This window comes from Cibotium barometz, chromosome 4 (assembly GCF_041138505.1).
Source record: "Cibotium barometz isolate CiBa-2024 chromosome 4, ASM4113850v1, whole genome shotgun sequence".
NCBI classification, from domain to species: domain Eukaryota; kingdom Viridiplantae; phylum Streptophyta; class Polypodiopsida; order Cyatheales; family Cibotiaceae; genus Cibotium; species Cibotium barometz.
In genome coordinates, this window is record NC_141049.1 from 49,654,018 (window position 1) to 49,726,106 (window position 72,089).

The following is a 72,089-nucleotide window of genomic DNA, read 5'->3' on the forward strand; positions in this document are numbered from 1 at the left end:
GACATCAAATTGTAATTATCCCCTGTATCTACGAGAGCTAGTTTTTGGGTGAAGCTCGTCAGGGTGGTCATTCCTAGCTACAATCGAGCAGGCTTCACCTCCCATTCTTCCTCTTTGAGGTCTACCACTTGGGCCATGTTGACCATGATTTTCTTTTGCCAAAGCTTGGCTTACCTTGCTAGCCTCTTATTGGGTGGCTTGTTTCATGTCTTCATGGCCCTTTTTTTGTTGTTACTTGTCACTCATGAATAGCCCTTACGATGGCTTCGGTGAGTGGGCCATAGTAGCATTTTAATGTACTACCGTTTGAAATAGCCCACGATTTTGACACTGTCAAGTGTCTCTTTGCGCATAACTCTTTGTAGGGTTATCTCCGTGACTAGGAAGGATCCTAAGCCTATAAGCTTGAGTTTCTTTTTATGTGTTTTTGTACTAAATAGGAGGACCATATCACCCTCATTCATTTGTTTGTCTTTTAGCTGGTTGTTGAACCATTGTTTACGAATTAGCTTTTCAACAATCATGTTATATACAGATAGAAAGCATGTTTTGTCAAGATTTTCAAGCTCGAAAAGGCGATAGCCTAAGACATTCCTTATGAGCTTCTCTTGTACAACAATGCGTAAGCTGGGGGACCAAGAACTCCATTGGCATAACTGCTTCAGTACCATCAATCAAATTGAAGGGGGTGGCATTGGTAGTTACCTTGTAGGAAGTTCTATAGGCCCAGAGTGTTGCTGTAAACTTTTTTTCCCAATCATTGTGATTGGCCTCCATAGTTTTAGTTACAATGGCACACAAAACCTTGTTCGTGCTTTCATCTTGGCCATTCACTTGGGGGTAATAGGGGGAAGACTTTCTATGAGTAGTAACAAGGAATTCTTGTGAGAGAAATTGGATTTCCTCACATTAATGAAATGCATTCCATTGTCGCGCACAAGCTCTAGGGGGCAACCAAAGCGTATTAAACTGATTCATAAAGGAATTTTACAGTCGATCGTGCATCAGCTTTACGAGTAGCTCGAGATTCAACCCACTTAGTGTAATAGTCTGTAGCACAATTATATATCTGGATGTGGGATTAATGGGCCCAATGAAATCAATGCCCCAATTTTCAAATGGTTGCAACAACAAGGACAAGACAAGGTTCAAGGGCACACTGTCCTTAAAGAAAGGAATCGCCACACATTAGCATTCATCGCATTGCTTGACGTATTCTGCTGCATCCGCCACCATTAAGGTGGGCCACCATAACCCGACTGTGAGGACTTTGCATGTAGTGATATCTGTTGCAAAGTGCCCACCTGCACAAGCAGAGTGAGGCTATTCTAGAAGGAAGACATATTCATCTTCACGGACATAGCATTTAAGAATCTTGTCTTTCCCTTTCCTGTAGAGTTGGCCTGCAATAAGCTGGAGGGCTGCCTGTTTACTTAGGCGACGAGCACAATCCTTGTTTAGGAGGGAGTGTACTGGTAAGCTGTTGGCTAAAAAGTATTCTACCTCCTCGCCCCACTCAAGAATTAAGCAAAGTTGGAATAGGGCGGCATTTGGTAAATCATCATCCACTCCCATGGGCGGCTCGCCATTAGGGATCCTTAACATGTGGCCTGCCAAGACATGTTTGTGAGCCTTTCCTCACTATAACAATGAATTCAAACTCAAGGAAGATAAGCAACCACCTGGTGATCCTTCCTGTTGTACAGGGCTTGTTTACCAAGTATAGAATAGCTTGATGGTCTACAAAGAAGATGAATTTGGTCACACTAGAAGATAATGGAAAAACTTCTTAATGGTGTAGACCATGGCCAACCCTTCTCTTTTGGTCGTAGTATATTTTCCCTCGGCCTTGTTGAATTGGTGGCTGGAAAAACTGATGGGAAAATCCATCTTGTGTTCACCCGATTTTCCCAACACACATCCAGTAGCAAAAGCGGAGGCATCGATGTGGACATGAAAGGTAATGTCCCAGTTTGGGGGACCTGAGAATAGGAGCACTAGCCAAGGCTTTCTTAAGGGTCATATAAGCCTGTTGGCATTCCTCCATCCACTCAAAAAGGATTAAGAGTCCATAAAGAGGTCGAGCTATATCAACATACATATCATCATACACCTACCCGAAAAACTTCAGTACAAAGTACTATGTACCACACAGTCACATCCAAGCCTGGCGAAGATAGCTCCTCAATCGGAGATCTGTAGCTCTCGGAGCTATCGAGGAGTGTTGTACCTAAACCAAGAAAGGAAAAGAGATGGTGATACTCTTACCCGTACTGCTTCCTTGCTTGCTTGTTCTTGCCTCTTGCTTGCCTCCTTAGCTCTCACACAAACCTGAGCTCTAATACCATGTTAACAATCCTAAAATGGGATTGATCATGGTGATTGACACAAGATTAAGCATAAGATTAAGGTGGGTTATACCATACTAAAAACTCCATGACTAGAGAGAGAGAGATTGCACACTCAACACAAGATCTCTATTGCATTCACAATGAGCCATACAATGATATATGCTTTCTAGCCATATCCCACTTTACACATCATCATCCATGTGGCAACTCATTTTCCACTCTTTTGGTCAACACTCACACACCATACAACATCACATGTGACATACTTATCTTACCAAAATATCTTGTACCTCTAGGGTGCTTTCCCACATACACACAACACCGTGATTACATCTCTCAACACATGTCCCATGATACGCTGGACTCCCTTAAAGTTGGTAGGTGGGGGCAGCTACCACACTTTTCTATCATCTGTGGAGATTTCCTATCTGGAGACAATGGGTCCCAAAATAACTCCATGCCTAACCCAACATTGACATTTGAATGGGTTCAATGATATGCGATACAGCCTACATCTTTCTAACACCCTACATAAATAGTCAAGGTGTGTCTTCCATGAGAAGTTGACACAAAGGTCTTCCATAAAGACCTCAAGGAATTCTCAAAGATATTCCTTGTAGGCCATGCATATTAGATGTTGGAAGGTACCAAGGGAATTGGTCACCCAAAGGGAATTACACGGTATGCATAAGTGCCCCATTCGATGGTGGCGAAGGCTGTTTTGTGTCGATCCTTGGGGTCGATTAACGCCTAGTTTTAGCTTGAGAATCCATCAAGGAAGTTATAGGCTTCCTTTATTGCTACTCATTCTAGCACATGTTCAGTGAAGGAAGGGTAAGCGATAATGATCCCTTATGGTGGCGGCATTGACCTTTTGAGGTCCACACACACCCTTACCTTCTCATTCTTTTTGGGCACTATCATAATGGGTGATACCCATTCCAGATGCTCTATTTTGTACATGAATCTAACGTCAATGAGTCTATTGATCTCTTCTCGGATCATCTTGGAATATTTTGGGTTCATAGGATAAGCCCTTTGTTTGACAGGCCTTTCTTCATCAACCATCAAGATGGTGTGCTTAACTACTTCCGGAGGTACACCTTTCATATATCCATGTAATTCCAGGCAAAGTAATCCAGGAATTCTGTAAGCAGAGCGATGAGCTTACTCTCTTCCTCTGTAGTAGAGAGGTCTTCTCTAATGTATACTAGCCTCGGGTCTTTTCCCGGGTCTACAGTGTTTATTTCTTTTACCTTGGCTAGCATGATTCCCCAATATTAGGCGTCCCAAATATTGGAAAAATAGAGAAATACATAAGTAATCTGATTAAGCAGCACATAACCCATAAAGATAATTAATTAAACATAGATTAAGTAATGTGCCTTGTTGAATTTCACATGGAGAAAGAAATTTTTTGATGGCAATAACACAAGCCGTGCATGCAAGATTAAGAGAGATTAAAATTAAGCATGAACACAATCAATGGGTTAAATCTCCCCCCTCCCACGCACATGCCCAATATGCGTGAGTATTTGGAATCTTTATTATTATGAGTCCCATAGTGCTTGGGTATGTTGTGTACATTAGCATGAGGAAAGTATATCATACATGAGACATCTCATTACATGCTAAGTGGGTAGATACACCTGTACCTCACGCTTACACTTTCCAAGTTTGAAATACATGGCTCACTATAACTACTAAAGTGTATCAACTAATACAAAGACCTTCGGTTTAAATATTTACATCATTTACAAAGCTTTCACAATAACAATCCTAAGAGGTGTTTTCCATGCTAGCTTTCACCAAGATATCTGCCACATCCATTCCTTCAATCATTAAATCATGTTAGCACTTTCATAACATCATGTACCATCCCATACACCACATCCGCATGCCGTGACACACATTGCACCAAGAAATGGCCCCAAGCTCACATCATTTACACTAGTCATTTAACAAGGATCAACCTTTTTAGCACATAAATCCCAGCATGATGCCCCAATATTAGGTGTCCCCAAATATTGATAAAAATAGAGAAATACAAAACATGTCACATTCCTCTTGCTTGAGTTAGCAGTTGACCTCAACTAGGGGATAAATAAGAAGACAAATTTGAAGGATAGGTAAAAAAGGAACTCTCAGGAAACCATTTTAGGATGATTTTTAAGAGATAGAAGATATTTTACATGTCTTATCAATTCTTGTAGTAGTGTTTTGGTGGTCAATAATGGAATGAGGTTCTAATAATTCTTCATTTTTATCTAAAAGTGGTGGATCATCATAGATTGGTGTAGGTGGAAGTGGTCCCTTATGAGGTTTAAGTAAGTGAATATGAAATGAATTGTGAATGTGCCAATGTGGTGGTGGTGGTAAGTCTAATCTATAAGTTGCATCATTGATTTTTTATCAATAAAAATTTTAGACCCATCCACGGAGCGATATTTTGATTCGAAAACATGGAGAATAGATATATCGCACCATGAACAAAATCTCTTATCAATAAAATTCACCCAACCGTCCACGGAGCGATATGTCAATTCGATTTCACATGGAGAATAGCCATATTGCACCGTGAACAAAATCAGCAAAAGAAAAGGGGAAGAGAGAACTTATCAATAAAATTCACCCAACCGTCCCCACGGAGCGATATGTCAATTCGAAAACATGGAGAACTTCTATATCGCACCGTGAACGAAATCAGCAAAAGAAAAGGGGAAGAGAGAGAAAAACTTATAAGCACTTGAAAAAAGGGCTGGGATGGATGGATTCAGTGAGCTGTACGAGCAAAGTGTGGAGAAACGCAATTGGAAAAAATTGTGAAAAAAACTGTGAAGAAAAAAGCGTGGAAAATAAAATATTCCTCCTTTTTATAGAGCAAAACACAATCATGCGTTGACTGTGTCAGCCCTACACGTGGCAATTCGTGAATCGATGATGACGTAAGCCCTTTGACACATGGCATTCGATCCTCAATCATGTGACATCAGCCCTATTATTTGACCTATATAAAGATGGTGCGAGTTTTTTTCTGCTTTTCTCTCCGCTCAAAAATTTCTCGCTTTCCATACCATCCACCATGGTGCGAGTCAGCTTTTTCCACGGCCATACCGTTCATGGTGCGATAGGTGCATTCCTGCGTTGTTGCTTTTCCCTTATCGCATGGTGAACGGATTCCACCCGGATCAGAGAAGCGATGAAGGTTAAGGGTTCTCACTTGTACAATGTTGCAGATGATGTGGATGATTTATTGCTAGAGGAGATTAAGGACGAGCTTAGCACCACAGATCATCTCTTTAACCTGCTAAGGAGGCCTGGGTAGGAGAAATCCCTTTACCATGTAGAGCCTATGTTCAACGTTCCTTTCAGTCTGGAGGAGATTATCAAGGACATGACAAGGACATCCTTGGAGGGAGAGTGGACAGACTATTTTAGGTTGGTCAGCGGAGGGACTGTCTCTCATGGGTCCATTACGTATGTCCACATGTCAAGCTTCACAGTCACCTCATCTCAGAATTCAAGCATGTTGAAGAGGTGAGACACTTACTCAAATGATCAACGCATTAACATTTGTGTTGACATGGGCCCAGTGCATGGCAAGAAATACAGGTTGCTAGAATATCATTTTGGGTTTGTTGCCTATCTCTTTCTTAATGCTAATAAGGAGGATTACACAAAAGAGGAGCTCAAAGGAAGGACTGATAAATCAGAACAGTCCTTTATTTCAAGTGCTCAATCTACAGAAGAAGAGATCCTGGACCTTGTGTCGGAGAAGGAGGAGGAACTTCTCAACACAAATTTTGATGTGGCAGAGTTTAAGGCCTCCACCATCATTGATGAAGGAATGTCATCCATCCATGGGGAGCAATTGACGTCCAATTTTGTCATGCCTGGGCTACCGTCCTTCCTAATTAATGGGAAGTATTACCTCTCCCACATTCAAAAACTCTACAATTTTAGGGAGGATTACTATCTTGCTATAATAGCAGACGATTGTGAAGCTGCATCCAGTGTTCTCGATGTATAAAATGAGCATAAGGATGAATTTCTTACATTGGACACATAAGTTATAGAAAACTTCTTAGAGGCCCCAGAAGTAATGTCCTTGTGCTTTAAAAAAGCCAAGGAGAATGAAGCTTCTCTTCCTTCAGCGGAAGAATTTCAAGCCCTTCAGCAAGATATGGGCATTTCTGAGTTTGGTAAGGAACCTGTTCCCGAACTTGACCAAGAAAATGAAGAGGGATCCATCAACCTTTGGGATGCAGTGAAGTTGGAGGAGGATGAGAACTAGAAGGTAAATTATTGCTTCTGTTACCTGAATTAATTATTTCTTTAGTTTGTCGGGTTTAATTCTTATTGCTTCAGTCTGTTTGAATTCTTATTGCTTTAGTCTGGTTTAATTCTTATTGCTTTAGTCTGTTTGAATTATTTCTTACTTTAGTTTGTTCCCTCCTAGTTCTTTGTTGTCAATGCAGATAGAGCTTGACGACGCCGATGGATTTCTTGGACGAGGTGATGCTGGTCGTGCAAGAGTTGGGCAAGATGCCGCTCTTGCACACTACATCTCTTCTATCAACAAAAATATATTTATTATATATCATAGAAAGTACTCCAGGGATGCAAAGATTTCACTCCTTACACTGAAAGCCCTATCTAGGTATACAGGGTATGCATTTATACCTTATAATATACATAAAGTCATGCTTATAGAGAAGTGTGCTGCCATCCGTATCTTTGGATACGACCCTAGTTTTGGGCCTTCTCGAGCAGGTTATTTTCTATGTTATTCAAGCTATGTCCTAGGTGCAGGAGTGGAGGATGTAAAGTCACTCAAGGGCTTGTTAAAACCCTAAGATCTCTCTAGATAATTGTTATGCATAAACATGCATAAATCAGGCATAAACTCAACCACCCAACCACCCCCTAGCCCAAGGGATGCACACATGAATCATAAATGAAATACATCATGCCTCTACCTTGATGTCCCATACCATCAAGAGGTATAATTCTAATCCAATAGTGATGGTAGATGAGTAGATATGGACCTCTACACAAGAGACCATAGCATAAGCCTCCAAGCCCCCCAAGCCCCCTTGAGTGTGCCCCATGCCCCTATTATATAGGAGGGCCCTCAAGTGACTCTTGACTTTCCATTCCCCATGTGTGACCCTTGGATGCCTGACCCTAACCTTAACCCTTAAGGTTAGTCCTAACCCATGCTCTACTAGAGCTTGTTCCCATGCTCCCATGCTCACAAGCCTAATGTGGGTTAGCCTCCTAGTATATGCACTAGAGCTTGTTCCCTTGGATGCCTGACCTAACCTTAACCCTTAAGGTTAGTCCTAACCCATGCTCCACTAGAGCTTGTTTCCATGCTCACAAGCCTAATGTGGGTTAGCCCCCTAGTATATGCACACATAATGTACATATAACATACTTCCCCTCTCTTAAAACATTGCACTCTTGCAATGAAAAGAAAGAGAACTGCGCTGAACAATCTTAACCGACTCCCAAGTCGAATCCTCAATTTCCCTATCTTTCCACCAAATTTTAACCTCAGGGATTAGTCAACTAGAAAGTTTCCTTTCCTCCCTGAATTTAAGAACCTTATCAGGTTCATGTGGAACATAGGATAATTCTTCGACTTCAACGAGTTCTTGAGGAGTAACTGTGTTATCCTCACCTCCCAGTTTTCCTTTCAATCTATTGATATGAAAGACTAGATGAACTCTAAAATGTGGAGGTAGTTTTAAGTTCAAACGCAACCGTGCCAATCCGATGTATAACTTGAAAATGGACCACAATATCTAGGAGATAAATTCGAGCATTTTTCCATTGACAAAGTCTGAAAAATCTTTAGGAACATTAAAATAAACCAACGCTCCTGGTTCAAAAGACCGAGATGAGCGTCTCCTATCAGCATAAAAGCGTGCCCTATCTTGAGCACTCCTGATAGAATCCCGAGCTTCGGTCAGCATTTCCTGCATATCACTCAAGAAATCCCTCGATACATCAAGCTCAATGTCCTTAAGACCAGCATCAATAGGTGCCCTGAGTTGATAGCCATACATAAGTATGCACGGACTAAAACCAATAGCCGTATATTTAAAACTGTTATAGGCAAATTTCATCATTGGAAGATCTGTTTTCTAATATGATGATTTTCTAGAGACATATGTACGAAGCATATATACTATAATCTGATTCATACGCTCTGTTTGCCCATCAGACTGCGGATGATCAGAGCAATTCACATTCAAAGTAACTTTCTCGTTGTAAACCATTTGGAGTAAAGTAGGAAAACATGGCATTTTAACAGCAGAAACCAGGGATTCATCGGCGCCCCGATATACCCACATCTGGATATGGAATAATTGACCTCTCGAGTTACCCATATCAACAAAGAGAGTCATTAACATCTCGATGAGTCACATATGTCCATCCGAAAACAATCAGGTTGACTATATAAATCACCTAAAGTATGGAACTAGAGAAAGAAATGCCAACAAAGGAAGAATCCAAATTTCTTTATCCGAACACAACAAGATAAACTTGTTTGAACTCTAAAGAAAGAGATTTCAACAAGTGAAAATGCCAATAAGATTACCCTCCATCAAAACATGCAGATTATAGATAAAAGAAGTTTATCTAGAGAATGCCCACACTATAACTTCTAATGAATTTAGAAAATAAGATTGTCTTTGAATGTTGAGGTCAACATGCTAAGTGATGTAAGCAAAGCAACAATCTTGAGCCCAAATTATCCCATAAGATAATATATGTGAGGGATCACTAGCGTCCCATACCACTATGATACCACCCATACATACCTTAACAATTTGAAACTCCCTAGTATGCCGTCTAGGAAATATGAATGAAATCCTGTATAAAAGGAATAAGATGGCCTTATCCAGACTTTCACATACTAAACCTGTCTCTATATACTTAAGACTACATCAAGGAATAACTCCTTCTGAGTACATCATTAGAAAAGAAATTGAATTATTGGCGCCTTTCTAATGATAACTACCCAAAATACAACAAAGTTAGGATAGAAAAATAACTCACCTAGATATATAAGCAACTAGGTATCCGAGTTGGAATATATACAAGAGTACAAGAAATATACTCCAAAATTATGTGCAAAAAACGAAGGCAAATGCTACCTTCAAAGCACATGTAATTATTCAAAAGATGAAAAGATCCTTATAAAACCATGGATAAAAGCATAGAAGCTCCTCGAATCCATAAAGACCATAGTTGATTATAAAAATCAATGCATACCATCTAATGGACATTAATCATCCCAAAAGAAGCATTAAAATTGGTGGCCAACTCATCAATCTGGAGTATATGAACATTGTGTCGTTCAAGCAAAACTCCAAAGTAAGCAAGTGAAACACATGTGTGTAGCACTCAATAAAAAACCCCTAGACACAAGTGATCTAGGTAGAACCTGATGAGTCCAAATAAAACTTGAAAAACATCCAATAAAAATCCACCAAAACAAACCGATCAACTAACCCATGATAGAATTTATCTTAGGCTTAAGAAATTAAGCACAAACCACACTTAAACAAGTGCAAAATAAGTTATCATGGAAAAGTGTCAAAGGTGAAACACACTTTGAACGCAAATTACAGCCATCAAAAGAAAATAAGGAACATGTCCAAAAAGAATGGCTAAACAATGGTAAAAAATCATGAATACATCGTTTAGAATTAATCTAAACATAAATATCCATTTAATACGAGGTATAATCGTATTAATAATATGCGAATAACCTGCATCTATCTAATGTCAGCACGAGAAAACGTACCTCAATATTAAATAACCCTCGAAAATATTAAATTCTCGAGAAAAAGAATTATCATGATTTTTTTTCTAATTTTACCTAATTTTCTAGGGCCTCAAAATATAATAATTTTGAATTCCACCAAACCTATCTTATGGCATTCCAAACTTATATTTTTTCAGAATATTTTTAGCAATTAATTTTGCCAAAATACCATTGATATTTTAAAAATATCAATTTTTAGGATTTCTAAAAATAATTTCTAGATATTTCCTAATTTTTCCTGAGAATCCCATCGTTCACAAAATTTCCAATTCCGCCCGACAATTCTCAAATCCAATGAAAATTTATAATTTTAATGGATTTTTTAATTTTCTAGGTCCAAAATATATTTTTAAAGGAATTTGAATGGTCACGGGCGCCCGAATGGACACATCACATGCCAAACACCAACCCCATATTTTTCCAAAATTTAAAATAACCTTTGTCTAATTTTTCACTAATTTTCAGGAATTTTTTGAAATTTTTAAACTACCCCGAACGCATTTAGAATACGAACGGTCAAAAAATTTCAGAATTCCAACGGTTTTCCCGAAATATGGAAAGCCAAAAGTTTTGAGAAAATGAAAAGACAAAAAAAATCGGAATGTGAAAGGTCAAAGGTTTCCGGAATACGGAAGTCAAAAGTTTTTTTGGAATTCGGAAAGCCAAAAGGTTTCGGGAAAACGGAAAGCCAAAGGTTTTCCGGAAGATGAAAAGCCAAAAAGTTTCAAGAAAAAATTTCCAGAAATTTTTCAGAGAATTTAATCTCAAATCCCATAATTTCTCACTATTTTTTAGGCTTTTTTCAAGCTTTTTTTGAAATATTATCAAAAGCTTTCTTAATATAAAAACTTATTTTTTTTAAAAGCCTAATTAAGCTTTTTGTGGGTTTTGATTTTTTTAGGGGGGGGCAAATTTTTCGCCAGCGGCGGCGGCGGCTGCAGCGGTCCCCCCCGCGTTGCGCCTGATGGAGGTGATGGAGAGTGAATCCTCCCTCTGCCCTCTCTCCTTTCTTTCTCCATCCAAAATACAATCCTCCTCTCCTATCTCTCCTCTATTAACCACAGGGAGATTAACTTTAATCTTTGATTAAAGTTTTTAATTAAACAATACTTAAACATAACCATTAATTATGATTAATGTTTAAAAAATCATTTTTAAGAGAATTTCTCACGGAAAAAAGAAGGAAAAATCAGATGTGAGAGGCGGAGAGAGTCCCACGCACACGGGAGAGCATTTCATGCATCAACACGCTGTCCTACTGAATTTCAGTAGAAAATCGACAGAAATTTGATCGCATACCCGCGGAAAAAACTCGCAAAAATGTATAAAAAATACATTTTTAATCATAGAAATGCACAAAAAATTCCTAAAAATTAGGAATAAACATGCATAAATCAGGCATAAACTCAACAACCCAACCACCCCCGAACCCAAAGGATGCACACATGAATCATAAATGATACCTCTACCTTGATGTCCCATACCATCAAGAGGTATAATTCCAATCCAATAGCATGTAGCTATAGTGTGAAATGGTAGATGAGTAGATATGGACCTCTACACAAGAGACCATAGCATAAGCCTCCCCAAGCCCCCCAAGCCCCCTTGAGTGTGCCCCATGCCCCTATTATATAGGAGGGCCCTCGAGTGACTCTTGACTTTCCATTCCCCATGTGTGACCCTTGGATGCCTGTAACCTTAACCTTTAAGGTTAGTCCTAACCCATGCTCCACTAGAGCTTGTTCCCATGCTCCCATGCTCACAAGCCTAATGTGGGTTAGCCTCCTAGTATATGCACACATAATGTACATAGCCCCATTACACATTGCCATACCACTGCCTCCCCATGCTGATGTGGTGGGAGTACCCACCGCCCATAATTCATGGGCAAGCAATCTCCCATGCCCAATCCCCCACCCATACATGGGTGGTGGGGTATGCGTAACGGGCCTTACTTCCATTGCATGTGTTTCGGGTAAGTCTCGTGATCGAGTCTTACTTTCAATTCTCATCGGTAAGGACATTGCTTGGTACAAATAAAAATCTCACATTGGGCCAAAGTCTGGAGGTGGGGATCTGCAAGCCCCGCGGACAAGAAACACTTTTTGATTTAGGCCCATTTCAGACTACGAGGGACGACCTCACTGGTCATAAAGACCCCTAGCATGGATCAACGGCGGGAGGGTCGGTCGGTGGGGGCAAAGGACAACAAGGGCCATCTGATCTCCAATGCCTTTTTGTAACCTCGGGCATTTTTGTAAACTTATGCCAATTTGTAAACTTGGGCGTGAGCGACCAACGCCCATGCGCGATTCAAACCCGGGTTACCGCGGACCTAGAGCAAAACGCTACCATTACACCCGCCCGCATTCATGCTCTGAACAATCGGCCATTAGGCCTTAAGCTTATCTCCCCCTCCCCTCGGCAATCCAACCGACCGACCCTCCGTCCTCCAACTAAGATCAGACGACCCTCGTTGGCCCCACCTGCGCAACAGGCCTTCCACCATTGATCCCATGCCCAAAGGGGTCTTTATGACCCCCTGGGAGATAGTGTTGAGGGTGGAGAGTGCACAATAGGGCTCGAAAAATAATGGCATTTTAGAGTATTTGTACCGGTGAGAATTAAGAAAAACCGGCTAAGATTTTAAGTAGCCCTTATTTTAAGGAATGGATTTTTCATTTATTTTAGTTATAAAACCGGCATATTGTAGAGATTTTGAAACAAATACTGGATAGATTTCAGATTTGTCCTTATTTTGATTAAAAATATATTTTTTTGAGCACTGTGCAAAAGAGTCCTCGACTTGATTCACACAACAGGGTAGTAGACTTCTTAAAATACTACCAATAACATCAAATGAAATGGTGCCAATTGTAGTTAGAGGGGATGAAGCTACCCCAATGGACCTTGACCGACAACCAAGGAGTGGACCTTGACCAAAAAAAAAGGTCAGTGGAAAAGTACCCTTTAACATCCTTGCCTTGTACATTCTTCTTTATCTGCTCTCTATGCATTGGCTTTGCCAAGTTGTTGTTGCAACAACAATCGACACCCGACCCCAAAGCCATTGCCTCCCACTTTGGCCGTGCTCAAGAACCTCGCTCTTCAAGAGAGGCCTCATAGCTTGTAGCTCTATAAGTGAGCTCGTTGCAATTCTTTGACCCTCTTCTCCCAATGTCAACGAGTTATGTACACTTGTTTCGGCCTCTCACACCCACTCTAAGTCGAATGCATCACCATGAACAATGTAAATGTTATGTAGCATTAGACAGGCACAACCACAACATCGAGAACATTGTGAAGATCCATATTACATCTCTTAAGCAACATATTGAACCTAGCTTTTAGCATTCCAAAAGCCCTCTTGATAGGCATCCTTGTGCTAGAGTATATGAAGGTCATATGTGGTAAACCATCCTTGTTTCCCACCAACATGTATGGGCGAGTAAAATATGCATAATCACCTACCAAATAGTACTTCCCAAGGTCTCCTCTTTCACATTCTAGCCAATTTTCACTTCGAGCAAAGTTCACATGATCATGGAATGAACCTACCCAACTGACATCATAGTTCCAAATTGGATAGTCTACATATAGCTATAAAAGAATTGAGTGAAAACCCTTACGATTAAAATAATCCACATGGTTTTGCCTCGGTGCAACAATGGGTATATGTGACTGATCAATGGTTCCCACAACGTATGGAATACGTTGTGGGAATACCTTGAATACATATGGAATACCGTATGGAACTCTTCACCTAGCTTCAACAAACGAGACTTTGAAGGCCAATGGATGTAAAAATTATGCAAACCAAAATCTTTAATTGCATTACACTCAAGAACAATTCCAAATGTTGTGCTCTTTGCACACTCGTACAGGTCTACCAAAACGTCAAGTGTTGTGCCATATGCAAAGAAAGACATACTCAATTTTCCAAGCTAACCACCTCATGCAAAACTATGTTGCGGTGTTTCGTGATGGGAGAAACCTTGCCACATGTATCAGAATGTATCCCTACTCACATGGAGATGCGTATTGGCAGGGCAATAGCTTAGCAAAAAACCCTCCAAGATATGTTGTGGGCAAGGGTAGGCCTAATAAGGACATGGAGCATGACCCTTCCTACAATTCATGGTGTTCTTTGACTTCACTAACTGGGCCACACATTTTGCCATCATGCACTATGGCCTCATCATGGTCAATGTTTGTTTCCATCAATTGTGCCAACATAAGAAAAACCATGCACAATACATACCTCTCTTGACAAGGCCACGTAAACCTACAAAATTACGAGGCATAAAACATTAGCTCTACCATAGTTACATAGAGGATTTGAACACACACTATTAAAGTGTATGAAGAGAGAGAGAGAGAGAGAGAGAGAGAGAGTGGATTATGGCCATTTTTGTGTGCATGTCCAGTGTGTGTATGTGTGTGTGTGGAGTGTGGTCATTTGTGTGCGTATGGGGCGTGTGCATCTAAAATTAATGTGATGAAATCCAAAAGCAAAAGAAGCACATGTGTGTGTGTGTGTGTGTGTGTGTGTGTGTGTATCGTCGAGTGTGTAATTGAGTGTGTGCTTGAGTGTGTGCTTGTGTATGTATCGTCGAGTGTGTAATTGAGTGTGTGCTTGTGTGCTTGTGTGTGTGTGTGTGTGTGTGTGTGTGTGGAGCACTAGTCAATAGCAATATTTAAGAAAGAAAATGCTAACAACTATATGGCATCAACATATATTCATCTTTGGCATAAACATGTCATTTTCCTTAGTGTGTATTCTTCAAAAGTCAATAGCATTATTAAAGAAAGAAAATGTTAACAACTATATGGCATCAACATGTATTCATCTTTGACATAAACATGTCATTTTCCTTAGCATGTATTCTTCAAAAGTGGAGTACTAGTCAATAGCATTATTAAAGAAAGAAAATGCTAACAACTAAATGGCATAAACATGTATTCATCTTTGACATAAACATGTCATTTTCCTTAGCATGTATTCTTAGTACTAAGATAATAGTCATTAGGAACTAAGAACTAAGATACTAGCTATACCCAAAAGAATACAGCACTAATTATCAATAGAGAACCAAGATATTTATTCTACACTAAAGAACAATTGTAACAAAGTAAAAAGGGACTCAAGTCAATTTGGGCCCGAGGCCAAGGGACCCGAGGCCAAGGGATGAAGGGGATGTGAAAGGGGCCAAGGGTTAAGACTAGGTTGTCATGGGAACCTTTTTGATAATCATCAATATACAAGTCTCTCTTCTCTCTAAACCTAGGCTAATCAACCTAATCTAGGCTAATCCAAGGCTAATTAGGATAATCTAAGGCCAATATAAGCTAATCTAGATGTTTTTTCAAGATTTTCTTGAAAAAAATAGTGCAAACGTGGAGAAATCACTCATGTTGATGATAAAATTTAGGGCAATGGTGATCTTGGTTGTTGGCCATGGCATTTGGACATGATTTGTCTCAAATTTGAGACATTTTGGATCAATTTTGATAGGCGGATAAATTTTTGGCCAAAGTGAATGTGTAATGGATAACTCTTGTGTGGTGTGGACCTCCTCTTCATCTTTCCCCTTCTTCCCATTCACGTTTTTTATTCTAGGGTATCTTGGAAGTAGGTTTGTTCATCTTGGAGTCTTGAAGCATCAACATGGAGTTCAAACGAAGACTTATGATATTCCAATGGTTGTGAATGGCGCCGAATCGCTGATGTTCTTCTTCGACAGGCTACACGAACTCGTCGTTTACTTGTAGGTGCTTCCTTTAGTTTAATCGACTTTGCTATGGCTAATAACTCTTATGAGAGTCTTGTTACATAAGATATAGTGCATAATGGCTAGCACTTGTGGGATTAGCAGTGTTTGAGCAAAAGCGGACTGCATTTTTCTTTTCTAGGGTTCCATGGAGATAAGAATGCATAGTGTGGCTTAATTGGTTGTTTATTAAGCTCTTAATCATAATAAGCTTGGTTAAGTCTCTACATTAGTTGATTCCTTCAATTTCTCCAACTCTCAAGTGATATAATTGGGGATTTTATAATAATAGCCCTAATTTCTTGCAATTGGTCAAATACTCATGCTATTCACTTGTATGGAGAGCTATATGATGCCTCAATGAAGACCATATGCAACCATATGTTCTCAATTGAATCATTAGGAGAACCCTAAGAAAGATTTGAGTATTGGGGATGTGGTTCTATTTTCAACATTGCTTGGCAATTAAGGATTTCCATGGTTCAATCAATGGCATTGAGATCCTTTCATGCATTGTTACATGCCATTGGAAAGTTGTAGATGCCATTCATAGCCATTTTCATGCTATGATATGTCACATGACATGTATGAATCATGCTATGGTTTTATATAAGTTTATGGAATGAAGATGTATTCCATTCATTAGGGAGCATTTGAGCATAAAAAGGGCCCTATAAGGATCCCTAATTTTAAGGAATTAAGAATAATTTTATTGAGGCTTAAGGAGACAAAGCTTATAAAATGACGCCTACTTTTGGGCCCAAAAGTAGGGGATCTCTCTAATTTTTGAACTAGGATTCTCTTTCTATCTATTAAAACCCCCTACTAAGATCACTAGTATCTACGCTTTCATTCTTATTTACTCCACTTTAATAGTCATATTTGAAATCCCGCCCACATTCCGTTTCTTTCAATCATTACTATTATTCATCAAGTTTCCTACCAACCTCTGCAATAAGATTCTCTCTCTCTCTCTCTCTCTCTCTCTCTCTCTCTCTCTCTCTCTCTCTCTCTCTCTCTCTCTCTCTCTCCCCCTTTTTCCCAAGCTCTCTTCTCCTATTGCAAATACAATAGGACAACCCTGAGTCTGTCTCCCTCTCTCTCTCTCTCTTTATCTCTCTCCCTCTTCACAATAGAATAGCCCTATAGTGAATACAATAGGATAGCCCTGAGTCACTTCAGATTAGTCTCTTCCATTTTTCGAATGGCAAAAATTTCAGATTTAACAAGAGTGCGGAAGGTGGACTTGCATATTCACATATTGAATGAATATGCACCAATCAAAAAAGAACATCTGAATGCACATGAGAAGCATGCAACAAGACAACAGGGTCGTACTAATGTGGATCTTTGGATTCATGGATATTTATATCCTATTGATCCTTCTTCGCATTATCCTCCACCCTTCACTGATCTCCCTTCATTTATTCAGTTTGTTCTGGAGAGGGTGAGAATGGGCTCCTTGGGTATTGTAGAAGGTTAAGCATGAGCGATGCATGGAGAGTCCAATTTCTCCACTCACAAACACAAAGCTTAAAAAGCACTTTGAGTAGTGCGCAACATGCACTACAAGATGCACAAAATAATATTCTAGAGCTAGAGAAAGAGACAAAGAGAAAAAGGCTCGTGTTATGAAGCTACAAGACACAATCTCTTGCATATGAAGAGTACCCCCGTGGGAGCAAGAGAGTGAAACAGGACAATCAATAACATTCAAAAACTCATAGTTGGTGGTGGTGCTCGTCGCAAGCGAAGAATCCATGCAGCAAGGTTTGTTTTTTGTTCTTTGGCTATTATTGTTTGTTGCGAGTAATTTTGATTAAGGTATTTTTGGTTGTTGTGGTTGTTATAAGTAATAGATTAAGGTGTTTTTGGTAATCTTTATTGGTTTGTGATATGAACTTTTTGAAAGAAGCATGTGGTGATAATGGTCCTCAAGATTTTGGGGAAATATAACGTAGTTGTGTGAGGAGGCGTGACATTCTTTCCATCATTCGAGACCCATGCCACAAGAAGATACGTCAGGTACTCGTAAATGAGATAATGGATGACATTACCAATCTTCTAAGCATTAAGGAGGTTTAGAATACATGCGATGAGGTGGGCATTAGCACAAAAGGGTATCAAGCCCTCCATCAATTGCTAAAAGATACACTCCACAAACAAGGCATCACAAGGAATATTTTTCCTGTCCCCAAAAAGATAAGATTAGCAAAGAGGACATGCAATGATGATGTGCAACATAAAATTGGAGAATACTATTGCATCAATGATACATTAACCATTGGAGCTTGGGGGAAAAAGCAAAGCACAATGATATGCAATGATGATGTGCAACATAAAATTGGAGAATACTATTGCATCAATGATACATGAACCATTAGAGCTTGGGGGAAAAAGCGAAGCACACATGGTAAGATTATGTATCCTACAATGAGTTCAACAATATATTTGTTGATCTACAATGTCTTCAGAGAGCTATGATCTTATTCTATGGAATGCCTAAACAATGTAAGTAATTTTTTACATTCTTTGCGAGCTAATAAAAAAATCTTTTAAGTACTAAAACTTATCTACTTTTGTTTGTCATGCAAGGTGACATGGTAAGTTTTGTGTTAAAAGTGGATGAATGTCAGATTGTGAAAGGCAAGAGGTTAGAACGAATGAGTACCACACTTATGAATGAGGCAATGGCATATGCAAAGAGTGAGATCAACATGACTGAGGAGACTGAGTTACCTTTGGAAGGTTCTAATGAAAACCCAGACAATCAGATGAGCAATAGGGAGAGGGTTTGCAAGTTAAGTTTTCCCTTTTTTAGTGTCCAATTTGAGAGAGAGATATGGTGTCTTGGGGCATTTGAAGTACCAAAGAAGATGCATGAAGTGCTGGCTTGGATGTTTGATAGGATACCATGGATTACCAATGTCATTAAAGTATAGATTCAGGGGGAAAAATTAGAAGTGGAGGGTAAGGGCACTTATACAATAGACTGGCATTTAGGAGGTGACTTGAAGACAATAAAGTGCCTTCTTGGGTTTCCACAAGGTGCTAACACCCCAAATCCTTGTCCATGGTGCATGAGAATGGTGAGAGAAAAGAAACAGAAGAAGGCAGGAAGGAAGAGGAAGCTAGAGAATCAAGATGATGAGAATGACACAGTGGATGATAATGCTGCCAATTGGGTTGGTGGTGCCTTGTCTGCTAACATGCTAGCTCAGCCAAACAGGCATTTGAGAGACCTGAATGGAATCCTGTAATTCCATTCGAACTCAAGAATGTCCACTTTTGTACTTTGCATGCATTCATGTGTGTGTTTGATCGTTTGCTCAAGTGTCACGTTGATTATGCATTTACTATGCAAGGCAAGGAAAGACAACATGAAGCTCTTCAAAAAGTAGAGGAACTATTGAACTTAATTGGGTGCCATGGCAACAATGTGCAGATTACTGTTAACAAGAAGACCTCTGGCATTAATCTCATCATGAATTGGCCCAACAGGTGTCAATGAGTGGATATAAGGCAAGACATTTTCTAGAGAGGCCAGAAAAAGTAAAGAACTCAAAGTCCTAGGACTTGTGGAAGGATTTGTGTAAATGCACAATGTTTGATTACACCAATCCAAGCCTTGTAGTTCTACGTGAGAAGGTTTGGTCAGACTTCAATAAGATGGTTAAATTAATGAGCAAAACCAAGACGACTGTAGAGGAGTGCCAAAAATTTCAAGAAGAGCTTCAAAATTTTACAAAAGCCATGGTCGATACATGGGATGATACCAACATTACACATTACATGGTAAGCAAGTTTCTTTCTACTCATCAATTTGAAATGATTATAAGGTATAAAGTATAGCTTCTGAAAAATCATTCAATGTATAATGCAATGGGTTCATTTTCATTTTGATTAAGCCATTCCCATTTTTGACCCATGGTGGAGCGATACATAGGTGACATAAAGTTCCTTTTAATTAAATCTTTGGTACCAATTTTACATTCCCATTTCGTTTTATTCACTTTAAGCACAGCTTCAATAGTTTTTATGAGTTTCTTAGTGTGGTTATCATCACTTTCATCCTCATCCTCACTTTCTCTCATGTGAAATCATCCTCTTTTTCCCATGATGGTGTAATTTTTTCTCCAATGCCTCCCTCTTGAATCACTCACTAGCAATTGTCATTTGTAGAGATTCTATACTCTCTTGTTGCAAGTTAGGTAGTTGAGGGTTTCGTGTCATCATAAAGTAATTATGAGGAGTACTTACTATACTGAAATCCTTGAGGAAATATGTGTCATGCTTAAGCCTTGACAAGCCTTCTTTGGACAAGGAGAGATGGTGGGAAAAGCCTCTTCTGACTATGGAGGAGAGCCCTTAGTTCTCTGGATTGAATCCCAACCGACCATTATAGAGAAACAGTGGATTGCAGACGATACCCTTCAAGATGGGTATACAGATCCCATGCAAGAGAAATCCCTTGCAAGAGCCGAGTTCATCCATACTATCAGATCCCATGCAAGAGAAATCCCATGCAAGAGGCGCACGAAGCAGTCTCACAACATTGATAAAGCCTCACAAAACATCTTGGGAGCTGGATCAACTCAAATTAAGCCTCACAAAACATCTTGGGAGCTGGATCAAGTCACAACATTGATAAACGAATAGGCCGACAGCCAGGAAATGTAGCACTGCAGGTCTAAACTATAGTCCATATAGTGGTAGAGTTGGAGCAAAACCAAGTGCTTCGATAATGAATTCGATGGTATAAAGTGAACCATAGCTTGTAAGGGAACCATAGAAAGTAAACCAAGTGGTGAATACAATTGCCAAAATATCTGAAAACCTGCAAATTCATCAACAAGTGAGGAGGCTCCTAGATTGGTTATCTAGCACTACAAGTCTACATGAAATGGTGATGTTGTGCATGTGCATGGCATACATGAATGTAATATGTGAAATGTGTGGAGCCCATATTCTCATGATTGGAATCTAGAGAGTGTTGCAAATCAATAGACAACAAAAACAAAGAATGTTATTTGTGGACAGGTGTATGTGATGCAAGCATATGGTATGCTCATGTGATGTATGCATGTACTACATGTGACTAAGTTTATTCTAGAAAGTGGAGGATTGTTTTGGATGTGTTTCTTAGAAGTTGTGAGCGGAGCCAAGTGATTTTTAGCTTATGTAAACATACATTTTGAGTCCCAAATTCTGTCACCATAAACATTACGGAATGTGTGGACAGCATTGGTGATCAAGCACATGTATGTATGAGTGTAAGTTGGTTTGTTGCTATATCAGTGAACATTGTGCATAACAAGATTAGTAATGGTTTAGATAAGATTGTTGGTGAAAAGCTTGAAAGAAACAACTTCTAGATTTGGAAGTATGGGATGACAAACTTTCTGAAAAGCAAAGGACTTTGGAATTTGGTGACATGTGAGGAGACAAAGCCAAGGGTTCCACCAGTGAGAATGCAACACCCACCCAACTTATAGCACATAGGAACTAGATAGAGAGGGAATTCAAAGTGCTACATTATTTCTCAATTTTTGTGACAAATGGGATGTTATGCCATATTCAAGATACAGATAATCCCAAGGATGCATGGGATACATTGGTGAAGTTGTATGATACTACTCAACCAAAGAAGATGTAGTTAAAGCAAAAGATACATAGTGTGACTCGCAACAACAGGAGCATCAATAACAATGCGTAGGAGATTAAAGGATGTGTATATGCACTTGCATCTATTGGTGCCCCTATGGAAGATGATGATTTGGTTTCCATTACATTGAATGGTTTGGGCAAAGGCTACAAAGCATTTGAAACCTCTATCAGAGTTAGAGGTGGAGACTCCCTAGATTTTGATGAGTTGGTCTCTTTGCTTATCATGGAGGAGATGAAACTTGGTTTTAAGTACTTCATCTAGTACCAGTGGACATGCAAGCGACCAAGCATTCTACACTCATAGAGGTGCTGGGAGATCTACTTTGAGAGGATGTACATGCGGATGTGGTTTGCATGATAGGCCACCACAATAACAACAGGATTCACAGGCATCATTTGGTGCATATGGTGGTAGAGGTTTTTACCCTCATGCTAGAGGGAGGTCTGGATCTCATGGTAGAGGTCATTGGCAACCACAACAGTAGAATATGCATGGCATTGAGTGTCATTATTATGGTAAACTTGGACATATGGCTAGAGATTGCTACAAAAATCAAAATGATGTTCGTGGTGGTAACAGAGTGCAACATGGTAATTATGCATCATCTAGCCAATGGACATACAGATCATTTGTTTGCCATGAAGCATGTAATGGGTACTATGATATCTTGCAAAGAGTGATGAAACATGGATTCAGGTGCATCAAAACACATATGTCATGGAGAGTGGTTTGATAACATGATGCCTACACAAACTCAGGGTTATGTTGCTATAGGTGATGAGACTCAACATCCTATTACACATGTTGATAGTGTGCCGTTGAGGATGCATGATAGTAGAGGGAAAACTATGTCTAAGGTGTTGTATATGCCATCTATTACAAAGAGTTTGGCATGTATTGGAAAAATGGTAGAACAAGGATTACAAGTGAGATTTAATGAGCAAGGATATTTTGTTGAGGACTTTAAGCATGGCTACAAATTGATTGCCAAAGGTCAAAAGGGAAGGAGATTGTTTAAGCTAGATACAATAATATTAAAGTTGAAGTTAGCCATGCTTTCTCATAGCCGTGGGATAGTGCCAGACATCGATATTTGGCACAAAAGACTTGGCCATGTAAACATACAAAAGTTGAAATCTATGCAAATAAATGGCATTGTTGGTGATCTACCAAGATTCAAATATAATAGAAATACACATGTTTGTGATGCATGCCAATTTGGGAAACAAGCAAGGTTACCATTTTCCGGTGTTACATCACATTTATTGATGATTTCAGCAGGATGACAGAGATTTATTTTCTGAAAGAGAAGAGTGAAGCATTGGGTAAGTTCAAATAATTCAAAGAACTTGTGGAAAAGCAATATGGTCATTGGATTAAATGTTTGAAGACAGATGGTGGTGGTGAGTACATCTCACATGCATTTGATTATTCTTGAGAGACCATAGTATTAGATAGCAACTTACATGTAGGTATGCTCCTCAGCAAAATGGGGTTGCTAAGAGAAAGAATCGAGTGATAGGAAAAGTGGCAAGAGCATTGATGAATGAGAAGCAAGCCATCTCAAGTATACAATATAATCATGTAGAACCACATAAAACTGATGGTGGTAGACCATCAGTTTTATGTGGTAGATAATATAATCATGTAGAACCACATAAAACTAGTGGTGGTAGACCAAGGAGATGGTGGGAAGATGATTTCCACCAATCCAATGAAGAATCCACGAGAATATGCCGATGAAGAATCTTGTCCATGGGCACTCAAGTGTGCTACCATGTATGTCAATGAAGCTTGCTAGTGTAGGCCACCAACTTTGGCCTTCTCTTCCTCTTTGTGGATGTGGATGTAGTCATCCACATCAACAGGCTCTGTAGGTGATTCGATGTAGCCATCTTCTTCTGCTCCATTTGTCCAGGAAGTCAACTTTATCTTGAGAAGTTCATCTCTAAGAGTCTGGAAAGTTTGCTTTCGCTCCAGGTGTCCACAAAGTGAGTCCTCCCTTGGGTCGTGAAATTACAACACCTAACAAGTAACTACGTTCTAGAAATCATTACATTTTTTTCCTCTACAATTTTCTTATGCTTTTAACATTTTTATTTTGGATTTCTTTCCATTTTTCGTGGACTTACAGTACGGATTTCTTTCCATTTTTCGTGGACTTACAGGCGACTTAGTACGGATCTCTTTGGGCCTCCTTCTTAGACTTACAAGCGACTCGATAGGGACCTCTCTAGGCCTCTCCTCAGGCCCTCATGCAGTATTCTTGGACTTACAAATGGCTTAGTAGGGACCTCATTAGACCTCTCCTCTGGCCCTCATGCAACTTACAAGAGACTCGATAGGGAAATCTCTGTGCCTCTCCTCTGGTCCTCATGTTGTATTCTTAAACTTACAGGAAACTCGATAGGGACCTTTGTGGGTCTCTCCTCCAGCCCTCATGCCTTATTCTTTTTAATGCTTTAAGTAATACAATTTTTGCTTAGTAAAAATAGCCTTTCAAGGCAACATACAACAAATTATGTATTTAGAATTGGCCATTTACTCACCATCTATAATCATTAGGTCGTCCACCCCGAGTTTCCCACACGGAGGTTAAGGATGCATTCCTTGTACTCCATGCAGTAGGCATAGATGAGTTAGATCATCACATTAGGGGGCATTTGAACATAAAAAGGGCCTTGTAAGGATCCCTAATTTTAAGAAATCAAGACTAATTTTATTGAGGCTTAAGGAGATAAACCTCATAAAGACGCCTACTTTTGGCCCTAAAAGTAGGGGATCTCTCTAGTTTTCTCTCTCTAGGATTCTCTTTCTAGTCACTAAAACTCTCGAAACATCATCAATCTCGTCCATATAGGGGCCCCAAAAATATTTTTTATTACAATTCAAAACAATTGTCTCAAAATAACTTTCAATCACATTTAATGCACTTTCATTGTGTTTCTGAAGTTCCCTCTAAATTTCATATCAACAGTCATTAAAAGACAATCTCGTTAAATACACTTTCATTGCATTTTTTAAGTTCCCACAAATTCTAAATCAAGTCATTAAAAGACAAGGAAAACTTATGTTTTTTTACTTTTTTCACTTTTAAATGCATAAAAAATAAAAAAGTTTAATTTAAATTTAAATTTTCGGATAGGCTAGCAATTTAAAATTTATATTTTATAGCAAACCCACCTAAAAACTGTTTTCTTCATTGATTACTATCACATCTCCTCTCTGTCTGACTCAACAACTAAAAGATTCTTCATTGATTACTATCACATCTCCTCTCTGTCTAACTCAACAACTAAAAGATTCTCTCTCTCTCTCTCTCTCTCTCTCTCTCTCTCTCTCCCCCCCCCCAAGCCCTTCTCTCATCACAGTAGGTCTCTCTTTCAAGCTTCTCTTTGGGATCCAAGCTATCTACTATCTTCCATTGTGTCTACTATGTCTCCAAACAATCTCTTGTTGAGTCACATTAACACCGGGGTGGCTTCTCGAGCCTTTGTCCTTAACCACTTCATCATCCCCTCGGTTGTTTACTTTCTGGCCTGTTGTTGGAGGCCCTCCGAGACCCAACTCCAATCCCTTAACTCTATCATGGGTAATTATCTTTGGGGGGGGTCACTTGACAGAAAGAGGATCAGCAAAGTTGCATTTCAAGTATGTTGCTTGGATAAAGAGCAGGGGGGTCTTGGCATAATTAATATTGGTTTGCTGGCTGAGAAACTTGTAGCTAAATGGGTCCAAAGAGCTATTGTGTCAAATGATGTATGGGCAGACCTGCTCGAAAGGGATGTTGGAAAATTTTGGCTCAAAGGAAAAAGGGCTTGGAAGGGGTTCTCTCTGTTCTCAAAGGCACATCTCTCTCCAATAGGCAGCAAGCTCTGCTCTGCAGAATGTGGGAGTCCTGGATGAACTATAAGAAGCTCTTCTGCTTTCAAACTTATACCAAGAGAGGGAGGTATGCATATGCTACGGATTCAGTCTGGTTTGGGCATCTTGTGATTCCGATTTCCAATGAACAGGTTTAGATCAGCCTCTCTTGTTTCAAAGCTGGTATAAACGTGTGGGGTGATCTATGTGACACATCTGGCATGTTAAACAATGAGCAAATCAGTAATAAGTTTATCTTGCCACGGGTGGAGTTGAGCTTGTAATTCAAAGATGTAATGCTCTGAAGGTTTCCATTCCTTTGGGGTTTATTTGTGACTGCAAGACCTTTTCTAAAGCCCTTCGGTGGGGGTATTCTAGTAATCTTGTCAAGTTGCCTAATGTGTTTCATGCAGGGAATCTGGTTCTCAAGCTCAACAATAGATGGTCCTTGTCATGGAACAATCATCAATGGGCCTTCCGCTTCAAGTTAATCTGGGCCTTCACTCAAGAAAGGAAGCACGCCATTTTGGCCTGGTTGGTCATCCACAAAGCAACCTGGACCCTTGAGAAAGCTATGAAGATTGGTCATGGGAATGGTCTTTGTCCTCGTTGCAAAACCAAACTCGAAACTGTCCCACATCTTTTCTTCTCTTGCCCAGACACTAGGCAATTCTTGAGTGTTCTGAACAAGGCTTTCATGAAGATTAGGAACTCCCCTCTCAGCTGGAAAGAAGTCCTCTTAGGAGAATGTCACACCTTGCACCCTTAACATGGCAGTCCGTCAGAATGCTGCTTCTATGGCATGTATGGAATCAACGGAATGAAGCTCTTTATGAAGTCAAAACTAATCACCATTTTTATCTCTTTCTTGACAGTGTACGCAAGCTAATCCATCATCTTCAACCAACTGGTGTACCTATTGAGGTGGATCGTTGGCAGGACCTGCCATGGAGGAAATGGAAGAAGTTTCACAGCTCCTCACTTTCAAAAAGAAGGAAACCATGTTACAAGGATTTCGAATGTCAAAGAAGGCTCCAGTACTACTCGGCTTATCACATCCAGGCTTCGGAAGGTTTCCAAAGGGTCCTTTAAGGCCTCCTGGACTGAGGCTACTATTCACAAGTCCTTTGCTGCATGTGTTTTTGACCTGCCATGGAGGAAATGGAAGAAGTTTCACAGCTCCTCGCTCTGCAAAAAGAAGGAAACCATGTTTCAAGGAGTTGTTTTCGAATGTCAAAGAAGGCTCCAGCACTCAGGTTTTCAAAGGGTCCTTTAAGGCCTCCCGGACTCAAGCTACTGTTCACGAGGTCCGACAATGGCCTTTCAAGATAAATCAAGCTTCAGTTGGGTCTTCTCAGCCGATTTCATCAGGCTGTTCATCAAGTTTTGATTATGTCTCAGTTTTTTTTTTAAAGTTTCAGAGTTAATCCCATTATCTTCAGGGTTTAACAGTTCTCAGGGTCTCCCCATGGACCTTCCTCATGGGGACTTGTAACCTCACCTTTTTTCTAATATATTCCTCTGTTATAACTAAAAAAACTCTGGACATTTCCTTTTCCCTATTGGTATGACCATTCAATTACCTGCTTTCTTATTCTGAGTCAATAGTAAGGCACGGCATCGTCTTGTTCTTCTTTCAGACGTGACTGTGAGCCTTGAACAGTTCCGTGTCTCTAGTGTTGATCACGACGTCCAAAGCACAGATGCAGCTCGAAAAGCCCGTCGCCTTCACTGGTAACAAATCATCTCTTCAACCCTGTTTCTCGAACCCTAACTTCCTCCTTCTAACGCGAATCCTTCAAATCTCTGCATGCAAGGCCTCGCACCCACCTTCTAGTGTCATTCTAGCATATTTTGGATTCCTGACCTCTCTGTAGGAAAATTTCACACAAATCAAGCATTTTTCTGGACAATCACCTGCTGCTCCTGTGGAGAAATTGATTATTCGGTTCAAATTTCCCCTTTTACTTATTTTTCCTCTGGTAATGAGTGTTGTGCCTCTTTTGAGAAATTTTCAACGTAATTGATGGAACTTAGCCTGTCTAGTTCAAGAATTAGGATAATCGGCTTCTAGAAAAGAAATTTGCAGCTGGTAAGAAGAATCTCCATTGAACCATTTCTTTTGCCTAGTTGAGGACCACTGTTTGGAATGTAATCTTCAGCATCTGAGGGCTGTCATAATTGGTACTTGGAACTGTCATTATGGTGTTTGACGGTGGCTACAGGCCATAGCTGGATGATTTGGCCGCAGGTGGATGTCTTAACAGAAAAGTAGCCCAGTTTCTCACAGCTGGATGGTTTAGCTAAAGCAGTAGCCAGGTTTCATCTTCTGATAGAAGGTAGAGTACACTATTACCAAGATCTCAAAAGAGAAAGAGGCCCTTTTGATCATGCACGTGATAACACGAGGATAAAAGAGGCAAAGGGGATTCATCTTGGTGGCAAGATCATTGATGGACATGCTTTCAATGCGCATAGCATAGAGAGTGTAAGGCTATAAAAGGCATCAGCATCTCTTTTCATCTCTTTTTATATAGAGATTATAATGCAGCCAATTACCGATCAAGGATAGCACCAGAGGGCGTTGTTATCTAAGGATAGTTCTCAGCATGACCAACTTTACCTCCCTGAGAGAGGTTGAGAACCTCAGCATTGTTTGTGTGTAAGGGTCAAAATATAGATTTGGTTTTCTTGTATGCCATAAATTTTGAACTTAATCCTTGATGTACATGAGTTGAATGTTGCAACACATAGTTTGCACAAGCTCAAGTAGACGAGCTAACAGACTGGTAGGAAGGCAAAGTGATGAATCATTTGAGAGTGGCCTTATGTGTCTTGAGAACTTGCAGTGCAGCGATGTCTGGTATTGATCACCTCCAATAGTTCTCCTGCATGCTATGTTAGTAGCATATACCCATGGTGAGGTGAAGGTGAGTTGAGACTAATCATTAGACACTATGGCATTTGCACACAGTAGTCAGGGCAAAAAATAAGAGGGCAATCCCACGAGAAAGATAGAGGTAGGTTGGCAAATGTTATTCATGTCTGAACTAAGAAGTATAGAAGAACGTGGCAAATCTTTTGAATTTTCTATTGTATGTCCTGACATTTAGTGCATTTTTGGTGAATTTTTGGCCAAATCTTACCCAAAAATGTCATTTTGGGTGAATATGTTAAGAAAAACTCATTTTTTTTTGCTCTAAAACAGCCCATGACTTTCTGGAGACCCTCAAAAAATAGCCATTTGACGAATATTCGTCCCTATTTTTTTTGGTGACGGTAGTAGTGCAAGGATTTCATTGATGTGCAATATTTTGATTTGTATGGCTTTATCATCAACTCTTGTCATCAAGTAAGTTTGTATTTTGCATGCTAGTGAGTGGATCCAGAGATTTTCAAATGAGGAACTGAAAATTCTGCTTCCTGTTTCTGCAGGCGAATCAGGAGATCTGAACGTTGTGTCTATTTTATTATTATTTGACACACTGCGGCACAGATTACCACCAGCATGTTCTGGGGCCATGATCCTCTTAAACATCAAACTTTGGATGAAGAGCTTGCCAAGGTATTATGAGGTTTTGTTCAAGTGAGAGACAAATGTGTTCATTGGTTGAGATCAACTTGTAGGGCTTCAAACAACTGGTTTTACCTGTCGTTTATGAATACTGCAGGTGGAAGAGCTTCGAAATGTACTAGGTTCTTTCAATGGTTGGGAAAAGCTGTATTGCTCCGATGCATGCTTGAGACGTTATTTGCGAGCCAGAAATTGGAATGTGAAAAACGCCAAGAATATGCTGAAAGAGACCCTCAGATGGAGAGATTCATATAAACCTGAAGATATAAGATGGGTAATAAGCTGCACGATCATAGTTATTGGGAATTCTGAAACATGGGTTTATGTTTTCTCTACATATGTCATGTCAATTGCACCATATGTTTCTTTAAAAAGCAAGACAAAAATTCATGTGGAGAGAAACTAATGTGTTGAAAGCTTTTGTACTAATAGGAAAGGGAGGAACCCGCTAATCAAATTCTCTTCTGCTAAATAAATCACCATGATTAAACATCTGCCAAAATCATCGAACTGAACCCTAGATGAAAGAGAGGGTTTACCTCTTTGCGGCAGAAAAAATAATTTCAATACGCAGTACCTTGTTTTGACACATGCACATGCCTAGTTTGATTTTCTTCTGCAAACGTATGAAAACAAGGTGCCAATGGCATGAAGGCTCGCCTGGTGTGGTAAAGGAGGGGGCTAATGGGTGGCTCTCTTTGCACACAATATGTTCAGGGTTTCAATCACGTAGACCCAACACTGAAACAATGACGACGTAGCAAGGTAAGGGTGGCATAGATACTTCCTCTCCTTCAGCCTACGGATGGAACACTACACTCATTTGCCTCCAACATGATGACGCCATAGCAAGCCTGACTAGAAAGGGGGATCGACGCTGATTGGAGAGGGGATGTGAAGTGTGCGTAGTTGGTTGATGGCGGAATACCTTAGACGAAATGCTACACCATCCAAAAACAAGATTCATTAATTAATTGAATTTCATTTTCCACTCATTGGAGTCCCCTATTCATCTTGTCCTTGGGCTAAACATTTCTTGAAGAAGGTCGTACCCCAGCTGGGCCCTCATCCAGAAGGCAGGGCCTTGTGGCAACTGTTGGTTAGTGAGTCATCCCTTGCCTTGGTGTTGTACCCAATCTCATCCATCAAGCCTGCCCATAGATACATATCATGTGGCAAAGGCCATATTTCCTCTTGGAGAACCCCTGAACCTGAGGCTCAACTCACATCAACTCAAGCCTCTCGACTGACAGTCAAGCTTTTCCCTTACTACCAAATTTCACTATTGGAGTGCCTAGCTAGAGCTTGGTCAAGGCCAGATCCAAGTGCTTGTCTTATGGTGTCCATCCGGGATTATGAGCATCTCATTTTGTCCCTTATTATCAAGTCATAGCCTAGCCTCATCATAGATGTTTTTTGGGGAGATAACATCTATGGGTCACCAAAGATGCTGAAAAAGGGAGAGAGGGGACCCGAGGGGAGGGGGGGGGGGTGAGAGGAGCAGGGGCAGCCGAACAGAGCTCTCGACCCTACAGCTATTCTACTTGCCTTGTTGCATGCGCGGAAGCCTTGTTGTACTGATCCACAGCCCTAAGCCTGATTAAGAACAAGATGCTCATTAAAACATGATTAAGATAGAGGAGAGAGAAGAAGAGAGAGATCGGTGTTAGGTTCTCCTGTATTTAAGATTGTACAAAAGGTTACTGATGAATGTACATGGCTTGGGCCCTTGGTCAGCTCCGGAGGGGTGACCTCTGGTATATCTACATGACCACTGCTGAATTCTAACGATTTACTTGCTGAAATGCTGAGAATGACTTCATGCTTATATATTTCATTGAGCACCAGGTTGACCAGAATGTTGGACAAATATTCCTTGATTTTCTTCCTTTTAATGCTGCGCTTTTGCCTTTGTATGTCCCACTGCTGGCCTTCACTTGGGTGCTGTCCCACCTATTGCCTGGGACCCCATGCTGGCTGCCGATAGGTGTTCACATGCACCCTGCACTCGAGTGCTATGTGACTCATTGGCTCTACATCAATGCACCATTCATCGGTAGGATTTACCTTTTTAGGAATATTTTGTCGTATGCCGTGGCCCCAGTTCGGGACATGTGAGGCACGAGCTACGTAGGTCAGTCTCCAGAGCCATAGAGAGTCTGCATGTGTCAGTCCTCTTAACCGACTTGGAGAATTTATTAGATAGTGCATGTAGTGTCAACCTTAGTATTAGTTATGGGCCAGCCCATGGCCTTAGGAGCTTGTCCAGGGGTTGGTCACAGCCGTGGACAGCATTAGGGGATAGCTGACTGGCTTGTGGAAGTACCTTACCCCAGTTGGCCAGCATATACAGCAGGCCGACAGCATCCATGGTGAGCAAGCTCTAGTTGGCCAGGTTTGTTGAAGACCAACAGGTAGTTGGATTGCACCACAATAGTCGGGCAGCATTAAATATCATCTTTTTTCCTATGTGCAGCATTAAATAGCATTTAATGCTATTTTATTAGCATTTTTGTCCATATCGAACTGGCCTACAGCTTTATGTTGGCTGACCAGCAGCATGGGACCATATAAATGCAGCGCTTCATTTACCCATAAATCATACAGGTACTCAGCAATATTCAGCCAAGTTAGGTTCAGTTCCAAGCATTCCCAGGTGTCACGACCCTGTGTTTTTCTTTGGACAGTATGCAGGTGTGCACGGGGACATGGTGGACAGTGTGAATGGCATGAGTTTGGAGTTAAAAAAAAGAAACCCATGTGTGGACAACCCCAAGTGTGAAGGGGACAAAGAGATTTAATTAACATTTGGTGGCCCAAAAGCTAATTTGGGAGGCTACTCCACTTTTGGAGGATGCGCCTCTTTCTATCTCATGCTTTTTGGGAGGCGCCTTCTGGATCTGAATGGTATGCTTTTTTGGGAGGGGCTGGCGGGCTGCTTTTGGGCGCTTCTCTATTGGTGCAAAAGCGGAGGGCTGAACAGCAGGAGGCGGGCTGGAGCTGCGGCACATGCTCTCTCTGTCTCTCTGTCTCTCTCTCTCTCTCTCTCTCCCCCCCCCCCCCGCCCCCCCCCCCCCCCCCCGCACACGCTCAACTCTCTCTCTCTCTCTCTCTCTCTCTCTCTCTCTCTCTCTGTCTCGCTGGTGGTCGTGCCGTGCTCGCACTAGTGGTCCTACCTTGCTCGCTGCATGCGCTACGCGTTGGTGGTTATGCCTTGCTCGCTGCTCGCGCTATGCACTGGTGGTTCTACCTTGCTCGCGAAAAGCCGTCTAGTCCATGGCGTGATGTCGCGCAAGCTCTCCCTGCTCGTGCTACGCATTGGTGGTCTTGCCCGGCTCACGAAAGCCGTCTGGTCCATGACGTGACGCCGCGCAAGCTCTCCCTGCTCACGCTACACGCTAGTGGTCTTGCCCTGCTCGTGCTGCGCACCCTGGCTGTGCTGCACCTAGCGTTGCCCTGTCCACGTTGTGCTACGCCTATCCCCACCCGAACTGCCCTGCTTGCGCTGCACGCCTCCCTGTGCTCCGTTTGGAATTGCTGTGCTCGCATTGTGCTGGCTTGCTTCCGATGCCAGAAATACTCTCTCTCTCTCTACTACGATCCCTCTCTCGCTCCTCTCTGCCTGCCGGTGGGAAGCACTGCAGAGTAATCTCGAAGAATGGCTCCGAGTCTCCAAGAGAAGCTTGAGGCCCTCGAGACGGCAATGAAGGCACTAATCAAGGAAAACAAGAAGACATCTGATTCCAACCTCAATGAGGTGGAGAACAAGTTACACAAGCACATCATGGCCCTCAAAGTACGGGTCACGGAACTTGAACAAGAGAACATGGCACTCAAGGAGGAGGTGAGTGCATTGAAAGTGGAATTGGTAGCTGTCAAGAACACCGAGAAGGAAGAAGGGGAGATCAATGGCAACACTCTTAGCCATCAAAGAAGAGATCTCCAAGGAGATCACAAAAGACATGGAGGGGAAACTCAAAGCCAAGCAATTAGGATGGGTTGAAGTGGTGAAGAAGAACATCCGTAAAGAGGTGAGGGAGGAGACTCAAAGGGAAGAACACCAAATCATTCACACCACCATTGAAGAGGAGAAGATGAGGCAGGCCCGCCGCCTCAACCTTCGAGCCACAGGTATAACCGAGACACCCGACTCCACTCCCGAGAAAGATGGACAGCTTCTATGCACGAAGCTCGGCTACAGGAAAGAGGACCCTCCCCCCTTCACCAAAGCATGGAGAGCCGGGAAAGACTCAACATGCAAGCGAGCCTTCATCCTATAGTTTGTAGGGGAGATGGAGAGGGCCACCTTCGTGAGGAAGAGGGTGATTCTACGAGGATTAAAGGGAGATCCCATCTATTTAGATGATGACCTTACGAGGATGCAGATAGAACACAAGAAAACATGTATGCCGAGAGTCCTATAGGCCCGGAAAGAGAGCATTCTATCGCGATGGTCGTGTCATCATCAATGGCAAGGCCACCGATTAGCGCCAGGCGGCCTATGGGACATCGACTATGGAGGATCTAGATTCACAGATACACATAGCAGTTTGGAACTGCAATGGAGCACTTTGGACACATCCTGGGAGGATAGAGGAGGTCATGGAGGGACGGGACATCATACTACTTACACAGAGACACACCAGAGCCCAGAGCCCAGAGAGGGGGCTACCCAAAGTAGAGGGTTATCAGTGGGAGTCTACACACAGGGGGACCACATGGCAGAGCACATCGAGAGGATCTCGAGGTATAGCGGTACTCTTCAGGCGAGAGCTACATGGGCGCCTACGGGTGGTAGAACGTGACCAGGAGGCTAGATACATGTGGATCAAACTCCAGCTCTCGGCAGATAAGGTGTTATACATTGCTCTATGCTACTTCTCTCCTAGAGGATCGAGATATGCCATGATAGCAGAGGAGGAGGACACAGGGCCATTAGGAGAGTCACCGTATGCAGCCCTTTCAGATGAGATCATACACTACTCCAACCTGGGGGAAGTCCTCCTTATGGGGGACTTCAATGCATGGACACAGAGCTGACAGTGCAACATTTATGATTTCGAGCTCCCCGAGGTGATGCACACACTAGAGGTGGAGGACACGAGAGCTTGCAGGGTGTCAGAGGACATGGGGCCGGATAACACCAGATATGGTCATCACCTATTTGAGTTGGGAGCCCGACACCATTTCGTTATTTATAACGGGATGAGACAGTGGGAGGATTCAGGAGCACTGACATGCTTTCCACGGTCAGGGGGAGGTAGCACAATGGACTACATCATGGGGTCCATGGAGACCACACAGGCAGTGATATCTTTCACCATCCCCCCCTGTCCTATTGGTGTGGATCACACGTACCTCTTGCTGTCATTGGCGAGCTCCACACTAGCACCCACACAGCCCACACAGGCATCGCATACCACTTTCTACTTCACCCATGACCTGACATACATATATGAGCATCATGTATATGATGGGCTACTCCGAATGGATCCCCTGTCACCCCTAGACACACTCACCACTCAAATGTCGTCTCTACTACATACGGCCGCCACCCGCAGCTTCCCCGACCATACACATTGCACACACAGATAGATCGGGGAGCATACCCCAGAATCGGTGGTATGATGATGAGTGCAGAGAGCTATACAGACACCTCCGTGCCTAGAGAGCACTGGGGACCATCACACAGAGATAGGCGAGCCGACAGATACAGACCCTCTCACGCCGTAAGAGGCGTGCATATGAGGAGGCACAATACTGGGATATGTACCACCTTCTCATGAGCAGAGATACAGCCACTGCATGGCGCAGGATGAGAGAGCCTCACCCTCGTACCCCGATTGAGGATCCACACACATGGCACACATATGCAAAGAGCCTCTACCATATCCCTCAGCAACCGCCCATACCACAGCCACAGGAGTCCCGCGCTACCACCACCTCTACTTTCTTTACCGCCTCGATGGTAGAGAGAGCTATACGCTGGTTACAGCATGGGAGGATACTCTGGACCATTTCGTGTTACACGACGGATTGGTTCAGTTGCATATGAATTGGATTTGCCTTCTCATGTGAAAGTTCATCCTGTATTTCATGTCAGTAGACTTAAGGAAGTACTGAGTGGAACAGATCAGTTAGTTACTCCTCAAGAAATTATAGATGTCGAGGACATGACATTTGTTCCGCACGAACCTGAAAAGATTCTTGGATTTCGTGAAAGAAAATTGCGTAGTACGCTTATCACGGAATACAAGATCAAGTGGAAGGATCGTGTTGAGGAGGACGCTACATGGGAGACATTGACCACTCTTCAGAGAGATTACCCTGGCTTTTTAGTGAGCTCAGGAGTGAGCTCTTAGAGGAACGGGAGTATGTCATGTGCACAGTGTGTATCTACCGTGTGCTACACGCACGCAAGACTAGTTTCGAGGCTTGGGGAAGCTTGGAGCTAGGCAGGTTGATTGACAAGCTGAGTTAGGGATAAACTAACGGGCGGGCACCCAAGTATGGACGGGCGGGCGCCCAAGTATGGACGCCCGATGACCGGCCAAGAGCCTATAAAAGGGTGGCCAAGGTTAGTTATTAGGATAGAGAGAGTCTCGCGAGTTTGTGAGAGCTCTATGGTCTTGGAGTCTGGATCTAGTGCAGACGTGTACCTGCTTTACCAGGCGAGGCCGGTAGCAATCTCGAGGCCCGCGAGGGCAGCTTCGTGGCGGTATGGGACGTTGCGAGGAGGAGATTGGTCGGTATGTCAACCTAGTTAGCTGAGCTCGTGGCTCGGAGGGGACAGCCAAGTTTGTGGGCTTGCCCACGGCTGTCATGGTTGGGAGGTGAGGCAAGCCTGCACCCCCTTGTTTGTTTGTTTGTTTGTTTGCAGGATTCGAGTCTCGTACCAGGAACGATCACGAGGAGATCCGTGGGGATTTGACAAACACCTATCATTGCCCATGAAACTCATGCAGAGAGAGCTGCCCCATTGGATAAGGGGAAGAGAAAAAGAGAAGAACATGTACCACATCCCAAGAAGCTCGAGGAGTTCAAGGCAGGAGACAAGTCCGTGAAATTTGATGCCTTTCATGGAGAGTATGATGCCTCTAAGGTGCTAGCTTTTGTGGCATAGTTGATATTGCTTTTAGTAATGAGGACTTCACTGAGAAGTCCAAAATTCGTCATGCAAGCATGTTCTTGAAGGGACAGCTGCCCATTGGTGGATCACTGAAAAGACCACCAAAGACCCCATTTGCACTTGGAAAGAGTTTAAGGACAGATTTTATGCCCAATTCTTGCCTCCTAATGCAGAGCAAACTCTTAACCAAAAGTGGGATAGACTTGAGCAAAATAATGAAAGTGTGCAGCAGTATGTCAATAAGTTTTGGAAAGTGTTGCTTGAGGTAACTCTCCGAGGATGAAAGAAAGAGGAAGTTTCGCTCCTGATTGCAACCAGCTTATGTTCGGGCATTGAATTGCACCCGAAACACACTTTGCAACAGCTTATAGTCTCTGCTCTTGCTACGGAGCAATTGGTGCTCAAAATTAAGCAAGATCAAGGGGGTTCTAAGGGCAAAGAGAAGGCTGTCCCAAACCTGCAAAAAGGTGGACAGCCACCTAAAAAGAGCTTCCGGGATATCCAGAAGGGAGGTAAAGCTGAAAATACCTCATCCAAGGATCATGGACCAAAGAAGAACAAATTTGGCTTGACCCCCGAGCAAAGGGAGCATTATGCAAAGGAGGGGAAATGCTTTTCTTGTGGCAGCAAAGAGCATATGTTTAGACAATGTCCTAACCGCAAACCAAAGCATGAGGACAAGCAAACCAAGGCAAATGTGCATGCAGTTACCGATGTGCAGGGAAACACAAAGCATGATGGAAAAGAGAGGATGGTATGCAAAGCATGGGGTCAAATCAAGGATCAGCCTGCTCTATTTATGTTTGATGATTGTGCAACAGATAACTTCATCTCTATTCAGATGGCAGCCGCCTTGGGTATTGAGGTTGAGGACATGGAGCCTCAAATTGAAGCAGAAGCTGCCTTTGTTGGTAAAGAGGTGCAGGTTACCCCACTTATTGGGAAGTTGCGCATACATATCCAGGGTTACCTTGATCATGAGCATTTCTTGGTTGCACCACTTAATGGATGCGATGTATTGCTTGGCAAGCCATGGCATCATAGGCTTGAGCCCGGCAAAGAGTACAAGACAAACAGGATTTCCTTTATGTATAGAGGCTGTATGCATGTTATTGATGCTGGCAAGGAAGGAGATTCTATCCCACTTGTATCTCACATCCAGATTAATAAAGTAATGAAAAAGAGTCTTTCTGCGTACTTGGTTTTTGTTCGTGATAGCATTGAACCAAGTCATCAAAATGTGGATGTTTTGACTCAGGATAGGCTGAATTTCCTTCATGCATATAAAGATTGTTTTGCTGATGCATTGCCTGGTGAACTACCTCCTCAAAGGCCTGAGGATCATCGCATAGATCTTATTCCAGGTAGTTCTTCACCTAACAAACCTGCATATCGTGTGAGTGCCGCACAACAAGAAGAGATCATGAAGTAGGTTAATGAGCTTTTGGAGAAAGGTTTGGTTCAACCTAGTTCCTCACCTTATTGCTCTCCCGTGCTTCTTGTTCAAAAGAAAGATGGATCATTCCGCATGTGTGTGGATTATAGAGCTCTAAATAAGCTCAATCCCACGTATTGATGACATTCTGGATAAGCTTGATGGCTCGGCTTGTTTCCGCCGTATTGATTTGAAGAGTGGTTATCACCAGATACGAGTGGTGCCACAGGATGTCTACAAAACTGCATTCAGGACAACTTTTGGATTGTATGAGTTTTTGGTGATGCTAAGACAGAATCGATTGTATGCTAAATTAAGTAAATGTGAGTTTTTCATGACAGACATCATTTACTTGGGACACAAGATCACTAGAGATGGATTGAGCATTGACTATGACTGAGTTTAGAAGGTTCTGGCCTGGCCTATACCGCAAACAATGAAACAGCTTCGTTCTTTTCTCGGTTTTGTAGTTTTTCTTTGGAAATCTGTGCGGGAGTACTCTCAGCTCACACTATCGATGACCGACTGTTGAAAGGTCGTGGACGTAAGTCGAATCAGCCTATCACTTGGAATAACAATCTGGATATGGCCTTCAGACTTTTGAAAGATAAAGTCAAGGAAGCACCTATCTTAGCATTACCCGATCCTAGTCGGCCTTATGTTCTTGAAACTCCATCATTCATAAGCATTTACAGCATTCTAACATAGCTTAGAACAGTCCACCGCCTTCTTTCGCAGCCTTAGGTGTGCAGTCCTTCCTTATGTCCTTGGGAAGAGTGTATAGGCTCGAGATCAGTTCATTGAGGTGTTTCTACAGCCGTCTACAGTTCAGCCAGGCTTCCGATCCTCCGAGATCTTGCGTTTGGCTTATCTACAGTCCACAGTCATTCTCTCTAAAGTAATAAAGCAAATACTATCTCGTTATCGGGATAGGGGGCCCTTCAGTGGGTAATTCGGGACCCAATCTGGTGTACAGATCTCTCTCTCATCTCTTTAAAGTTTGAAGTATTAAAGTGGATTGCTAAACTCACGAAACTCAAGATACAGAAGACGGTGTGAGCATTTGTGTGACAGGATCTTCCAATACAAAGACTTCTACTGTATATCACATTGGTATCAGATTCAGATTGTCCACACACACTGTATCCTAGCGTGGGGGCATCCTTGGATGGTTAGATTGCGTTCGGGCACGACCACCGACTTCAATATCATGTCTACAGATGAGAGTACTCGTCAGCCGGAAGACGTCTCCCCCAAAGGAGACCATGTTCTTCCGCCTACAGCAGACACCATAGCTCTTCTGAGAGCTCAGAACCAGCACTCCTGATCTCCACTTCCAAGTCTTACTGAAGAACTGAGCATCTGTTCAATTGTTGTCCCCATGCTTGCTTTTCCCTTATCCTTAACAAAGTGGCGGGTCACTTGCCGGAACTGATCATGCTTGTTGCTAGGCCTTTGGAATTGATTTGAGAGCTTAATGATGTATTAGTTCTGCGTACATACTCTCAGGGAATGCTTCCTTTGGCTTTGCTTGTTGCAGACCACTCCATCTGCTACCGTGTTGCTTCCTATCTACTGGAACTGAGTACCTTCCTTGGGACAATGCTTAGTGGGCTGAGCCTGAATGCTCTGATACCAATGTTGCATCATGCATGAGCGGAAGCCTTGCTGTACTGATCCATAGCCCTAAGGCTGATTAAGAACAAGATGCTGACTAAAACATGATTAAGACAGAGGAGAGAGAAGAAGAGAGAGATCGGTGTCAGGTTTTCTTGTATTTATATTGTACAAAAGGTTGCTGATGAATGTACATGGCTTGGGCCCCTAGTTAGCCCCAGAGGGGTGATCTCTGGCCTATCTACATGACTAATGCTGAATTCTAATGATTTATGAATGAATGATGACTTGCTGAAATGCTGAGAATGACTTCATGCTTATATATTTCACTAAGGACCAGGTCGGCCAGCTCCTCTGCTGTCAGCCAGAACGCTGGACAAATATTCCTTGATTTTTTTCTTTTAATGCTGTGCTTCTGCCTTTGTATGTCCCACTGCTGGCCTTCACTTGGGTGCTGTCCCACCTATTGCCTGGGACCCTGTCAAATCCCCACGGATCTTCCCTCGTGATCGATCTTGGTTCGAAACTCGAATCCTGCAAACAAACGAACAACAAACAAGCATGGGGGTGCAGGCCTGACTCACCTCCCAACCATGACAGCCGTGGGCAAGCCCACAGTCTTGGCTGTCCCCACCGAGCCACGAGCTGAGCTAACTAGGTTGACGTACCGACCAATCTCCTCCTCGCGACGTCCCATACCGCCACGAAGTTGCCCTCGCGGGCCTCGAGATTGCTGCCGGCCTCGGCTGCATCAAGCAGGTGCACGTCTGCACTAGATCCAGGCTCCAAGACCATAGAGCTCTCACAAACTCGCGAGACTCTCTATATATCAATAACTAACCTTGGCCACCCTTTTATAGGCTCTTGGCCGGTCATCGGGCGTCCACACTTGACCGCCCGCCCGTCCATACTTGGGTGCCCACCCGTTAGTATTTCCCTAACTCAGCTCATCAATCAGCCTGCCTAGTTCCAAGCTTCCCCAAGCCTCGAAACTAGTCTTGCATGCGTATAGCACACGGTAGATACCCACTGTGCACATGACAGACCCCATGCTGGCTGCTTACAGCTGTCAGGCTGCCTGCCAGCAAGGTTCCATGCCCCCAGATGATGGTGATGATGATGAAGAGAATGATGCTGCTGCTGATGCTTATACTGCTACTGATGACTGATGATTAGTCAGGGATTAAGAATGTTCATGCAGAGGATTAGCCATGGCACGGGTGTGCACGTGACATGCCTTCACCTTGATCTCCAGCCTAGCGTAGTGCAGTTAAGCTTGGCACAGCCACACAATGTTGAGCAGCTCAGAATTTGTCAATCACCACCACAGAATTAAAAGGATAAGTTTAGAGAGGGGAGACTAAACAATGCCGAAGAAATTCGCATTAGCGGGTGACACCCAAGAAACCTTCCTCCACTTGATCCAATGAGTAGACAGAGTACCACATGGAACAAATCAAAGGGTGGGGCAGGTCCACATGCTTGTAGACTGCATCAAGACTTCAGAGAACAAGTCAAGGAGTATACTTCAAGCTGATCACACAGAGGAAACCATTGCTAAAGTAAAGGAAGAGATGAAAGAAGAGGTGAAAGCTTCGTCAAGCTGCAAGAAATTTGGGGACATGGCTCAAATAGGGTAGGGAGGCTCTTTTTGTAGACACTGATTGATGAGCTGTAGCAGCCCACAGATGACACCAGCCTGCAGGACCACCTGGTGCTGAATGTCAAACTGGCTTAGTTACATTATGGAATCTCTCTCTCTCTCTCTCTCTCACACACACACACACACACACACACACCCCACCCCACCCATCCATGCACACGCCTCCACAGTCCACACATGCACTTGACTGCCTGCGCAGACAGCTGTGAGAAAATTGGTACTCATCACAGTGTTCACAGAATAGTTTTTTGTGAACAAATCTAAAAAATTGAATTCAGATTGTTCAAGGTTTTTTTACAAAATTTGCAAACTTTTTTGCCAAATTACAACTAAGATGTATATATATTTACAGGTTTTGAAAATTGATACTTGAATATTTACAAGTGAAACCACAAATCTTGCAGTTTCATTGTAACTGTTTGCAGGTTTTCTATGAACACTGATTCATCGCATTGTTAGTTTAGCTTTTCTATGAAGTTAATACCCTCTCCCCCCCTCCTCACACACCCACCCAGCCACCCCATCCACCCCTGCGCACACACATGCACTCGACTGCTTGCACGGACAGTTGGTGAGAGAGTTCGTATTCATCACATTGTTAGTTTATGGCTTTGTTTTATTTTTATGGAATAAGTCTCTCTCTCTCTCTCTCTCTCTCACACACACACACACACACACACACACACACACACACACAACACATCCCCCCTCCCTCCAAAAAAAAAAAAACCAACAAGATACACACGTAAACATGCACATGCACATGCATGCACTTATCTGTATGTGTGCTGTTGAGATTTCGAGCTCATCTTGTGAGGCGGTGGACACTGATGACCCGCCTGGGGGATAGGCCCCACACTCACCACTGGCATGGTTGGTGAGATCATGGGTGATATGCGGCCACTGGGATGACGGGCTGTGTGACAGCCATTCTAGAGACTGCTGGCATAGTTATAGCGTCAACTCATTTAGTTAGGTTCACACTATACAGAACCCTAGTATGTATTTGGTTGAGTACCTTTTCATATTGTGTGTACTCTTATCTTTGTATATGGTGTGTTGAGTGTTGTGTGAAGAAGAAGAAGATTTTCAGCCTCTCACCTTGTGTGTTCTCTTTTAGGGTTTTGTGAGTGTGTGTGTGCTTGCAAGAGCTCAAGCTCTCTTCTCCCCTGCTTCTTTTCATGGTATCATAGCCTGGTTCATGCTAAGGGCTGAGCTACAAGCAAGAGAAGCACAGAAAGCGGTACGAGGGTAAGAGCTTCATCTACTCTTCCTTATTTGTGTTAGGGACTACACCCTTGTCGGGAGCTCTACGGGAGGCACTAGCAAACGATCTCTGATTGAGGAGCTTTCTTCACGGGAGTAAAGCTATAGGGCAACTATTTTGTCCTATTGGACAACATTTTTTGGGCTGAAAACGCGTTTCGGGGGCGCGCTAGGACCTCCGTTTTTCAGAAAGCAGGCGATTTTGAGCACTGCGGGTAAGTCATCGATTCTATGCAGAACTCTGTTTTAAGAACTGCAGGAAGACAGATTGGTTGTGCAGACATTGTGTGTGCTGCAAGGAGGTCAACAGTTGCCATTGGGTGTATGTATGCACATTGAGGTCACTGGTTATGACATTTGAGTGTAGTACAGTATCGTTGCAGAAAATACAGCAGTTTGTGCATGACAAACCAGAGTGCTGTTTCTCGTAAATTTGTGTGTCTGGCAAGATGTCAAATGATGGCATAAATCAGATTGTTGCTGAGAAGCTTGATAAGAACAAATTCCATGCTTGGAGGTTCAGGTTGACAAATTTCCTGATGAGAAAGGGTTACTGGGACTACATAGAAGGTGAGTATGAAGAGGCACCGGAGATACCAGAGATCAATCCGACTGCTGCAAACGTGAAAGACTTCACGGATTGGAACCAAGGAGCCAGAAAAGTTATATATTGGCTCTCTATCAGTATACACGACACCATGATTGGGCACATACAAGATGCCAAGTCCCCCAAGGAGGCGTGGGACACCTTGGTAAAACTCTGAAATCAATACCAAGGCACGAAAGATACAGTTGAACAATGAACTTCATACTGTGGAGAAAAAGAGTGTCTGTGAATGACTATGGATTGAAGATCAAGGGTATTGTGGTATCCCTTGCATCTATTGGTGTTTCAGTAGATGATGATGATAAGGTGGAAGTCTGTCTACGTGGTCTCGGGCCACAACACAAGGCGTTCAAGACGTCTATTCAGACTCGGAAAAACATTCCCAATTTCACAGATTTGGTGTCTATGTTGATTATAGAAGAGAAGAGCTTGGGTGAAGACCAACAGTCTTCACAAAACAAAAACAGTTCTGAGCAACAGGCCTTCTACACAAGTTCAGGAAGAGGACGAGGTAGAGGAGGCCGTGGACGTGGCCAAGGAGGTGGTCGAACAGGTAATCAGAATTATGGCCGGCAGCAGCAACAACAACAGTCCCAGAATTCACAACAACAACACGCAGAGGCCAATTCAGAGGCAGGGAGAGTCAAAGAGGTCGTGGAAATCAGCAAAGGCAGTATAATGATACACGTGGATGCTTTTATTGTGGTAAGCCTGGACATGTGCAGGTAGATTGTTATAAGAAGCAGGCTGACATGCAAAATGGAAAATTGCAGCAAAACAACTATGCATCCTCGAGCAAAAACAATGAGGATAATGAAAGGTTGTTTGTTATGTCGTTAATGCCATGTCTGAAAATGTTGAAGCAGCACATAACGATGATGTATGGTACGTTGATTCAGGTGCCTCGAATCACATGACGAGTCATGGGGAGTGGTTCAAGGAGATGAAAAACCTTGAAAGACCAGGTTTTGTGGAAACAGGGGATGACACTGCTCATCCAATTGCCCATATTGGAGATGTGGCATTGTCTATGCAGGATGGCAAAGTGAAGTACCTTGCATATGTACTTCATGTTCCGAACATAACAAAGAATCTGGTTTCAGTTTGCTAGATGATTAAGCAGGGTTTGTAGGTTCGGTTTAACCCTGATGGTGGTTGTTATGTTGAAGACTTTAAGACAAGTGTAGGTTGGTTGCAAAAGACAACAGAGTGAGTAGATGTTTACATTGAATGTTAACATGCCAGAAGTGAGTGCTGCGATGTTTGCAAATGGTTCAGGAATTGTTGCAGACACAAACATTTGGCATAAAAGAAATGGACATGTGAATGTGCAGAGAATGAAGTCTATGCAGACTAAAGGAATTGTGACAGGGCTGCCAAAGTTTAAAGTTGAAGGTATGCAGAAAATATGTGAAGCATGCAATTTGGAAAGCAAACAAAGCATGTATTTCCACGTGACTGAAATGTGAGTAGAAATGCACTAGATGTTGTGCATTCATATGTATGGGGTCCTATGAAGACCATGTCTATGGGAGGCTGCATGTATTAAGTGACATTTATTGATGACCAGACAAGGAAAGTGTGGGTATACTTCATGAAGGAGAAGGGTGAGGTGTTCACTCATTTTGAGAATTTCAAAGTTATGGTTGAAAAGCAAACAGGGAAATATGTAAAGTGTCTAAGGTCAGATGGAGGGGGAGAGTACTTCTCCAATGAGTTCTCTGAATTTTTGAAGAAGAATGATATTCGGAGACAGTTTACATGCAGATACACTCCGCAGAGCAAAATGGAGTTACTGAGCGGAAAAACAGGCACATTGCTGAGATTGCGCGAGCATTGATGGGAGAGAAGAATATGCCGCATAGCTATTGGGCGGAGGTTATTTCTACAGCAGTTTACATCATGAACAGGACTCCAACTGTAGCCATACATGATGTAACTCCAAAGGAGAGGTTTACTGGTAGAAAACTTGATTTGTCCTATCTGAAAGTCTTTGGATGCATTGCATATGTGCATGTGCCAGATGAGCTGAGAACTAAGCTAGATCCAAAAGCTGAAAAATGTGCGTTTATTGGGTATTCCCTTGAGCAAAAGGGATACAGGTGTTATAACCCTGCTACACGTGAGTTGAGGGTAAGCAGGGATGTTGTTTTTGATGAGATGAGCAGCTCGTATGCTGCTGAAAAAGAAGCTGTTGGGATTGATGTGAGTGGAAATGTGGTTGCACAGAATACAAGTCAGCAATCACAGTCTTTGAGTGGACCAGGAGAGTCCTCATCTAGTGGTTCAGTTGATAGACCATGGAGTGGCAGGCTGCGTCAGTCCTGCAAATGTGATTAGTACATCACATAAAGGCAAAGAGAGAGTGATTGAGCCCCTTAATATGCCTGACATTTTTGCAGGGCATTCTCATGTTGATGGAGAGTCTAGTGGCTCAGAGATGAGCCTTGATGAGGATCTTGGGATACCAGCTATGAGAACACCTGGTGTAAAGAAGGTGAATGCAAAGCTGCGAAGATATGGGAGAGTGAAGAATCCTGTGCAGAGGTTTACCTATGATGGTTATGTGGCACATCACTATGCATACATGGCAAAAGTTGTACAGGCTGTAGAGCCCACATGCATTGATGAGGTTGTTGGAAATGTGTGTTGGGAGAAAGCTATGGATGAGGAGATGGATGCACTATATGGAAATGAGACTTGGGATTTAGTGCAATTGCTTGAAGGCAAGAAAGCCATTGGATGCAAGTGGGTGTACAAAGTAAAACATAACAGTGATGGAAGCATACGCAGGTACAAGGCTAGATTGGTAGCCAAAGGATATGCGCAGACATATGGCATTGATTATGAGGAAACTTTCAGCCCAGTTGCCAAGATGGCAACAGTGAGAGTTGTGATAGCAGTGGCTGCGTCAAAGCAATGGTCTTTACATCAGATGGATGTAAAGAACGCATTTTTGCATGGGGATTTGCAGGAAGAGGTGTATATGTTGCAGCCACCTGGTTATGAGGATGTGGGTCACTCCGAGCATGTTTGCAGGTTGAAGAAAGCCTTGTATGGCTTTAAACAAGCACCAAGAGCATGGTCTGACAAGATTTCTGAATACCTTGTCACTATTGGCTTTCATGTAGCCAATGTAGATTTCTTGCTGTATGCGAGACACAGTGATAGAGGGGTTGTGCTTGTTGTCATCTATGTAGATGACTTGATCATTACGGGGGACCATGATGCAGAGATCTTTGATGTAAAGATCTTGCTTAGACAGAAGTTTGAGATGAAGGATCTGGGGAAGCTCAGATATTTCTTGGGCATTGAGGTGATTAGGTCACCACATGGTATTGGATTACTATAGAGACAGTATGGCTTGGACATGTTGTCCAAGTATGGTATGACAGGCTGTAAGTCTATCTCAGTGCCATTGGATCAAAATGGCAAGTTGAGTGCAGATTCAGGAGAGATTTTGGGGGATCCTACTATGTGTAGGCGCATAGTAGGAAGGTTGATCTACATGACGATCACCAGGCCAGATTTGAGCTATGCTGTTGGGTTGGTGAGTCAGTTTATGCAGGTTCCTCGGAAGCTGCATTTGGATGCATTGAGACGTATACTGAGGTATGTGAGGTCTACTTTGCATTGTGGACTATTTTATGAAACTGCGACAAAGATATGTGTACATGGGTACACTTGCTGATTGGGCTGGTAGTATCTCAGATAGAAGATCTACTAGTGGCTTCATGTTTTCTTTGGGGAGTGTTGCTGTGACTTGGAGCAGCAAGAAGCAGCCTACGGTTGCTCTATCCAGTACAGAGGCCAAGTACAGAGGTGCTGCTATGGCAGCATGTGAGGTAGCTTGGTTGAGAAAGCTACTTGTAGATTTGGGTCTATCAGTGGATAGACTAGTTGTCATTTTCTATGACAACATTAGCAGTATACAGTTGGCCAGGAACCCAGTTTTTCATGCTCGCACGAAGCATATAGAGGTCCACTACCATTTTGTCAGAGAGAAGGTTTTGGCAGGAGACGTTGACCTTGTTTATGTCAGCACACAGGATCAGGTCGTTGATATCTTCACCAAAGCATTGGGTAAAGAGAAGCTCCGCAGATTCAGGGCTTCGCTTGGTGTACATGAGATGGAGTTGAGCTCGAGGGGGAGTGTTGAGATTTCGAGCTCATCTAGTGAGGCGGTGGACACTGATGACCCGTGTGGGGGATAGGCCCCACACTTACACCACTGGCATGGTTGGTGAGATCATGGGTGATATGCGGCCAGTGGGATGACAGGCTGTGTGACAGCCATTCTAGAGACTGGCATAGTTATAGCGCCAACTCATTTAGTTGGGTTCACACTATAGAAAACCCTAGTATGTATTTGGTTGAGTACCTTTTCATATTGTGTGTACTCTTATCTTTGTATATGGTGTGTTGAGTGTTGTGTGAAGAAGAAGAAGATTTTCAGCCTCTCACCTTGTGTGTTCTCTTTTAGGGTTTTGTGAGTGTGTGTGTGCTTGCAAGAGCTCAAGCTCTCTTCTCCCTTGCTTCTTTTCACGTACACCATTGATAAAAACATTGCCATTATTGTTTTGTTTGGTATTTCAGGAAGAAGTTGCAGTGGAATTTGAAACAGGAAAGATGTATAGAGGTAATTTCACCGATAGGCTCGGGAGGCCAGTGATCATAATGATCCCCAGAAATCAGGTCCTTTTTGCAGATGTGTTGGGAGTTTCTCAAGTTTGTGATTATAATGCATGATAACTCCCCTGAGCTTTTGTGCTGCAGAATACGAGCTCACATGATGGGCAATTGCGACATCTGGTTTACACAATGGAGGATGCTACCTTCCATTTGCCTCCAGATCAAGATCAACTCTTGTTTATAATTGATTTTGAGGGCTGGTCACTCTCCAAATCCTCTCCAATCAGAACAGTGCGGGAAACGGCACACATTTTGCAAAACGACTATCCAGAGAGGCTTGCTTTGGGCATCATGCTAAATGCACCCAAGTTATTTGAGTATACTTGGAAGGTAGAACTGCTCAAATGCAAAAAGGTTTTTTTGTTTGTTTGGACTCTTTTTGAGAGCTGCCATTTTCATGTGATGATAACTAGATTGCTTGAATCTTGCAGCTATGGAAACCTTTCATTGATCCAAACACTTATCGGAAGGCCAGGTTTGTATACACGAGTGATTCCAGCAGCTTGAATATCATAGAGGACCTTTTTGACAAAGAGAGTATACAGCTGGACTTCCATGGCCATTATAATCACACAGAGTATGGGCAAATGATGCAAGAAGATGATGTTAAGAAGAAAGCATTTTGGGACCAGGCAGATACTTACTCTGAGCCCATGAATGGTATGTCGTCAGAGATTAAGGAGGTTACAAATGGTGGTGTTTAGGGTGGCAAATATGTCATGGCAAATGCCATGCAGAAGCTGGTAGGAGATAGTGGTCTGTGCTTTGTTGTGCAAACAGAAAAGGTTCAGCCAAGAGCCCGTAAGCTGCTCTTGAAGGCTTAACATTGCTTATCTCTAAAACAAGAGAAGCTTCTTTAAACCTAAAGCTTAAAAACATTTGTATGCTTATTCACAGGAACAGTTCACCACCCACATACTGCCATGTAAGTCATCATCGATGCCCTTCTCCACCTAATGTGGATTCCTGTCATCCATCTCAAATTAGCATTGATGATTGCAAAGGAATCTTAACATACCATCAATGAGTTTTTTTTCTGTTGAACTTGGCTGGAAAGTAGAAAGTACACACATTATCCCCGGACCCCCACACCCGCCCACACAAGTGCCATCACTCACACAGGAGATTCTTTAAACGGAAAGCTTTGTATTCTTACTCGCAGGAAGAGTTCTCCACCCACATACTGCCATGTAAGTCATCAACCCATCCATGTTTTCCTTTTATCTATGCCCTTCTCCACATAATGTGGATTCCTTTAATCCATCTCAAATTAGCATTGATGATTGCAGAGAAATCTTAACATACCATTAATGAGTTTTTTTTTAAAAAAAAATTTGTTGAACTTCGCTTCAGCCCATTTTGGAGACATCCAGTCCGTCGATCTGGGATGCATCCGAACCGTCCATCTTGAGATAAAGGGGTCCGTTCCGCAAAATTTGCAAAAGGGGGTGATTGTGTGGTGTGCAAGGTGGTGGTGTTTCATATCATGTGCATGTGAATACACCTGCATACATTTTGATATAACCCAATATCTATTGCAAGGCTTATAAATCATTTGATGTCAATAATTGTGTAGATACTTACTAAGCTCTTTAATCAAGTTGAGGTAGATTTCCACAGAAAAATAGTGCCTCGCTCGTAAATATCTATTGTGAGTAACTATAAGTAAATCTAAACTTTAACACTATTGCAAACAAAGTGGATAATATATTGTATGTTACGTCTAGGTCACTTTTTTAAATGAAGCCAAATAAACAAGTTTGTCATTCATTTATTTGGAGTTTTATCAAAATCACATGACAGTTCCTAAAATCGAAAAAAATAACAAGTTTCTCTTGTGTATGTATTAGAGAAAGAGTAGTCCATTGAAAAAGGAAATCCATCATAACTATAATTTAAAAATTAAACAAAAGTTTGAAATCATCACACAAGGGCTCTCCATTTGACTAGATTTCATCTTTTTCCATGTCCTTTGCATAATAAGGCAAGGAGGTAAGATTGACGAGTCTTCTTCTTATATGTTTCGTAATAAGGCAAGGAGATAGTCATACTACTTAATGGATTGCTCCAAACCATGCCTCGTGAACAGGTGCAAAAATGAGAGAACACTTTCATGTCCATTTGTAAAGGAAATTTTGAGGCATGTAGATTTCTTGTTGCATTGTTTGTTACAAGATTCAGCTTAATGGAATGTGCAAGTGAGCACAAAATTAATATATGTGCAAATGTGCATAAAGTTATTTTATGTAACAAGGCTTACTAGTAATTTTATTTAGACAAAAGTTTTTATATGTACAAAACTTAAGGATTTTGATATGATTTAAAATTTGTAAAGCAATACCCCAAAAGTGAAAAAAGCAAGCCCAATTTGTACGTTCATCTATTCTTAGTTCCTTGGGTTATTTTTATGAATAATTTTTTTGAAATATTCATGTCGGGAGATTGTACCCAATCTTGTCTTGATGGTGATGTTATTTTAATTCTTTTGTCTTATGTTATGCTTAATTATTTATTCATCAATTTTAATTCAAGTCTTTATTTTAATTTTGATATATTTTATGAGTTTTTAATTATTTCTTCAAGAAGTAAAAAAAAGTCCCGTGACAGTGGTATCAAAGTTTTGGTTTAATTTAATCTTCTTGAAGGCTATCAAAGACTTATGGACAAAGAGGTGAAAGAGACCAAGGAACATGTGATTTTGGTAAATTTTTTGAATTTTAATTAAAGAAGAACACCTTTATCGATTTATGTTTATGTATGGTTGAAAAAAGACTTTGTTTTTAATCATTGGATAAGCAAGGATAATCAATCTATTGTCCAAAGGATAATCAATCTATTGTCCAAAGGGTAAAGCAAGGGAGAAAACCATTAGTGGGTTTGTAAAACCACAAAATCACCTTTAATTTTACTAATATGTTTCATAATCAGTCCGTATGGATTGAATCAACAAGGAGAGGAGCATGGAGAGCAAACTGCTGCAACGTCAAGAATTCCATCATGGAGGGATGAGGATTGTTCTGAGAATTTGTTTTTCAAAATTACTTTTGGGATTTTTATTTTTCTCCTCCTCAGTTTAGCGCTGGGCGTAAATTTCTCTGCCAAAGCGCTTTAAACGGTCGATGGAAGAAGAAATTCAGCAGCGCCAAACCGCCTCATTGCAGCCCGCCTCCAAAACTGCCTTGCCCGTGAAGAAGGATGGGTGGAGACAAATCTATATATATATATATATATATATATATATATATATATATATATATATATATATATAGGTTACCACAAGTTGCACGCTATTTCTTGTAGCTTTAAAAAAACTTTAATCTAAGCTTTAAATAAAGCTTAATAATCACCCTCTTATATATATATATATATATATTCTCTTGCTCTAATTTCGGTGCAGCATATTGAAAAAGTTTGCATTTAGACCAAAGCGGCTCTGCAGCCAGCAATTTTACTCTCCATTCACACAATAGCTGTGTGTTGTTTCGGTGGCCGTCCCTGAGCTCACAATAATGAGATTTGAAGAGTAAAGCTTTTACCAAAGCTTTGTTAATATATAGATATATACATATATAAAGCTTTATCTTTTATTATTTCCCGGCAGCGCACATGATCGAAAATTCCTCCTCCTTTCCAAAACGTGCGCTGCGTGATAGAGGTGCCTGTCTTAATTAAGCATTAATTAATACTTAAGATTTAATTATATATATATATATATATATATATATATATATATATATATTCTCTTGCTCTAATTTCGGTGCAGCATATTGAAAAAGTTTGCATTTAGACCAAAGCGGCTCTGCAGCCAGCAATTTTACTCTCCATTCACACAATAGCTGTGTGTTGTTTCGGTGGCCGTCCCTGAGCTCACAATAATGAGATTTGAAGAGTAAAGCTTTTACCAAAGCTTTGTTAATATATAGATATATACATATATAAAGCTTTATCTTTTATTATTTCCCGGCAGTGCACATGACCGAAAATTCCTCCTCCTTTCCAAAACGTGCGCTGCGTGATAGAGGTGCCTGCATTAATTAATGTTAAGATTCTAGAAATGGGATTGGTCATGGTGAAGGACATAGATTAATCATAAGATTAAGGTGGATTAAACCACACTAAAAACTCCATAAGAGAGAGAGGGAGATTGCACACTCAACACTATTCCCTTGTATTGCATATCACAATGAACCATACAATGATATAGGCTCTCAAGCCTTATCCCACTTTACACATCATCATCCATGTGGCAACTCCTTTTCCACTTCTTTTGGTCAACACTCACACACCATACAATATTACATGTGGCATTCCATCTCACCACAATATCTTGCACTTCTAGAGTGCTTTCCCACATATACACATACACACAATATCTTGCACCTCTAGGGTGCTTTCTCACATACACACAACACCACGATTACATCTCTCAACACCCCCTCTTAATCGAGGTGTTCCACAACTCACCCATCATCCATCACCCATATCAATGTAGCATTGCACAACCGCAATCGCTACCTTTCAATACTCCCCCTCAATGATACATTGGAGTGTCCATCAACCAAACATGTGTGCCCGTGTCTACCATCTTAGACACCTAGTCCATTTTGAGCCGACTCATCGCTCACAGCGGAACCACTGAGTCCGATTTGAACATGGAAGTTTCGGGTGGGATCCAACCCATGCGCATGCACCTCACACGTGCATCGCTTTTGCACACATCACACAACAACCATTTTGAGCTTCTAGGTGAGCTTGGGCAGGGTTACCCTCATACCATGGATGATTACAAAATTTTTGTTTTGAGCACGCATGCCCGTGGACGTTTGTCCATCATCATTTTTGGGTGAAACAAATTACAAAGCCTTTTTGGCCAAAGCCGGGCAGCGGACCCGAGTGTGGCTGAGTGATCTCCATACATGCATGCATAAATTCTTTAACCATGTGAACACCACCTAGTGGGAACATATAAAGTGTGTGGAATCAAAGTCTAAGGGTTAAAAAACCTTAGATTTTAAAAGAAATTTAACGTTTGTCTCTGAAACGCTTGCCGCCCTGCCCGCTGCACGCATTGAATGCAATGCAGCGAATACTGTCCAATTTGTCTGTCTTCAGCTTTGGTAGTAAATGTTCTGCACCTTGGGCTCTCGCATCACGAGGTCACCGTCTCTTTTGCTTTCTCTGAACAAAGCTTTAATCAAGCTCTCAAGGCGACCTAATATAGCCCTCTCCCTGTGTCTCTTCCATAGCGCAGCCTTAACTTCGATCGCCGCCTCGCTCATACTGTGTTATTGCTGAAGACGTTCGCCTGCCTCCTCTCAACTATGCTCCTTACCTCTTCTCTAGCTACTGTCATCAGAGGTCGCCACAGTAGCCCTGTTATGGCCTTTTGCTCCACACTGCGCACCAGTGCCTGCTGCAGTGCCTTGTTATGCTTGTTGCTGCCCACATTGTCGTGCTTCCTACTCGAGCTTCTTGGTGGGAGATGTCGTGTCACTGGTGCTGCTGCTGCCGTCTCTTGCCTCCAAGAGCATGCTACAGAGGCAGCTATCTGCTCGGGCTGCTGGCGATGCTCTATCTGTACACGCTCTGCTTCTGCACAGCGTTGTTGCTCCTCTTGCTTTGTTGAACCTGCAACCTCATTTGCCACATAGGTTCTTGTAGTCACCATTCTTTCATATTCCATAACAAGCCATTAACATGGCTCAACCAACCTCCACAATGAGGTTCAATGTGACCACTAATTAGGCCACCACGAGCTCCCAATTGAGCTCAAAATTTGCATGCTCCTCCTCTTTGCATGCTAAACTTTCAAGGCTGCTTCTTAACACGGTTTCTCTTGAAACCAAAGGTGCCAAAATAGAATAAATGGCCTTCATTGGCCTCCAAATCAGCATGCTCTTCCTTCAATGCATGCATCCATTCAAGGGTGCTTTTCATTTTGGTTTCTCTCAAGAAACCAAGGTGCAAACCAATGTGAAAACTCTAAAAGCTTCCACCAAACATTGCCCATCTTTTATGAGCAAAACCATGAGCATCACTCTTTCCAATGTGCTCAACCATGGACTTCTTCTAAGCCCATAACTGCTTGTCCCTTCTTAGACAAGCATTGCACCTCTTACACTCTTTGCCCAAATGCAAAGAACCATGGGATCCACAAATCCCACACATAGCAACCCTTCTCAAATATGAACATTCTTCCATGCTCAAATACAAACTTTGAGGCAAAACTTCACAAAACCAACCTTCTTGAGGCATAATCAGCAGCATATCTTCTCTTGGCAGCTTCTCCTTGACGATGATGAAGACTCCATAGCCTTCATAATGCTGAAATCTCCATTTTCAGCTTCCTTGATGATGAGCAAACTCTCCATGTTGCAAAACTCCATTTGCAACTCTCTTGGGCAGCTTCTATGCAACTTCCTTGTTGCAAATCTCCTCTCTAACTTGAGAATGGTAGCTCCAAATCTCTCTCAAATCCTCACAAATGCAAATCTCCTCTCAAATCCTCATCACAAATGCAAATCCAAATGATAATATGAGTGTGCATAATTTTTTTTCATAATAAACTGAAAATATAATGCTTAATTAAACAAACACACAACCAAACTAATATACATAATAATCACCCATGACCAAGAGCCCATTTGGCTCTGATACCATGTTAAGATTCTAGAAATGGGATTGGTCATGGTGAAGGACATAGATTAAGCATAAGATTAAGGTGGATTAAACCACACTAAAAACTCCATAAGAGAGAGAGGGAGATTGCACACTCAACACTATTCCCTTGTATTGCATATCACAATGAACCATACAATGATATAGGCTCTCAAGCCTTATCCCACTTTACACATCATCATCCATGTGGCAACTCCTTTTCCACTTCTTTTGGTCAACACTCACACACCATACAATATTACATGTGGCATTCCATCTCACCACAATATCTTGCACTTCTAGAGTGCTTTCCCACATATACACATACACACAATATCTTGCACCTCTAGGGTGCTTTCTCACATACACACAACACCACGATTACATCTCTCAACACCCCCTCTTAATCGAGGTGTTCCACAACTCACCCATCATCCATCACCCATATCAATGTAGCATTGCACAACCGCAATCGCTACCTTTCAACAATTAATACTTAAGATTTAATTATATATATATATATATATATGCTTCATCTGATCGATTTTTGGAACGCTTTATATTAGGCTTTAATTAAAGCTTAATGCTATACATACATACATACATACATACATATATATATATATACATATATATATGTACACACACACACACACATATATATATATATATATATATATATATATATATAATATTTTTCTAAACTAAGAACCTAATTATAATATTTTTATAATATTTTTCCAAACTAAGAACCTAATTAATAAACCATAGACGCAACATTAAAATTAGTTCAAGTTCAATAACTTTAATGAAATTTCTAGATAGGAAAAATTTGTGTCGGAATTTAAGTTTCAGAGGGAAGTGGCCACTCCGCCTCAAACTTCTATTCTGAAGGAAGTGATGTATGGAATTAATCTGGTGGTATGGGACATCAGATTGGTTTCATATACTTACTCCAGACACATTTATGTCTTCTATCTTTCTACCATCCTATGTGTGTATATACAACGCGCCTATGTGGTATGAGACACCTAGACTCGTCTTAGATGCATTCATTTAATTGGTTGCATTTTGTGTAAATCTAGTCTTCCACACCAATCATGAAGCCATCCTCTCATGCGTTTATGCAATTGTATATCGGGGACGCCCGTATATGGGCCTCCACTGTTTGTTTCAGTTGGTTTATATTATGTAGACATGCCTGAAGTGAGTGCTGCGATGTTTACAAATGGTTCAGGGATTGTTGCAGACACAGACATTTGGCATAAAAGAATCGGACATGTGAATGTGTAGAGAATGAAGTCTATGCAGACTAAAGGAATTGTGACAGGGCTGCCAAAATTTAAAGTGGAAGGTATGCAGAGAATATGTGAAGCATGGCAATTTGGAAAGCAAACAAAGCATGTATTTCCACGTAACAGATATGTGAGCAGAAATGCACTAGATGTTGTGCATTTAGATGTATGGGGTCCTACGAAGACCATGTCTATGGGAGGCTGCAGGTATTATGTGACATTCATTGATGACCACACAAGGAAAGTGTGGGTATATTTCATGAAGGAGAAGAGTGAGGTGTTCACTCACTTTCAGAATTTCAGAGTTTTGGTTGAAAAGCAAACAGGGAAATATGTAAAGTGCCTAAGGTCAGATGGAGGGGGAGAGTACTTCTCCAATGAGTTCTCTGAATTTTTGAAGAAGAATGGTATTCGGAGTTAGTTTACATGTAGATACACTCCGTAGCAAAATGGAGTTGCTGAGCGAAAAAACAGGCACATTGCTGAGATTGCGCGAGCATTGATGGAAGAGAAGAATATGCCGCATAGCTATTGGGATGAGGCTGTTTCTATAGCAGTATACATCATGAACAGGACTCCAACTGCAGCCATACATGACCAGAGGAGAGGTTTACTGGCAGAAAACCAGATTTGTCTCATCTGAAAGTCTTTGGATGCATTGCATATGTGCATGTGCCAGATGAGCTGAGAACTAAGCTGGATCCAAAAGCTGAAAAATGTGTGTTTATTGGATATTCCCTTGAGCAAAAGGGATACAGGTGTTATAACCCTGCTACACGTGAGTTGAGGGTAAGCAGGGATGTTGTCTTTGATGAGATGAGCAGCTGGTATGCTACTGAAAAAGAAGCTGTTGGGGCTGATGTGAGTGGAAGTGTGGTTGCACAGAATGCAGGTCAGCAATCACAGTTTTTGAGTGGACCAGGAGAGTCCTCATCTACTGGGTCTGTTGATAGACCATGGAGTGGGAGGCTGCGTCATAATACCAGTCCTGCAAATGTGATTAGTACATCACGTAAAGGAAAAGAGAAAGTGGTTGAGCCCCTTGGTCTGCCTGACATTTCTGCAGGGCATTCTCATGTTGATGGAGAGTCTAGTGGCTCAGATATAAGCCTTGATGAGGAGCTTGGGATCCCAGCTATGAGAACACCTGGTGTAAAGAAGGCTATGGAAGCCATGAATGAAAAGCTGCGAAGATCTGGGAGAGTGAAAAATCATGTGCAGAGATTTACCTATGATGGTTATGTGGCACATCACTATGCATATATGGCAAAGGTTGTGCAGGTTGTTGAGCCCACATGCATTGATGAGGCTGTTGGAAATGTGTATTGGGAGAAATGGATGAGGAGATGAATGCACTCTATGGAAAAAAAATGAGACTTGGGATTTAGTGCAATTGCCTGAAGGTAAGAAAGCCATTGGATGCAAGTGGGTGTACAAAGTTAAACATAACAGTGATGGAAGCATAAACAGGTACAAGGCTAGATTGGTAGCCAAAGGATATGCGCAGACATATGGCATTGATTATGAGGAAACTTTCAGCCCAGTTGCTAAGATGGCAACAGTGAGAGTTGTGATAGCAGTGGCTGCGTCAAAGCAATGGTCTTTACATCAGATGGATGTAAAGAATGCATTCTTGCATGGGGATTTGCAGGAAGAGGTGTATATGTTGCAGCCACCTGGATATGAGGATGTGAGTCACCCTGAGCATGTTTGCAGGTTGAAGAAAGCCTTGTATGGCTTAAAACAAGCACCAAGAGCATGGTTTGACAAGATTTCTGAATATCTTGTCACTATTGGCTTTCATGTAGCCAATGCAGATTTCTCACTGTATGTGAGACATGGTGATAGAGGGGTTGTGCTTGTTGTCATCTATGTAGATGACTTGATCATTACGGGGGACATGATGCAGAGATCTTTGATGTAAAGATCTTTCTTAGACATAAGTTCGAGATGAAGGATCTGGGGGAGCTCAGATATTTCTTGGGCATTGAGGTGATTAGGTCACCACATGGTATTGGATTACTAAGTGCAACGACCATAAGGTATGTTATTCAATCTAACCTCAAAAAAGTATTCATTCCAAAACTACGCCATAATCATTATTACTTATATACATTACTTTGATTTTGGAAATAGGTACCAAGGAGAAAAGACAGGACCATTCAATGTAAAGACATTATAAGGAAGCAAGTTTTCATGGTGCAAACGATCATCACATAGAGATAAATGGGGATAAATGTATTTTTGACAGCATATAGTTACATCAATCATGACAACATTTTGTATTTCTCAGAGCAATAGAAACTAAGACAAATATTTTACATTTTCTTATTGGATATTTAAAATATTGATATGTTCTTATTTTTTCCTACGAAGCGTGCTATTGTGTGTGGGATGATTCTTGTTGTTGTGTTGAGGGGGTGATGAGGCTTGTTGTTGAGGGGGTGCTTGCTCTTCGGGATGCTCTTGGGTTGGTTGCTCTTTGGGACGCTCACCACGGTGACATGGAATTCTTCACCTGATTTGGCCAAGTAACAAGTCTTGGATTCCATATCGTAAAGGATCAAACTCCAGTGTGAACTACAACATGCAATTAGGAGTATCAGAAGTAACATAAAAAATATATAGTAAATTTAGGTCACAATACTAAGACTATAAATGAGATTGCATGTCACTTACTCTTCATTGTATGCCATTAGAATTTTTTGAGCTACATCAAAATTTATCGAACTAAACCACAGACATACATTAACCAATGAAGTATGTTGTGCAGTAAGAACCGAGGAAAGAAGGGAATCTATAATATATACACGATTTTTGAACATCAAATGGGAGATTTGATATAACCAAGCTGCACAAGAAAATTACATTATATTAGTTACTTTGGACAAGCAACCCACTTTATAATCAAGATGATGAAAAAGACATAGCAAACCTTAGAACTGCTATGATAATTCTATCGTTGAACTCCCTTAAAACATTGAATAAAACATCAATCTCCTCCGCATCGAAAGGGAAAAATTGCCTAGTGTCTCACACTGGAAGTCTAACGTGAAACGAGGGGACAGAATAACTCAAAGCTCTCACATTCGACTTATGCATTTCCTGAATAGCCGCTTTCTTCAACCGCAATTCTTAGAGCTCTTGCATCCTGGCTTGGTCACCAATCCTTTGTGCATTGAGCCTTACGTTGAGCCTTGTGTCACATGAATGACTAGACTCTGTCACTTCTATTATCTTAACTTTCTTCATCAAAGGAGGGATTTCCAAAATTCCTTTCATTCTCTTGTCACTAAGTAGGATGGGCTCCAGCGTACGGTCATATCTGAACCTGAGCAAACGAAGCGAGTTCATGCCTTTTGGCATCATAGTGATTATATGTGCATGCACAGCAAGGACATAGCTATCTTGAAAAAATTCGACAAGCCAGTCTTCCGCAGCCTCTTGCAAACATCCTAGGGCAGAGGCCTCTTGCAAACATCCTAGGGCAGAGGCCTGCCAACGCATATTAATGCCAAAATTCTCGCATGTAGACCGGACTACGCGCTGGAATGGCAACTTTGGAATCATGCAATGTATATGTTTCTCCACCTTCCTTAGTTCAAGAAGGACGGATCTATGTTGGTTATACCTGCGTCTCCTCATTGAGCACAGTGCAGACATTTTCTTTCCCAAACTAGCTTCTCTACCTAATTGAGGATCATCTGTAGATGAGAGCCTTGCGGTCTTCTTCATACGTGCCATCTGAAAATAGTCATAATGTTACATGATAAGTTTCTCTCAATAACTACATAGGACAATAATACAAAAACTATTGAAAAAGTTAACTTTGATAACAAATTAGCTTCAAATCACTACAATGCGATATGGGTACTTCAGACAAAATCTACATCAACTCCTCGCGTTGTATATTGATTTCTCAAAGAGACCCTTTCATTTGACAAAATAACACAAGAACAATACACCTAACAACACCTATGACGATAAAATAGGTCCAAATCACTACAACGTGATACATGCACATCAGACCTAATCGTCACACCCTCCTCGCGTTGTAGTAGTGATTTCTTGCACAGAGCATTTCATTTCACAAAGTAGGTCATGGAAATAAGTCATAGATAACATACACGACATAGAACAATGTATAGGACAAGAAAGTATGTCCAAAAAACTATTACGCGCTTGGCTACATCAGAAAAAATCGTAATTCATTCTTCGCATCGTGGTGATTTGTCAGACATTGCCTTTTGTTTGACCCAATATCTAATGAACGTAGGTAAAACATGATATATATGATTGAATATAACATTTAAGACCAGTTGATTACTTGATAACTCACAAAATAATTACGCAAGGAAAATGTTGAAGTGATGGGACGCTTGCTTGATAAATCGCAGAGATGGCATAGATGAGGCACGACACAGAGGAATACACGCAACTGAAGGAGGTAGAATGAAACGGGAGCAAAAGATAAGGACACTTGACATTTATCGAGGATGAGTACCACATTTACCGAGGACAAGCACGACGCACGTGCAAAAGGGCATGTCAACACGTGCGAAGGAGGATGCGGGGTCATACTCAGGATGATTACGATCAATCAATTTTTAACACGTGTCATCATATGTGCACAGAGCACGTGGTGTGCCATCATGCATGTCTGCCACGTGTACAGAGACCGTTAGTTTCCGTGGACCAACATTCATTATTCATTGCTTCTTGCTCTTGTGCAATTTTTCTCGTAGTCATCACACCTTCAAGTTGCATCTTGCTCTCCTACAGTCAATTTCATTGGTTGCTTCTTGCTCTCCCAGTGAATTTCATGGTATGTTTTCAAATGTTTTCGTGTTTCAATTTTGCCGAAGTTGTATAATTGTTTTGTAAATATTCCATCAAAGATTACTGCTTTTAGATTTTTAAGAATTTAATTTATTTCTCACAAATATTTCATCAAATCACTACAACGCGAAGAGGGATCTCGGTGAGAACTAACGTACCCATATCGCGTTGTAGTGATTTTGCGCACAATGGTAATTTGCTTGCATAAATTTCTTGAAATCACTACAACACGAGAAGAGGTCTCGGGTGCGAACTCTCTCAAGCATATCGCGTTATAGTGATTTGTCCTACTACCGTTCTTTTTTTTGCTTTTTCAAAGATTTCGTCGTTTAGATTTTTAAGAAATTGATTTTTTTCTTACAAATATTTGATCGAATTACTACAGCGCGAAGAGGGGAGTCGGTGAGAACTCTCCCACCCATATCACGTTAGTGATTTGTCCTACTGTTGTTCTTGTAGTGATTTTTCTTACAATCATCATTGCCTTTGAAATATTGCATCAAATCACTATAACGTGAAGAGAGGGCTCCTTGTTGGGAATTCTCCCATACGTATCACGTTACAGTGATTTTGGCACATTTTTCTTTGCAATTCATTTTCTCACTAATATTTCATCAAATTACTACAACGCAACTAGAGATGTCAATGAGATTTCTCCAACGCTTATCACGTTATATTGATCTTGCCTAATCCTTTATTATCTTACACACAACTTTCATTGACCTGACATATTTCTTGGCTTGTAGATGGAACCTTTCGGGATTGAGGTTGAGTCTGATGGTGGCCTTCAAGAAACCCCAAATGAAAAGTTGTTTAACTTCCTTTATAAAGTTCAATAGCATCATCGCCATCATGAAATCTCATTCATGTTTAATTTCAATTTCTCCATTGAAGACATGATCATTTCTGCTTGTTTGTATCTTGAGGAGAAAGGGCAACAATTTCAGCAGATCACTTTGAGTGGTACAGTCATGTTTGATAGCGTCCAGTACGTGCACGTGAATGATATTGTGCCTTCAACAACCCTGAGACAAAAGTTAAACATGGATATTTTAAAGGTGCCAGATGATAAGAAGAAGGTGCCAGATGATAAGAAGAAGACACACAATAAGTGTCCCATTCACAATTGCTTATTACCACTATGGATTTATCTGCTATCTGCATGTGCTCCTTGAGGATGAAAAAGTTTCAAATGAAGAAATTGAGGAGAAGGTAGAGGAACCTCCAAGAGCAGAAGATGAAGTTCAAGAGATTGCGGAGGAGATAAACTTGGCTATGGAGAGGGACTTAAGTGAGCAGTTGGATATTGACACACTCAAAAGAGAAGACACCTTAGTGGTTACAGGTGATGAGTAGCCCTCTATGAAAGAGGAAGCAGGGGACATTTCAGCCCCACTCCCCACAATTCCTATTGGTGACAAAGAATATTTGTTAACTACAGATATTCAAGGTATGTTTGACATAAGGGAAGAGTACTATCTGGTCATCATTGCATAGAATCTTGAGGAAGATGAAGATTTTGTCGATCCAGATTTGGATAAGTATCTCTTATTGGATTCAAATGTCAAGGACAGTGAGTTCCATTTTGCTGCCGACACATTATTTATGATGTACAAGGATGCAAAAAGCTATGAATCCAACCTTCCCACCACTGAAGGGGAATTTCAGGCTATTCAGCAAAGACTTAATATTTCACACATGGGAAGGGAAGGGGCATCCTCATCGGCGGTCCAGGACACTTACTCAACAATCAATATATGGACATATGATTTACTTGTTAATGACAAAAATCAAAAGGTGTGTTTACTTGTTAATTACTTTTTATCGTGGTGTGGCTGAGTAGGTTCTTCTATTTGTTGTGTTGGCTCATCTCGACAATATTGTTTTGTAGCAGGTTGTGTTTGAGGATGAGTTTCTTGGGCACAGAGTAGGCAAACGCGTGGGAGGACTCGTAATGGACGTAGCACTAGGAGAGTACATAAACCGATTGAAGTTTCCACAATTCATTATATTCCACAAGAAATTCTTGAAAGACAATGCAGAATTTCCTTTGTTTGTAATCAAGACATTGTCCAGATACCTTGGGGCACATCCCGTTAGGTGGAATGCAGAATCCCATCATTCACGAAATTTCCGATTTCGCCCGGCAATTCTCAAATCCAATGAAAATTTATAAAAACATAGGAATGCAACACCCATTAGTGTTTTTTATATGTAATTCTTTTTTCACAAACATATCCGAGTCTAATAAATTTTACCTTAAACGATCCCAACGACAATATATTGTTTTCAGACTGAACACTAAACCATCTAGGATCATCTTTTACAATAGATGTATCAAGTGCCTTGTTCATCAGTGTGATGGTAACCCTTTCTGTAAGATCCCTGTTCCCACCGAGCAACGGATTCAGGATACTAGCAGCGGAAGTAGCACTTCTCGCGTGGGACAGGGGTCCCACATTCGGACCTCGCCCACGGATATCCGGACAAAAGACTAATCCGTCAGTTGTTCTAAAACCGAACCCGGAAAAACTTCCTTTATCGGAAGGCACGGGCGATTCCACCAGGATAACTTTTTACTCTAACGTAGTCAAGATCATTTCTGATCGAGCTGATCCAATTACATCTATAAGATACTTGGTCAGATCAAGGAAGAAACTTGCACTTGGATCATTGGGATCAACGCTTTTTTCCCCATTCAAGAGGCACAGCCGTTGATTCCTATCCATAGAACAATTACTGTCCGGGATTTATTTTATCTATCGTAAAAACAAAAGTTTGAGTCTCGATTTACGGATCCATCAGTCCAGCCTAACTCCATCCAGTCCCATGGGTTAGCCAACCGCCCAACCACTGTAGTGATGGGATCCAATTAAGAATTTGGTTAGGTTTTGTCCCGGGTACCAAGGAAAAGAGTTCCAAGGCCCCCTAGCCGGATGTTCATGCAAAATAAAACTAGTCACACCACTCACACACCCAATATGAAATTGCCTTTTCACAGATTCAACCAGTTTAAAATAATCCTTTAATAAAACCATAGTATCACTGATCACCATCTTCCAATTTATCCAGTTGATTCTTAATTTTCCCATCATTCCTTCATTAGAGTATCTATGGCATCATTGGTAACTAGGACGCTCACCACCTGTCCACTCAGGGGCCGTTTCCTAATCCCTAGCCCATAATACTCGGCAATATAATCACTTATCAAGATGGACTCTCGTTGAAGATCAGCAAGATCAACCAACAGATCCATGTAAAGAGCCATGGACTCATCCATTGAAGACTAGCAAGGTCAATCAACCAGCATCTCTCTTGAACCAAACCAAATCAAAAAGTAACCAAACTAGGTCCAAATCTAGTCCAAATTCAACCAAACTGACTTGGAAAATTCTAGAATCAGTTTGTTTGGTTAGAAGCTCAATTTTTCCTATAAATAGAAGCCTTCCCTTGTTGAAAAAAATATAGTGTCTTATGCTTTGTTACTCTACTCCACCTAAGCTAAGAACTGTGAATTCTTTAATAATTCACTAGTTTTTGACACTTCTCTCTTTCTTCAATCCCCATTGGTGGCTCCATCAACATACTAAACCAATTGATTGGTTGGGGGCCTCTACCGTGATCAAAGAATCATGCAAATTATAAGATAAGTATAGTGAATTTTGATCTTTTCTATAATTTCTCAATGATTCTCTCTTCTCAACCCCTCTCAAGCTTGAATATAAGGAACCCCAGAATAAAATTGGATCTTAAGAAAAAGAGCTGTCCTCTACCTTGCGAGATGAGGACATCTTGCACTTTTTTAAGTGGGGTAGAATGTAAGATTCCTCCCCAGCCTTCGAGGTATACAGGAGTAAGAATATCCCTTTTTGATCTTATAATTATTCCCTCTCTAAAATAAAAGAAAGTTTCTGTTTAAAAAAGGAAGACCCTTTCCCTAGAATACTTCTCAGGAGTCCCACCTGTTTTAAGGATTTAGAACAATGAGTTCAGAAGTGAGAATCGGTGTTTTGGATACCAAGGTTTTGGTTTTCATTCGAGTACGGCCCAAAAGAAGTTCTTTATCTCTTGGGGAGTATAAGAAGTTATCCCCTAGATATTGTGACCCTTATATCTGAATTCAATGAAAGTAGGTGACTTAGCCTACAAGCTTCTTTTACCTCCTCATCTCAAAATTCTTAATGCCTTCTATAGAAAAATGTGTCAAACACAAATCATGGAAAGACGGTAAAACTTCAGTGGGGCAAGTTACCGTTGGCTTCTAGGTTACGCTAGCTCCTTCTTTTATATAAGTCGTAACTTTTACTTGTCGCTCACAGTAATCTTACTTCCATCGATTCCCCTTCTTCTTAATCTCCTTCATGGCTTGGCAACAGGAATTAGTTTTATCCATGATGATTTCTCACCTTCAAGACGCAAGAGATTCTGTGAAGAAAGACTTTATAGAACAGTATGAGCGCTCGCTTTTTCCTCACCTAGGAACTTCTGTAGCTCAGACCAAATGGCGGACCTATCAAAACATAACTAGGGTAACACCCTGGGGTCAGCAGCACTTTCGTAACAATGTCCGCTTAGCCATGGTTATTGAAGCTTTGGGTTTGGGTCCCCGATACTACTGCGTCATGAGATCAAGGCATCTTGGGTTTTCTGAGCAGGTCTTCTTACTGGCGTGTTTTCTTCCTTATGAGAAGATATGCCTTTATCCCATTCTTGGCTTGCCTCTCAGAGGTCCTTTTGTTAGATCACCTCATACCACTGAGATAGGTACGGCAATAACCAGCAAAATCATTCCCATAGATGAGTTACCCTATAATTGTGCAGCTTGTGAGTGCTGCTTTTGTGACCATATGATGGACGGGCTTATGGAAGTGTAAAGAGTTCTTCTATCTTTACTGTATAAGTTTCGAGAATGAATAAAGTTTAAATCTTGTTCTTATCTTGCTTTCTTTAAGACTTTTCTTGGTGGTTAATCTTGATTAAAATTTTTCTCTAAGTCTCATATTCGTGCATCTTGCGAAATTATCCCAGTTTGCGAGATGAGGACATCTCGCATTTTTTAAGTGGGGTAGAATGTAAGATTCCTCCCCCAAACCCTTTTTGATGTCTAGCATATTCCCCTGTAATCAATTCCTTTTCTGAAATATAAGAGATCTTGTTTGTGGCTGTTTTAACCTAGAGAGAGAAAATATTCTAGAGAGAGAATATTCAAATTTTGAATATTTTTGGATAGAAAAATATCTCACCTTATTAAAATGAATCCCCCTAAAATAGAAATTCAGAAAGAATTTTCCAATGTGCAATTGGAATTAATTGGAATAGGTATAAAGAACCTTAGTCTAAGGGTCTAGATTTTCAGAAATTTTTGGATTATGGTCCAATTAAGGTTCCTATGGGCCAATAGCATCAATCCATGTGTAGGGAGGAGATAAATCCAATTTGTAAAAGAAAATACCCAAAAATGAGTCAATGCTCACATAAGGTGGAGTTGAAAATGTACAAGGTTTATTAGTAAAAAAACTATGAGTAATAAAATTTTGACACATATGTAAGGAAGGGGAGTTCTTTAAAGAAGGTGCATATTTCACATAAGATGAAGAGTTGAAAATGTACAAGGTTTATTAGTAAAAAACTATGAGCAATAAAATTTTGACACATATGTAAGGAAGGGGAGTTCTTTAAAGAAGTTGCATAAAATTTTGACACATATGTAAGGAAGGGGAGTTCTTTAAAGAAGGTGCATATTTCACATAAGATGAAGAGTTGAAAATGTACAAGGTTTATTAGTAAAAAACTAGGAGCAATAAAATTTTGACACATATGTAAGGAAGGGGAGTTCTTTAAAGAAGGTGCATATTTCACATAAGATGAAGAGTTGAAAATGTACAAGGTTTATTAGTAAAAAAACTATGAGCAATAAAATTTTGACACATATGTAAGAAAGGGGAGTTCTTTAAAGGAGGTACATATTTCACATGCTTGAATGAGTTTTAAACTCAAAAATAATGTGATATTTTTATCCCTCATCTCTCTTGAACCAAACCAAATCAAATCAAAAAGTAACCAAACTAGGTCCAAATCTAGTCCAAATTCAACCAAACTGACTTGGAAAATTCTAGAATCAGTTTGTTTGGTTAGGAGCTAAGTTTTTCCTATAAATAGAAACCTTCCCTTGTTGAAAAAAATATATTGTCTTATGCTTTGTTACTCTACTCCACCTAAGCCAAGAACTATGAATTCTTTAATAATTCACTAGTTTTTGACACTTCTCTCTTTCTTCAATCCCCATTGGTGGCTCCATCAACATACTAAACCAATTGATTGGTTGGGGGCCTCTACCGTGATCAAAGAATCATGCAAATTATAAGATAAGTATAGTGAATTTTGATCTTTTCTATAATTTCTCAATGATTCTCTCTTCTCAACCTCTCTCAAGCTTGAATATAAGGAACCCCAGAATAAAATTGGATCTTAAGAAAAAGAGCTGTCCTCTACCTTGCGAGATGAGGACATCTCGCACTTTTTTAAGTGGGGTAGAATGTAAGATTCCTCCCCAGCCTTCGAGGTATACAGGAGTAAGAATCTCCCTTTTTGATCTTATAATTATTCCCTCTCTAAAATAAAAGAAAGTTTCTGTTTAAAAAAGGAAGACCCTTTCCCTAGAATACTTCTCAGGAGTCCCACCTGTTTTAAGGATTTAGAACAATGAGTTCAGAAGTGAGAATCGGTGTTTTGGATACCAAGGTTTTGGTTTTCATTCGAGTACGGCCCAAAAGAAGTTCTTTATCTCTTGGGGAGTATAAGAAGTTATCCCCCAGATATTGTGACCCTTATATCTGAATTCAATGAAAGTAGGTGACTTAGCCTACAAGCTTCTTTGACCTCCTCATCTCAAAATTCTTAATGCCTTCTATAGAAAAATGTGTCAAACACAAATCATGGAAAGACGGTAAAACTTTAGTGGCAAGTTACCGTTGGCTTCTAGGTTACGCTAGCTCCTTCTTTTATATAAGTCGTAACTTTTACTTGTCGCTCACAGTAATCTTACTTCCATCGATTCCCCTTCTTCTTAATCTCCTTCGTGGCTTGGCAACAGGAATTAGTTTTATCCATGATGATTTCTCACCTTCAAGACGCAAGAGATTCTGTGAAGAAAGACTTTATAGAACAGTATGAGCGCTCACTTTTTCCTCACCTAGGAACTTCTGTAGCTCAGACCAAATGGCGGACCTATCAAAACATAACTAGGATAACACCCTGGGGTCAGCAGCACTTTCGTAACAATGTCCGCTTAGCCATGGTTATTGAAGCTTTGGGTTTGGGTCCCCGATACTACTGCGTCATGAGATCAAGGCATCTTGGGTTTTCTGAGCAGGTCTTCTTACTGGCGTGTTTTCTTCCTTATGAGAAGATATGCCTTTATCCCGTTCTTGGCTTGCCTCTCAGAGGTCCTTTTGTTAGATCACCTCATACCACTGAGATAGGTGCGGCAATAACCAGCAGAATCATTCCCATAGATGAGTTACCCTATAATTGTGCAGCTTGTGAGTGCTGCTTTTGTGACCATATGATGGATGGGCTTATGGAAGTGTAAAGAGTTCTTCTATCTTTACTGTATAAGTTTCGAGAATGAATAAAGTTTAAATCTTGTTCTTATCTTGCTTTCTTTAAGACTTTTCTTGGTGGTTAATCTTGATTAAAATTTTTCTCTAAGTCTCATATTCGTGCATCTTGCGAAATTATCCCAGTTTGCGAGATGAGGACATCTCGCATTTTTTAAGTGGGGTAGAATGTAAGATTCCTCCCCCAAACCCTTTTTGATGTCTAGCATATTCCCCTGTAATCAATTCCTTTTCTGAAATATAAGAGATCTTGTTTGTGGCTGTTTTAACCTAGAGAGAGAAAATATTCTAGAGAGAGAATATTCAGATTTTGAATATTTTTGGATAGAAAAATATCTCACCTTATTAAAATGAATCCCCCTGAAATAGAAATTCAGAAAGAATTTTCCAATGTGCAATTGGAATTAATTGGAATAGGTATAAAGAACCTTAGTCTAAGGGTCTAGATTTTCAGAAATTTTTGGATTATGGTCCAATTAAGGTTCCTATGGGCCAATAGCATCAATCCATGTGTAGGGAGGAGATAAATCCAATTTGTAAAAGAAAATACCCAAAAATGAGTCAATGCTCACATAAGGTGAAGAGTTGAAAATGTACAAGGTTTATTAGTAAAAAAACTGTGAGCAATAAAATTTTGACACATATGTAAGGAAGGGGAGTTCTTTAAAGAAGGTGCATATTTCACATAAGATGAAGAGTTGAAAATGTACAAGGTTTATTAGTAAAAAACTACTAGCAATAAAATTTTGACACATATGTAAGGAAGGGGAGTTCTTTAAAGAAGGTGCATAAAATTTTGACACATATGTAAGGAAGGGGAGTTCTTTAAAAAAGGTGCATATTTCACATAAGATGAAGAGTTGAAAATGTACAAGGTTTATTAGTAAAAAACTAGGAGCAATAAAATTTTGACACATATGTAAGGAAGGGGAGTTCTTTAAAGAAGGTGCATATTTCACATAAGATGAAGAGTTGAAAATGTACAAGGTTTATTAGTAAAAAAACTATGAGCAATAAAATTTTGACACATATGTAAGGAAGGGGAGTTCTTTAAAGGAGGTACATATTTCACATGCTTGAATGAGTTTTAAACTCAAAAATAATGTGATATTTTTATCCCTCATCTCTCTTGAACCAAACCAAATCAAAATGGAACCAATTCAAATCAAAAAGTAACCAAACTAGGTCCAAATCTAGTCCAAATTCAACCAAACTGACTTGGAAAATTCTAGAATCAGTTTGTTTGGTTAGGAGCTCAATTTTTCCTATAAATAGAAGCCTTCCCTTGTTGAAAAAAATATAGTGTCTTATGCTTTGTTACTCTACTCCACCTAAGCCAAGAACTGTGAATTCTTTAATAATTCACTAGTTTTTGACACTTCTCTCTTTCTTCAATCCCCATTGGTGGCTCCATCACTATACTAAACCAATTGATTGGTTGGTTCCTCTACCGTGATCAAAGAATCATGCAAATTATAAGATAAGTATAGTGAATTTTGATCTTTTCTATAATTTCTCAATGATTCTCTCTTCTCAACCCCTCTCAAGCTTGAATATAAGGAACCCCAGAATAAAATTGGATCTTAAGAAAAAGAGATGTCCTCTACCTTGCGAGATGAGGACATCTCGCACTTTTTTAAGTGGGGTAGAATGTAAGATTCCTCCCCAGCCTTCGAGGTATACAGGAGTAAGAATCTCCCTTTTTGATCTTATAATTATTCCCTCTCTAAAATAAAAGAAAGTTTCTGTTTAAAAAAGGAAGACCCTTTCCCTAGAATACTTCTCAGGAGTCCCACCTGTTTTAAGGATTTAGAACAATGAGTTCAGAAGTGAGAATCGGTGTTTTGGATACCAAGGTTTTGGTTTTCATTCGAGTACGGCCCAAAAGAAGTTCTTTATCTCTTGGGGAGTATAAGAAGTTATCCCCCAGATATTGTGACCCTTATATCTGAATTCAATGAAAGTAGGTGACTTAGCCTACAAGCTTCTTTTACCTCCTCATCTCAAAATTCTTAATGCCTTCTATAGAAAAATGTGTCAAACACAAATCATGGAAAGACAGTAAAACTTCAGTGGCAAGTTACCGTTGGCTTCTAGGTTACGCTAGCTCCTTCTTTTATATAAGTCATAACTTTTACTTGTCGCTCACAGTAATCTTAAGATTACTTCCATCCATTCCCCTTCTTCTTAATCTCCTTCATGGCTTGGCAACAGGAATTAGTTTTATCCATGATGATTTCTCACCTTCAAGACGCAAGAGATTCTGTGAAGAAAGACTTTATAGAACAGTATGAGCGCTCACTTTTTCCTCACCTAGGAACTTCTGTAGCTCAGACCAAATGGCGGACCTATCAAAACATAACTAGGGTAACACCCTGGGGTCAGCAGCACTTTCGTAACAATGTCCGCTTAGCCATGGTTATTGAAGCTTTGGGTTTGGGTCCCCGATACTACTGCGTCATGAGATCAAGGCATCTTGGGTTTTCTGAGCAGGTCTTCTTACTGGCGTGTTTTCTTCCTTATGAGAAGATATGCCTTTATCCCGTTTTTGGCTTGCCTCTCAGAGGTCCTTTTGTTAGATCACCTCATACCACTGAGATAGGTGCGGCAATAACCAGCAGAATCATTCCCATAGATGAGTTACCCTATACTTGTGCAGCTTGTGAGTGCTGCTTTTGTGACCATATGATGGACGGGCTTATGGAAGTGTAAAGAGTTCTTCTATCTTTACTGTAAAAGTTTCGAGAATGAATAAAGTTTAAATCTTGTTCTTATCTTGCTTTCTTTAAGACTTTTCTTGGTGGTTAATCTTGATTAAAATTTTTTTCTAAGTCTCATATTCGTGCATCTTGCGAAATTATCCCAGTTTGCGAGATGAGGACATCTCGCATTTTTTAAGTGGGGTAGAATGTAAGATTCCTCTCCCAAACCCTTTTTGATGTCTAGCATATTCCCCTGTAATCAATTCCTTTTCTGAAATATAAGAGATCTTGTTTGTGGCTGTTTTAACCTAGAGAGAGAAAATATTCTAGAGAGAGAATATTCAGATTTTGAATATTTTTGGATAGAAAAATATCTCACCTTATTAAAATGAATCCCCCTGAAACAGAAATGCAGAAAGAATTTTCCAATGTGCAATTGAAATTAATTGGAATAGGTATAAAGAACCTTAGTCTAAGGGTCTAGATTTTCAAAAATTTTTGGATTATGGTCCAATTAAGGTTCCTATTGGCCAATAGCATCAATCCATGTGTAGGGAGTAGATAAATCCAATTTGTAAAAGAAAATACCCAAGAATGAGTCAATGCTCACATAAGGTGAAGAGTTGAAAATGTACAAGGTTTATTAGTAAAAAACTATGAGCAATAAAATTTTGACACATATGTAAGGAAGGGGAGTTCTTTAAAGAAGGTGCATATTTCACATAAGATGAAGAGTTGAAAATGTACAAGGTTTATTAGTAAAAAACTATGAGCAATAAAATTTTGACACATATGTAAGGAAGGGGAGTTCTTTAAAGAAGGTGCATAAAATTTTGACACATATGTAAGGAAGGGGAGTTCTTTAAAGAAGGTGCATATTTCACATAAGATGAAGAGTTGAAAATGTACAAGGTTTATTAGTAAAAAACTAGGAGCAATAAAATTTTGACACATATGTAAGGAAGGGGAGTTCTTTAAAGAAGGTGCATATTTCACATAAGATGAAGAGTTGAAAATGTACAAGGTCTATTAGTAAAAAAACTATGAGCAATAAAATTTTGACACATATGTAAGGAAGGGGAGTTCTTTAAAGGAGGTACATATTTCACATGCTTGAATGAGTTTTAAACTCAAAAATAATGTGATATTTTTATCCCTCATCTCTCTTGAACCAAACCAAATCAAAATGGAACCAAATCAAATCAAAAAGTAACCAAACTAGGTCCAAATCTAGTCCAAATTCAACCAAACTGACTTGGAAAATTCTAGAATCAGTTTATTTGGTTAGGAGCTCAATTTTTCCTATAAATAGAAGCCTTCCCTTGTTGAAAAAAATATAGTGTCTTATGCTTTGTTACTCTACTCCACCTAAGCCAAGAACTGTGAATTCTTTAATAATTCACTAGTTTTTGACACTTCTCTCTTTCTTCAATCCCCATTGGAGGCTCCATCAACATACTAAACCAATTGATTGGTTGGGGGCCTCTACCGTGATCA

General features: G+C 40.9%; 1 protein-coding gene across 4 annotated transcripts; it reads left to right on the plus strand.

The window, feature by feature from the left end:
- Nucleotides 1-27,052: 27,052 nt before the first annotated feature.
- On the plus strand, nucleotides 27,053-48,524 carry LOC147639357 (uncharacterized). Of its 4 annotated transcripts, none has more exons than XM_086790454.1 (6): nucleotides 27,053-27,231; nucleotides 28,933-29,062; nucleotides 29,169-29,345; nucleotides 47,385-47,483; nucleotides 47,565-47,810; nucleotides 47,912-48,524. In XM_086790454.1, exons 2-6 carry the CDS (start codon nucleotides 29,006-29,008, stop codon nucleotides 48,182-48,184), a joined length of 852 nt encoding a protein of 283 aa, XP_086646580.1. In that variant the 5' UTR covers nucleotides 27,053-27,231; nucleotides 28,933-29,005; the 3' UTR covers nucleotides 48,185-48,524. The 4 variants fall into 4 exon arrangements, with proteins under 4 accessions (XP_086646580.1, XP_086646571.1, XP_086646584.1 ...); XM_086790445.1 differs by lacking the exon at nucleotides 27,053-27,231 and adding an exon at nucleotides 27,244-27,479; XM_086790458.1 differs by lacking the exon at nucleotides 27,053-27,231 and adding an exon at nucleotides 27,244-27,445.
- The last annotated feature ends 23,565 nt before the right edge of the window (nucleotides 48,525-72,089 follow it).

Excerpts from the sequence above, each read along its gene's own strand:
- LOC147639357 (XM_086790454.1), top strand. The coding sequence starts at position 29,006 with ATGTTCTGGGGCCATGATCCTCTTAAACATCAAACTTTGGATGAAGAG. Across the intron at positions 47,484-47,564 it reads TAATGATCCCCAGAAATCAG|AATACGAGCTCACATGATGG; the intron begins GTCCTTTTTGCA and ends TTTGTGCTGCAG. Across the intron at positions 47,811-47,911 it reads TATTTGAGTATACTTGGAAG|CTATGGAAACCTTTCATTGA; the intron begins GTAGAACTGCTC and ends TGAATCTTGCAG.